Source organism: Elgaria multicarinata, chromosome 3 (assembly GCF_023053635.1).
Source record: "Elgaria multicarinata webbii isolate HBS135686 ecotype San Diego chromosome 3, rElgMul1.1.pri, whole genome shotgun sequence".
NCBI classification, from domain to species: domain Eukaryota; kingdom Metazoa; phylum Chordata; class Lepidosauria; order Squamata; family Anguidae; genus Elgaria; species Elgaria multicarinata.
Genome location: NC_086173.1, coordinates 87,709,549 through 87,767,999, shown reverse-complemented (window position 1 = coordinate 87,767,999; position 58,451 = coordinate 87,709,549). Strand labels below are relative to the sequence as shown.

At 41.7% G+C, this 58,451-nt stretch overlaps 4 protein-coding genes across 8 annotated transcripts; 2 read left to right on the top strand and 2 right to left on the bottom strand.

Moving 5' to 3' along the window:
- The first annotated feature begins 934 nt into the window (after positions 1-934).
- On the top strand, positions 935-1,417 carry CBY3 (chibby family member 3). Its single transcript, XM_063121555.1, has one exon. The coding sequence runs from the start codon at positions 935-937 to the stop codon at positions 1,415-1,417; it is 483 nt and encodes a 160-aa protein (XP_062977625.1).
- Positions 1,418-9,697: 8,280 nt separating this feature from the next.
- Positions 9,698-27,135, top strand: HNRNPH1 (heterogeneous nuclear ribonucleoprotein H1). 4 transcript variants are annotated; one of them, XM_063120830.1, is made up of 14 exons: positions 9,698-9,786; positions 10,000-10,103; positions 19,214-19,342; positions 20,243-20,398; positions 20,575-20,718; positions 22,394-22,532; positions 23,426-23,604; positions 23,702-23,773; positions 23,831-23,964; positions 24,091-24,226; positions 24,476-24,559; positions 24,677-24,727; positions 25,790-25,882; positions 26,390-27,135. In XM_063120830.1, the coding sequence occupies exons 2-14, from the start codon at positions 10,055-10,057 to the stop codon at positions 26,506-26,508; spliced, it is 1,485 nt and encodes a 494-aa protein (XP_062976900.1). In that variant the 5' UTR covers positions 9,698-9,786; positions 10,000-10,054; the 3' UTR covers positions 26,509-27,135. The 4 variants fall into 4 exon arrangements, with proteins under 4 accessions (XP_062976900.1, XP_062976898.1, XP_062976901.1 ...); XM_063120828.1 differs by having other exon boundaries at positions 19,208-19,342; XM_063120831.1 differs by having other exon boundaries at positions 9,699-9,786; positions 19,208-19,342; positions 23,852-23,964.
- Positions 11,615-17,495, bottom strand: LOC134394948 (deoxycytidine kinase 2). The gene is made up of 7 exons (XM_063120833.1): positions 17,350-17,495; positions 16,414-16,529; positions 15,915-16,108; positions 15,646-15,793; positions 13,811-13,926; positions 12,878-12,977; positions 11,615-12,030 (listed from the first exon to the last, which is right to left on the bottom strand). The coding sequence occupies exons 1-7, from the start codon at positions 17,447-17,449 to the stop codon at positions 12,007-12,009; spliced, it is 798 nt and encodes a 265-aa protein (XP_062976903.1). The 5' UTR covers positions 17,450-17,495; the 3' UTR covers positions 11,615-12,006.
- Positions 27,136-28,913: 1,778 nt separating the features above from the next.
- RUFY1 (RUN and FYVE domain containing 1) lies at positions 28,914-57,833 on the bottom strand. 2 transcript variants are annotated; one of them, XM_063120826.1, is made up of 18 exons: positions 57,499-57,833; positions 49,697-49,867; positions 48,462-48,579; positions 47,342-47,443; positions 46,773-46,896; positions 45,653-45,714; positions 44,980-45,045; positions 44,239-44,308; positions 43,170-43,271; positions 41,954-42,070; positions 40,413-40,580; positions 39,575-39,672; positions 38,087-38,206; positions 36,001-36,130; positions 31,678-31,772; positions 30,938-30,986; positions 30,415-30,492; positions 28,914-29,826 (listed from the first exon to the last, which is right to left on the bottom strand). In XM_063120826.1, exons 1-18 carry the CDS (start codon positions 57,770-57,772, stop codon positions 29,683-29,685), a joined length of 2,088 nt encoding a protein of 695 aa, XP_062976896.1. In that variant the 5' UTR covers positions 57,773-57,833; the 3' UTR covers positions 28,914-29,682. The 2 variants fall into 2 exon arrangements, with proteins under 2 accessions (XP_062976896.1, XP_062976897.1); XM_063120827.1 differs by lacking the exon at positions 57,499-57,833 and adding an exon at positions 50,828-50,920.
- Between the last annotated feature and the right edge of the window lie 618 nt (positions 57,834-58,451).

Here is a 58,451-nt window from a genome sequence, read left to right as displayed (position 1 = left end):
CTGCAACCCTTTGGGGAGTGGGGAGGGACAATTATGGAGTTTTCAACTTCCGGGATCGTCCCTCAGGGGCCACACACCAGTAAGTTGTCCTGGAAGTAAAGAAAAATGTTCCAGGGTGCCATGTTTTTTTTTAAAAAAGAGGAGACGTTTGTGAAATTGTGCAATTGCGTGGGTGCAATCCTGTGCAAAGGTTAGATTTTTTAAAAACACACACAACAAATTCAGTGCTGAAAGACGCCAAGCACCATCCAAAGATGGCGAAAATACTCTTCCCCTCACCCCCAATGCCCATGGACTCCACCTGCATAGCTCTGCTCCCATTTCCTAAGCCCTGCTACTTGTGGGGAAGAGGGAGGACCCCAGGAGGGAGAGCCACACCACCTGCAGAGATCAGGATGGTCTCGAGACGGCGGAAAAAAATGGGAAAAAAGCAGTCCGAGCTATCCTGGGAGAACTGAGTGCTCATCCCTGATTCAACCTGGGATCACCCATGCATCATTTGAATGAACAGGGACGACCTCGTGACCACCCCAGGATAAATGGCAGGTGTAGATTAGGCCAAGGTAGCCAGAGGCTACAGATTAGATTAGTGTAGGTTCTCTGAATTAAACAATAGTCCTTATTAGGGTGCTTCTTAGATGGAGGGTTCTTAGGACTAGTAATTAGAAGATCAACTGTTTCATCTGTTTTTCTTTAATGGATTTTCTGTGGTCAGAAAAAAGATAGAAGTAGTCAGAAAACATGAGAGCATTATAAGTGGAAGAGACTGTCATCTGAACCCCCTGTAAATTTCCGTGAATGAGGCAGGGCAATGGTGTAAAAAAGCCTCATCTCGAAGCACCCCTAATGTAATATTGCACATGTTGGCTTTCTATTCCAGAACTTTCTTCTGTAGGTGTCTTATTTGTATCCTCCATCTCTACCTTGCATTGTCATGGAAGCCATTTCTCACGTTCTGCAGGATATGCGTGATTACTGGGCTGATCATTTCTCTCGTAGATTTTTACCCAGAAGACCAACACTTCGCCAAGCAACCTCCTTGTCCACTTTCTATCTGTTGGACTACAAAACCCGGCAAGCTGAACTTGGAATGGATTACGGTCCTCCATGTGCTCAGCTGAGCAAAGCAAAGTTTGTCTTCCAGGATGGTGAGTGGCAGAGTGACAGTGTCCCTCAACAGATGCCCTTACTGCAGTTATTCTCCTCCCCTGACAAGCAATCACCTAACAAGGCCCTGAAGAAAGCCAACAAAGCATTACTGGAAGAGAACAACTACTTGAAGCTACAACTCGAGCTGCTGATGGACATGTTGACAGAGACCACAGCAAGACTACACTCCGTAGAGAAAAGGCTGGACACCACTTCATGGCATCCAAAGATTAAAAAGACAAACAAGGTGCTGATGCTTCGGTCTTAATAAACTACATGGACATAAGACCTGAGAGAAATGTATTTCTGAAGTAGTTTGCCTTCTTGTGTCCAGACACTTAATAAAATCTCAACGAAGATTATTTGATCATGGCTTTGTTCTTATTTAATCGGTTTCCTTATTATTTCCTTTCCTTTCTTCTAGGTTTTAAAATTTGGATCTAATGATTGTAATGAATATAAGCTATTAAATACTTGATCTTTTTCTTCCACCTGCAAAATCTTGGATAGAGCCAGCTTCTCAAAACTCATTTACATCTGTAATTTTAAAGATTCTACCCTATTATATATTACCCCAAATAAAGGCTGCATTTGACAGCTATCACAGAAATAATTCTAGTCATTCATCCCGTACTTCATTTCTGTGTGCTGCAGTGTATAATCACAGATGTGTAAAACATACTAGAAATGATTGCCTTTTTTGTCTGATTGCCTATCTGGGTGGGACAGAATTGTTCTTAAATCACCTTGAGCCAGTGAAGTACAATGCTGACTAATGGGGGTGGGGATTACACCAGCAGTGAGCCCTGTGTGCTAAGATGGGGAACTCACAATGTGAGGAGATGGGGTTCTCCGCCAGCCCACTGGCATTCAGATCTGCATTTTGCTAGTACCCTTGCTGTAGAATCCCAGCAAGGTTGGGATGGGCTGATTCCACCCAACAGCACAGAGGAGCATCCTGAGGGGTGGGGTGACAGTACTCCTATTCTAAACATGGTTACTGCAGGTGAGATAAGCTCAGTAGCTGGGCTCGATGGCTGCATGAAATGGAAGATGGCCCTGGGTGGAGGATTGATCCTAAGGTCTGTTGGGAAAATAACCAGCAGACATTTGCAGTCAACAAAGAACCTGGGGAAGAAAAGCATGGCTGAGTGGCATGAAGGGGAGGCATCCTGGGATATAGCTGCCATAGCTGAGTCAGGCAAATTCCTTGAATGGGGCTATTGGCACACCTCACAGTCACTCTGCTTGGCTATAGCACCATTTCTCTGTCCAGGAAGCTCATAGCAGAGACTGAACCTGGTCACTTTTGTATGCTAATCTGTGGTTTTCCATAGAGCTATGGCTCTACATAGGCCCCCTTTACTCCTGGATTACATAGATGGGATCATCCCATGCATAGCACCCATAGAGAGGGAAGGAAAGTCTCATTGGGCTGTGAAACCACAAGGACCTCTGCTGCTTTTCTCTTTCTCATCTTAAATCGTTGTTGACAGCAAGATATCCATAGGACAAATATTGCCTTGTGGAGGTCAGATTAACATCTTCCAAACGGGAATGGGAACCAAACCCATGTCTCCTATTTCATTGCTCTTTTCCACTGACCTACTGGCTAGTTCACAAGTATCCTGTTGTTATATTGTGCATTTCCCCTCTTCCATATGGCCTCGTTCCCTCTCCCTCACAAAATACTTGTCCCTCTCTCACACACAGGCTGTGTGTAGTGCACCCAGCGCTTGTGTGTGTGTGTGTGGAGTGCTTGATCTTTTTCTGTGGCCTGAGTCCTACATGCAACCTGCCTCCCAAACACTGGACTGTGTTGCTGACTGACTGCTTTAACTGGAATGGCAGTCCTTCCTTCCCTGCGAGGCCCCCGTCTTTTCCCTGTCAAAGGGGCAGTTGTTTGCAGCCTGCTACTGACAGGATTTGGGCTGTCATGTTATTCCAACTTAATGTCTGAGGGTAGCCCTGGAGCATGTGCCTGAAACCATATGTGGCCTCTCAGACAGGGGTGATGCTGCAATTTGTTTGTAGCACCAAACTGATGCATTGTACTATATGAAAAGGTGTCAACAAGGTAGGCTAGTGATGTCATTATGGCCATTGCTGTGTGTTATTTGGTGCCTTCACTGCATGGCTAATGCAGGAGTGTCACAGTCATGATTTGGTGAGGGACTCTGTCATACTTTTGACAAAGTTCCTCATGAAAATCTCCTCAGTAAACTTGTCAGGGGATAAGAAGATGGGCCCTTTAATGGATCAGTTACTGGTTATTTTATTTATTTATTTATTTATTACATTTATATACTGCCCCACAGCCGAAGCTCTCTGGGCGGTTTACAACAGTTAAAAATGGTAAACATTAAAAAGTATACAAAATTTAAAAACCATCAAAAACATAAAAACAACAGTATAAAAACAACAATTAAAGAACATAAAGCAGAAAGTAGGTATAAATGGACAATTCTCACAATGTAGGAAAGTAAGAATTGAGGTCCCCCAAAGATCTGTGCTAGGACTGGTGCTTTTAAACATATTAAGAAATGATATGGAGCAGTGAGCAACCATGTTTGCTGATGGCATTAAATGATTTAGAATGGTGAAGAAAACCAAAGCAGACAGACCACGAAGAGCTCCCAAATGTTACCTATTCACTCCAAACTGGGTAAATGGGCAACAAAATGGCAAATGTAGTTCAATATAGATCAATGTAAACTGTAAACTGATGCATATTGGAGCAAAAAATCCTAACCTTACATATGTACATGATGTCTGAACTAGCAGGGACTAACTAGGAAAGAGATCTTGGAACTGGAGTGAATGACTTAATAAAAATTCTGACACAGTGATGACAGCTGTGAAAAAGGCAAATTCTATATTACGGATTATGAGAAATGGGATTGAAAATAAAACTGCCAGTATCCTAATGCCCATATAGAATTGTATAGTGTGGCACACTTGGAGTACAGTGCACAGTTCTGGTCACCCCATGTCAAAAAGGGTATTGTAGAGCTGGAAAGGGTGCAGATTTTTTTTTATGTGGCGTGACTTATAAATCAATATCATCATCAATCAAAAGGGGGTGAAGCACCTTCCCATAAGGAAAGGCGACAATGTTTTTTAAGTTTAGAAAGAAGGCAACTAGGCAGTTTTATAAAATCATGTATACTGTGGAGAAAATAGAAAGTAGAACTCAGGACCATCCAATGAAGTTGTTTTTCAGATCCAAGACAAACATTTTATTTCTATCTCACCCTTTCTTCAAGGAGCTTAGAGGGATCTGGTAGCAATTGATAGGAATACTGTACAATACTGGACTAGATGGACAAATAGTCTGGTATGAGGCAGCTTCCAATTCATTTACTTATTACATTTATATCCTACCTTTTTTTCCCCTCCAAGGAACCCTAGACAGTGTACATAATCCTCCTCGTCTCCATTTTATCCTCACAACAATGACCCTGTGAGGTAGGTTGGGCTGAGAACCTGTGACTGGCTCAAAGTCACCCAGTGAGTTCCCATGGCAGAGTAGGGACTAGAACCCAGATCTCCTGTCTTCCCATTCAACACTCTAACCACTACACCACACTGACTCTCCAATGATTAAGATGCCACCAGAAAGGTGTCTTGCCTTCAAAAGTGAGAAATGTGTGTATGATGCACGCAGATGATTTAAATACATTTTTCAGTGTTATTTTGTATATTTGCTATTATAGTAGTATAAGTGGAACTTGCCACAAAACATTGCAGTGTTGGTGGGTGGGGACTGTTTTGTTCAGGTTTCCATTTACTCCATTACACTCACCCCACAGTCATCCTTCCATATCCATTGAGCATGCTCATTCCTCACTGGATTGTTTCCCCCCTCCCCACTAAGGTTTATTTCCCAAGCGTTTTTTGGTACTTCTGCAAACCCCCCCCCCCGGTATGCTAATATCTCCCTCTTGTGTGTGGATAGTACTATTGTAGCTATATAAGTGCTGGTACTCAAATAAATGAGATTGCCATTAGTATAGACAATGCTTATAGAATCAAATAGTAAACACAGATTAATATTGGCAAAATTCTAGTCGAAGCTCTGAATCAATGCCTGAGCAGGGTTAAGAACTGGATAAGGCCAATAAACTAGATTTCAACCCAAGGTGGAGGTACTATTAGTGGGGTGGTTTGTCTGGACAGCCCCACCCCTTTCAGTAAAATTTTGTGAATGAGGGAGGGCAATAGCAAGATAAAAACTTCATCTGGAAGCACTCTTAAACATGCTTAACTTGACAGGATCATGCTCATAGTAATTTGTCTCAAGCCTCCCAGCAAAATTATAGCAGATCCATCTACTGGGTCTTATTTGTTAATTTCAATTTGTAGTTTCAACCTACAATGAGCTGCAATGCCCATAGGTGCCATATTGCATATGCAACACATGTTCAGGGCTTGTTGTGTCATGTGAACCCACAAACAATGGGATATGTGAGGGTTAAACAACAGGTCAGGCAGGCTTATGATTGGTCTGGGCCAAGTAGTTAGGATTACAGAGTTTGTTGTATGGAAAGAAGGGGCAGGGAAGACTTTCAGGAGGGATTCAGTGGCAAAGCAGGTGTCCTGTTCTTGTTTCAGAAAGGACTCCAGGCCTGCTGGGGAAAGAGTTCAAGAAGCAAACGCCACCTAAGATTTCCAGGCAAAGTGACACTGGAGAGTAATTTTCTGCGGCAGTTACCCAGGGAAAGGCGTAGGAGTGGTATAAGACCAGGCTTTAAGGGAGAAATCCTTTCTGAGTGAATAGTGAAGGCCAGCAGCAGGCCACAACCAGAAAACCTCTGTGACTGAGCCCCAAGCAGAAAGAAGCTCTGCCAGGAAGGGTTTGTAATTTGGAGGAGGTCCTCAGGAGAAGCACCACCCAATCCCTGTTCCCTTATCCCCATGTAAAAAAAAAACACTTTAAGTACATCTATCATTTTGTAGGTCGCAAGGCAAGGAGGAGCTGCAGATGAGAATTCTCACTTTGCTTTTGCCAGTTCTTTCCCATAGATTTCAATTCTACTACCAGCAGACGGCTCTGTTTTAGAGTGCATTTTTCATTTATTGCAGCATTTTCAGTGTTTTATAAGACAGATTCCCGCTTGTAAGCAGCGTGAGAGGCCTCAGATGTTGACAACATCATAAAAAGGACCCACAAACTTTTGTGACTGACCAATCATGAGCATGCAATAAATTGTGTGGAGAAGCTCATAGTCCGTTCATGCACCAATCTCGCATGTGGGCCCAGCTTTGCATCGGTCCTTGAAGAGGGCAGCAGCAGGGCCTCCAACATCACACCAAGATATGGCCTGACATACGCTCTGGGTGGCCCTGCAAAGCTGACCACAGCGGGATGGGAGGGCACCAAAGGCACTCCTCGCCCAGGGCACTATTTATCCTAGGGCTGGCCCTGCATGGGATTTTGGAAGGAGAGGACTGCCCACTGTGGAAGAGGCAGCCACTGAAAGATACAAACTTGATGGTAGGTAATTTTGAGGGGAGACATGGTTAATGGGATCTTGCATGATTGTAAACTGAGTGAATCTCATGGCTGCTCAGTTTCTGAACCCAGTAGGCAATTAATGCAAAGGCTGATGAGTTGGTTCAGGAAGAAAAGGAGAAAAGGGGGTGCTAACAACCCATGTTCTTCTCTGTAGAGGATAAGGCACAACTGCTGTAGGAGCTTTCACAAATAAATGAAACAAAATGCATTCCTATCGGAAACAGTAAGCTACACATTAACTTTTTACTAAAGTGTACACAAACCCCTTTTCTCCCACTTACCTCTTTGTGACTGTTGTTCCTATTCGTCCTAGTTTTTTTCCTTCATCTTGGGGGTTATGCAACATTTTGTTGGAACTGTTCTTAGTTGGAAAAATATGTTTAAACTTTAAACTTATCTTTGCTGACTCTGCTCTAAGCAGTGGCTTCTGTTTCTTCCCCATTTTAGATAAGTAGCAGGTCTTATCAACCCATCTGCAGCTGTTTCCAGAAGCATTCCGTTTCCTCTGCAATGAGCGGAATGGCCATATGGCATAGTTGCTGAAAACCAGGAGAAGCTCGAAGGATAGCACCAGATCTCTCTACAGCCCAGGCTATAGTTTGAGAAGCACCTTCACAGAGACATTGGCCTCAGCTAGATGAGGGGGGTCAGAGGGAGGCGATCTCGCAATTTTATGATCATGAGATCGTTGCTCTCATCTACACGTGGTGTGCAACATCGTGGCTGCCATCCTGTTTGTTTTTTTGTTAAAGGGGACGGAGCACACGAGTGCTTGTGCGCAAATAGTATTTTTTTAAAAATAACTAAACTTCCCCGCTCCCCCCATCCCAGGGCTCGGTTTCTCGTGAGGAGCCGGGACAAACCGCGACGCCAGGCCACACGTTCTGTGGTCTCGGGATCATCCCAAGACCGGCTAGAACTGTAGGGTGATATCCCAGGACAAGGGAGGGATCATCCCTCCCTGCTCCCAGGATGCCCTGTGCGTCATGTGGACACACAGGAACAATCTGGGGATATCGCCCTGTCTAGCTATGGCCATTGTTTAATCTGTTGTTCTGCTGTTGAAACATTTTTGTGTGTGAACTAGTATACAATATACAGTAGAATGTCTCATTTTATGTTTTCTTCAACATTTAGCTTGTTGCCTGCCTTGTTGACCCAAGTGGATAAGGGTATTATTGCAATTCACTTAGGCAGAAAAATGGGCAAAGATATCTTGCTGGCTTAACCGCTGGAATGTTTAGCCCCTAAACAACCTAGTGGTCTGGGTCTGTACATCATGCTGGGTCTGTACATCAACCTTCTGAAGAGCTAATTGTAGATTGTGGAGTAAAAGTGGAAGAGGAGAGTGTGTTCTGTCTTGTTTGTCTCCGACAAACCCATGGGCTATTGTTACATGCGACCAGACCTAATTATATTGCTATTACTTCTCTCTTATTTTTACCCGAGCTCTTAACCAATGTTCTATGCTCAGATTAATGGATTTTCTTATGTGTATACATCCTTTACAAATAATGCTAATCCTCCTCTCTTCCTATTTGGCATATTCCTTTTGAATAAATTATACCCTTAAACCCCACCATTCCAATCATGAGTCTTACCCCACCAGGTTTCAGTAATATCTATTATGTCATATTCAATTATTTTTTAAAACCTGCCAGTTTAAGACCAGAGTTGAGGCTTTCTCATATTGGCTCAAGTTCCACAAAGCCAGAAAAATATTAATTCACTAACACATCGAGGTTTCTACCAGAAAGATTCCCATCTTGCTTTGGAATATAAAATATTTGGAAGGGTTAAAATGGATTGGCTGGTATGGTGTTGCAGTTAAAAAGGGATAAGAATTCAGCACACTCTTCCAACACACCACTTCTGTGCTTCAAATAGCATATTCCCAACACCACTTAAAACAAAAAAGATGTGTGAGCTAAGATTTATGAGCTCATTTGTTTATAAAAGTCATTGTGAACATTGAGAGTTCTTACCTACAAATTCACTGAAATATAAATAATTAAGCTATCCAATTGTGCTCAAAATCAGTACATTTTCCAATCCCACAATGCCAAGATGCTCCACTTCTTGGTTCCTCCTAAAAATCTATGAGATTGTATTCAACACTTTGTTTGACCTGTACGCACATAGAGTTATTTATATGTAACATCCAATAAGTGTATAATCTATGTACAATAGTTACAGATTGCACATCTATATGCATGCATTTTATTCACATGTAATGGAGCATACAAGTGCATACAGGGGTATGCTTTTGCTCATTGAAGTTAATTCTTTCATCTGAAAGAACTTGTGACATACTATATCCCTTGTGTTGCTGCTGTATTCAAGCTTCTTGATTAAAAAACAGTAGATATAAGCAATCTAGATCTTGAGTAAATAGATTTCCTTTTTTAATTCAAGCAAGTACTGCTGCTAATCTACAGAGAAATAGTTCCTAGTGTGTCTGTGAGCCAGTTCGGATATCACTGTGGCAATTAGGGTGTGTGTTTATCCCAGGAATTGCCATAGATAAGCACTGTGTGTGAGCCACTTCTAGTTTCAATTAACCCAGGTACACTCCATTCCTGGGTTGTTTCGTAATGTCTGAACCCAATCAAAAGAAAGGGTAAAACTCAAGGGAAAACAGCTGGATCCATGGAGAGAATATGTACTGACTGCACATATTTTGATCTTTAAACTCTAGGAGCATATCCACCAGTAGAGATGAAGGTTCACAGACCTTTGACAAAGACAACTTGTTCTAGCTTCTGCAAGGAGGCAAGCCTCGCAGCTCCATCCTAACCTGTTTACTCCCTCTGTAGTCACTCCTACTGAACTCAGTGGAATTTCCTTCCTCCTCATAAGTAGGGGCCGAGAGTAGAGAGGCTCCTTCTCCACCTCTTGTTTCCAGCAATCTGTGTTGAAAACACAAAGATCCTGGGACTTTAAAGGAAAGAAAGGGGGGGGGGGGCTGAACAGGCCGCCTCTTCAGTTCCTTTGTAACCAAGCGATTGGTTGGTCGCTCTAGACGGGAATGGGGAGGGGTTACTTAATCTGATGTCATAAGCCTACAAGTGGGGGAAGGAGTTATTTATAGAGACGAAGAGCAGCCGCGAAGAAGCCTGGTGAGTGGAGGGGAGAAAGCGAGAGGTGCGCGGTGGCGCATTTTCTTTTCGTTCGCGCGGGCGGCCTGGGTCTTGAGCATCGGGGTGGAGGGAAAGAGAGGGGGAGGAGGGGGGGAATCGCACGTGCGAGCTCCGGCAAGGGAAAGCGAGCGTTTCCTCGCAAACCGGAGCGAAGCTGATTTAACCACCTCGCCTCCTCTGCTTATTGTTTAGCGCACCGCTTGATTGCTTATTCGCCGCCCTCCATATCCTCCTCGAGCGAGACGTGATGGATCCGTGTCACACCGAAGAGACCGGCCCAGAGATCCCCGGCCTTGGTGAGTGGGCTCCGTCGATTGGCAGGGCGGCGGAAAGAGCCAGGGAAGGGAGGGAGGGATCTGCGGCCTAGCGACCGTTAAGGCCGTTGCTGCGGGGTTTTTTGAGCGCTGGCGCAGATCGGGGGGAGGGGCCTTGATTCCGACGCCGCCATCCGCCGCTGTCTGCCCATGTAAGTCCCCCTCTTCCTCCCCCCCTTTGCCAGGGGCGGCGAGGGGGGAGCCTTGACTGTCTCCCCCCGCGCCCCTTTCCATTCTCCTGCCCCCTCCTAGTGGGAAAAGCGACTGCAGCGCCCCCTCCCTTTCGTTCCCCTGTTTATTGGGAGCTTTCACTCCTTCCCCCCTTTCCTTCTCCGCCCCCCCTTTCTTTTGACCACGTCCTGCCTCCGCCATTGTTGTGGGTGTTGCCTAGACTGCGCGCTGCGCTCTCGGCGGCCATTCCGAGGCCTAGGCGGCAGCGAGCCTCGCTTGTAGGCCGCAGCGGAAGGGAACGGTTGAAATTAACTTGGCCTTGGCTCTCTTCCCTCTCATCTCTCCCCCCCCCAGTCGTGGGAGGGAGTAAAGGACAGCGATAAAGGATCGAGTTGTGGAGGGGCAGGAAGAGTTCTCTCTATTTGCATAGTGGAAATCCCCGAAATGGAGGGGAGCATAACACGTGACCGAAGGCAGTACTGAGACGATGCGAGCGGGTGGCGCAAGAGTGGGTTGAAGTTCCCTCCCCCCGCCCCGCACAACGCAGTGACCTATGCTCGATGGGTTTTTTTTAAAGACGGCGTTGTCAGAACGTTCGAAGGGAAGGAAATCTTGCCACCATTTTAATCTGGCTTTAGAAGAGCTGATTGCAAATGTGATCTGTGCTAATGGTGGCTGCGAAGGCACCATGGCACGTGGCTTTCTCGGAAAGTCTGGTGTTTTTGAAAACTTCCTGATTGCTTTTGTCTGGGAATGGCTATAAATCAAAATTGTCAGGGATCCCTTATTTTATGGTGTTTTTCAAGTGGCTCAGGGTTACAAAGGTGGGGAAAGCAGACCTGAGACCTCACTTTGGAGTCATGTTTCTACTGAAAAGGCTTAAAAGTGAAAATTGCTTCTCATAAATTAGCCATTGAATTGACTAGTTTGCTACTTAATAGGATAATAGTTTATAAAAGTTGCTGTAGCAAGCACAGGATCACAATAAATATCTAAGCAAGTTGCTTCTGAATAATGGACAGGATTAGGCAGTAAGTGCCATACTTATAATACCATGAACTTCATTTTTTTTCATAGTTCAAAGAACCAGAAACAATTCTGCTACAGTGGCTTAAGAAAATCTTAAATGCATATAAGCTGCCAGTACAATATACTTTTAATCCACCTTTCATTAACTTTGTGGGCTGGGTTCATGCTGTTTCCCCATCCCATGAGAGATACTGATCTTCAACTTTGTCCTTGCATGCACATGGCCAACATGGTGGACATCATTAATATGTGGTGCTGCTGCTGCTCTCTTGCAGGAAATACTTGTATGAATTGACTCTAGATGAAAACAGTATAGACATCTGACTTTACAAAGTATTTATTGTAGTAAAAGCATCATTAAAGCACCAAAGCAAGTTATCCAGCTGAACAAAAGCATTTTAACAACCTGTTCAGACATTCCTAATAGCAAGACTACACCAAGTTTTTATCGTTGAACAGGATGATGTGGGTCATCATTCCCTTAAGAGAAATTCAAACCACAAGATGAGTTGGCTCTTGAGACAATCCCAGTGTCTTGAGTTTTAAGCTTCTTAATTCTGTTATGTAGTAACCTCTCCCTTTTACATGTCCAAATAGACAAACAGCAAGAGATTGTTTACTGTGTAAGTGGTTTGTAGATAGTGGCAGTTTTCCAAGTGTCCTCCTTGAGTAGTATCTTAAGTTGCTACGTAGTCAAAAAAGCCTTGACCTGTGAAAACAAGATTTGTGAGCAGGTATTGGAAGGCAAGTCTGATCAGAATCCTAGGGCAAACAAGATGTGCACATTCATTAAACAGTTGCGTGCTGGTTTGCCTATAAAACAAGAGGTGAGGGAGCATGTCAAAGGTGAATTTGAGTACAGGGGTGGGAACACAAACCATCCTCTCCCCTGTTCTCTCTGTGCACTCCAAGCAGGCTTCTCCTAGCTCAGATCTAGTAACGAACTGATCTGATCCAAGCTGAGGGGAATAGTTTCAACACCAGGGCATGCAGATTTGGTCTTGCTCCTGTCTTCTTGTGCCCTGATTTTATTTAAAGTGATCCCCTTACTTTTACTTGATAAGCAAACCAACAGACACATGTTTAATAAACATATCTATCTAGTTTGGCTTCTAGTAGCTTTATATAGGCCCCACTAATGTTCAACATTCTGAATGAGCTCGAGTTACACAACCTAACCTGCAATGGACAATTTTCATGGCACTATTTTTGATACACTGATTCCCATGTAAATTTTGGAGTACAAGTTTTAATTTAATGGCTTTCTGTGTATGATGTAAAACACTAGCCAAATATCAAGGGTGTCTAGACAGGCAGCCCTCGTAAAATGCACTGTTTAATTGGAACTCACATTCAAGTACTAGAACTTAACTGGATTGTGGAACAGAGTAGTCGTTTAAGGACAGCATCATGAGAAAACGCTACTCGAAGAAAGGACACTCAGCTACAGGACATTTAAGAAGTGTGTCTTAACTACAAAATGCAGGTAGAACTAAACCCGGTAGTATATAGCTTTAAAACCCATGTGGGGTGAAACAAGGGTAGAGGATACTTACTTTTTCCAATAAATAGTTTTGTTTTATTTCATCGTTTTTGAAATCTTCATTAACATCTAAAACCAAAATGGGTATGTCTCTCAGATTGTCAAAATCAACTCTACAAAACAAAATTAGTTTGTACTGTAAGTATACTTTAGTCTAGCCCTCTAGTAGGAAAGTCACCTTGCCTCATTTTTCCAGTAGTAATTAAGCATCTCACTGCCTGATGAGCAGTTATTTCTGGAACACATTTGACCTAGGCAGAGATGAATTCACTGTGGCTTAAGTGCAATGGCACATAGTAAAGTTTCCTAAAATTGGGTGTTTACTTGGATGTAATCTGCAGTGACTAGAATGGAACATCTTCTGTTAATCCCTTATTAGTTTATCAATTGCAATGTTTGTGGGAAATTATGGCTTATAGAAGCTTCTAGTCAAAGTATGACTTTAAAGACTTATGGCTCCTATCAAACTTCTGTGCTAATAGGAAGCTTGTTTTGCTTCTATCTACACTTCACTTATAGCTATCACATGTCCCAGAGTTTTGCAGCATAGACTTAAACAATACATGATAGAATAATTGAATACTAGGTTGAATTATAATCCTTGATTAAAGCTGAACTTTTAAATTGAAGAGCTATATATATAATGTATTGGTTATAAATAACAACAGAACTCCTGGATGCATCTTGTGTCTCCTAAAGACAAACACTTAGCAAAGCCTAAACACTTATATGTAGTAGGCAGCTTTCACTGTGCTACAAATTAACACTTTCACCATTCTGGGGTGGCGTTCTGTAAGAAGTTACTTTAGGGGAAAAATGACAGCAGTGTAATCTGGGTTAAACACATTCTAGTGTATCAAGTGAATTGTAATAAGAGCCTTTTATGCAGTGATATTCCCCCCCCCCACCCTAGCATAACAGTTCCAAAGGTGTAAACGTTGCTTACTTCATTGTCCTCTCATGAAGCCAAGTTTCATGTTTATAGTGAAGGTTTTCTAGATACTCCAGTTGAATTCCTTGTTCTTCTTCTCTTCCTCTACACTGCAACCTCTCCATGCACTTCTGTTTAAACAGAAGAACATTAAGCATGCTGAATGGTTATTATCAAAAGAGTTCTTAACTGCATCTTTCTAGACTTTTATACTAACATGGAATTGTATACTTTATGTAGAAATTGTGCTACCTGTTGATGAACATTTTGAGCCTGGAATGGGGGTGGGCAGACAGGGGAACAATGCGGTACAGAGCAGGATGGCACCCACTACACAGCCAGAAACCAAAAGATACTGTGTGTGTCCCCGTCCCCCCACTCTGCATGTTTAACTCTTGCATCCTGGCAGCCTCCAACAGGGAAAATGAAAATATATAAAGAAATGGTGGTGACCATAAAGAAACTCTGTGGCAGCAAGAGTGTCACCACCATTATTATTTTGCTGTTTCAAGCCCCCAAACCCATGGAGTTCTGTCAGATGACACAGGAACCACTGTGGATGCCTGCTAATCATCTTGCAGAAGACAGTTAGTGGGCATGGGTCATCTGCCCACTGTGGGAAGGGAATTCTCTTCCCTCATGAAATGCTAAGCCACCATGGATCGCGTTTTTGAACAACCTACAGTAGCTTAGCGTATTGTCTGAAAAGGCTGTTTCACTTTAAAATTCGTAAAACCAGAACTACATAAGTGCACCTGATTCCTTAATTTTGGATGCAGGAGTCCCACTAATGTCAGAACTTCTTTTTGATTGGTTTAAACATGGCCTAACACCTTGAGTCAAACATGTCCTATTGAAATGAGTTGAATTTACTTCCAGGTAAATAGGTTTGCAGCCTTAATAAATAGTAAATGTATTTGATAGGTAAATAGATTGCAGACTCTTGATACTCCATGCATCTAAAACCTTGTAAGTTATAATAGGTTACTGAATTTATAGCATGATCACCAAATAAGATGGAGCATTGAAATGCTTCTGCTTAATAGTAATATCGTATTTTAACAAGTTTGGGATTTTTAGCTAACATTCTGCACTTAAATAGATATCCTACTAATATAAGAATGTTTAAAACTAACAGTTGAGTCCTCATTGTTGTCTCTTAGCAACAGTAAATATCAATATGGAATCTCTTGACATCGGAATGACAGTCAAAAGGTTTGAGCTCTAGTTTAGACTTGTTTCAGGACTACAGTTCTCTAAGTAAGTAGCATATCATTCAGTTGTGAATATATAAGTTAAAATTAAGTATCAGTTTATTTGTGACGTTTTTATTCTGCCCATCAACCAAGTGCTCTAGGCAGTTAACAAAGAGGAAAGTTGCTGTTTCATGTGTGTGAATCTACAAGATTTCCCATTTTACCCTTGAGGACAAAAGTTGCTGCCATTTTATGTGTATTGATCTAAAATGGTAAGATTGTGACTTGGCCTTGTTTAATCACAACCTTTGCATAACCTCAGTAACTGTATTGTGGCTAATCCAACTCAGCAAATAGCTACAACCTAGATATAGCACCATGTGTGCACCTAATTGTGTTCATACATGGAAATTCTTCCAAAGTTTTCAGCCAGCACTAGAAAGTCCCCTGAACTTTGAAAGCATCATTTTGGGACACAAGTATGTCAGTTTGTCATGATACAACCTTTAGATGAAATCAAAACATGTCAGACCTTTAAAGCTTAACTGAAAAGTGGATATCAGATCTCTACATGAATTTCTTCACTCCTAATTTGGTATCAGTATTGTATCTAAAACTGTAGCTAGCTTTGTGGGAAGGGGAAACAAAGCATACCTCAGGAGTTGTCCGGAGGTAGATAATACCATCTAACTCCAAGCTGGACTCAAATTGGTTGAGAAGCCATGCATGCCAGTCTTGATAAATTGCCCACTCTGTTTCATTGATGTCTCCTGACTCAAATGAGTTGGAAGCAAATACATACCTATAATAAAAAGGTTGACACTATATATGGCTGAATGGAGTTGCAATTCACTGTACTACTTACATCTCAAATTACTATTTTTGATACAGCTTGGTACTTCACAAGGTACGCATGCTCTTACCTATCACTGTAGATTGATCTCTCAAAAAATTGCACAGGATGTTCTGCTTCATGAAGTTTAGCAGAAAGTGGTTTTAATTGTGCTTTAACTCTACTTAAACAGGCATAAGTCTGGAAAGTATAGGCCCATCTTGTAGGCTTGCCGTATAACATTTGAAGCAGGTTTCCTCCGCTCTTTTGAGATGTTGAAAGCTCCTGATGATGATAAAAGTAGAAGTCTGTCAAACATTACTCAGTCACTTGATTTTCAATGTGTCAAATCTTTTCCCTATCTCTGCGTAGGAAAAACCGATACTCAGGATGGCTGAGAAGCATAAAGCACTCTTAACTACACTGAGTACTTCAGCACTTTAATAATCTTTAGAACTGGCTGACTCTTATACCTGTCTAATCCTGAAATCATAATGCATACTGTCCTTTTTATTTGGCTGGATTCCTAGGACAAGTTAACTATTCATCTCCCCTCACCCCAACACTGTAGTACAACCATTAGCACTTACTTCATACTCATTTTCAGTAGTCTGAATGTTGCACCACTTGGCAATTGGTTCAGGAATTACTTCCCACTCATCACTGTATTTTTCTAGTAGATGGACAAATGTGGACTTTCCTGCAGCTACGAAGAAAATTAGACATTTTGGGTGCTAGACATTAGTAGCATTGCAGAGAGAAATACTATCTTCTGGTACATGGCTATCTTCCAAAAACTCAGGAGTTAAACTACTCACCCTGCTATGCTTTCTCATATGCATCCTCATTACCTCTTCCACCCCAAGCCCCTGGTTTGGAATGCCTTTATAATGTTCTGTGATTTGATTTACAATTCTGCAAAGGACCAAATAATGGCATGAATAGCATGCTATGTGAGCAGACCAATATCAAGTATGAGAAGTTTCAGTCTCTAATAGTGCCTATCTTTGCACACCTTCAATGAAGTGTGGAGCATGATTTGGGGCAGCTGTAAGAAGTATCCTTGGTAGTGAGTAACCTGTTTGAACAAAGTTCCTTTATGAGGTTTTGTTTGGGCGGACTGATTTGTTCTTTCCAAAATTACCTAAATAAGACGGTACAGTCTGATTTGTTAGCTTGTTTTTGGTGATGGCAAGGAGAGCCTGGCTGTTTATGATGTGACTTTTTAAGCAGAGGTTTGTTAGCGATAGCAGAGGCACTTGGAGAGCCCAAAGTTTTCCTCCCCCCCCCCCGTTTATGTGAAGTCCCGCCAAACCAACGCAAGAGGACACCTTCCGAAAATTTGGCTACACAAAATTTACATCGGCAGAAGCAGAGGGTTTTTTTTTGCGGGTGTGGAAGAGAGCACTGCTTTATAAGCAGCAAGCCTCCATTGGAGACGCTTCAGTTTTTTGCTCCCACTCTCTTGCGGGCGTTAACAAAAAGGAAGCAGAAGTGCGGTTTCTAAGCTAGCAAAGCTCACTTACCGATGTTCCCTTCAATCGAGACTTTCTTCAGGCGTTTCTGAAAGCTGCTGTCCAGCGAACTGGCCGGGCTGAGGCAGAGGCGCTTGGAAGGGGGATACATGGCAAACGTCTTTGTCTTCTGCGCTACTGGGAGGAAACGCGCGAGTTTCTCCCGCGCCTTCAGCTCGATTCAAGAATCCCGCCTCTGGTGGGCCAATCCACAGCCGCGGCCAGCCTCTGTCCTTGCCACTCCCCTTTTGTCTCCATTGCAAAAGTCGGCCTGTCCCCTAGTTCCCGCTTTTCGGCAACTCTAACCCACCCTTCTATAGCGGGTGGAGGTCCCGGCAGACTGTAAGCACGCCGCTCTCAGAACCAGGCACGACTTCTTTGCGTCTCTAGCCAGGTTGGGCTGTTGTGGTCTGGATTACATTGGGGATTTTGGAACAGCGGTTAATGTATAACCACCTTCATAGGGATTGAAGTCACATTTTACTACTATTTTTTACGGTGCTTATACGTTGGGAGTGAAGTATTTGTAAAACCGTTTATCCTTTTTCCTTATAGAGCTATGGCTGTAGACTATCTCTTCGTGCATTTCGTTTGGGAAAAATTTAAGCACAATTTAAATCGATAGGTTTTTTTCATTTGTCCATAGCAAGAATACTTAGGCTCGCATCCCTGATGGCAGGAAGAGCTGACTTGTGGTCTCCTGCATAAGGCACTTTTACAGTGCAATCCTATATGTATGTATGTATGTCTGCTCAGAAGTGAGACCTATTGAGTTCAATTGGGCTTATTCTTAGGTAAATGGATATAGGATTACAGCCTTAAGGTATAATGATGCACCATTTGTGTTGAAGTAGTTAAGTAGCGATATTGCATTGCCTAATTCTTTTACGCATTTTGAGAAAAGCGTAGGACTCGTTCAAAGGGATCTAAATCCAAAGGCATAACATCCGGGAATTTCCATGATATTCTGACTAGCCTGTACAGCATGGAAGACGCTGATTAGTAGTTTTTCATTTAACTGCAAATTGAAAGAGCGGACTGGTGGTGAGGGCTTTGTTCTTTGGCGCATGCGCACAACTCGGAGCCTCCCATTGAGCGGATGTGCGTTCCGGGGGCTACGTTGGTTGCGGTAGAACGTGTGTGTTGTGGGGTAGGGTAGGGTAGGATTGTAGCTCGATTCTGTGCAATTTTACTCCCAAGTAAATACCATTCGGTTCATTGGGGACTTATTCCTAAGTAAGAGGGCGTAAGATTTGCAGCCTAGTGGTGGGAAGGCTGCTGCTGCTGCTGCTAGAGGGTGTGCGTAGGTGGTGCTTAAAGGCGGCGGCGGGGGAGGGGAATCGGCAGTCTTCACGGCGCATGCGCGATGAGGGAGCTTATGTACGCGCATGCGTGCTGGCCTCCATTTTCGGCCACGCCGCGCCAGACTTTAGAAGCAGGTGAGCTCGTTTATAGTTTAGTAGCCGTTAGTTTCCGTCTCGCTGTTCTGAGGTCTTCGGCTAGACTGGCGGCCCTGCTGCGTATCTGTCTCTTTTCCGGGTTGCTGTTGGCGGTTGAGGCCTGTTCTTTTTTGAGGCAGAGTCAGCAGCAGGCCCGGCTCGAGCGGAAACGCAATACCGCTCAGCGCCATTTCCTAAGAACGTGCCGCCGCCCGGCCCGCCTGTGTTTGGAAAGGCGAAGTGACTCTTAAAACCGCCTGCGCTGCCCCGGACGAAGATTTCTGTTGCTATGTGTACGTGGGGTAGGCATTTAAACAGCGGGGGAACGGGGGAAAGGGAGGGCGAGCGTCAAATCTTCGCGGGGAGAGGGTGTGCTGGTTGTCGATCTTCTACCCCGCTTCAGTGTGGCGATGTCTTTGTCTGCCCCGTAGCAACAGAAGGCGAAACTGAGACCACACTCACTTCCAGCATGATGTTGAACACCGAAGGCGGCGAGGGTTATGTCGTTAAAGTGCGTGGGCTGCCCTGGTCCTGCTCTGCGGATGAAGTGCAGAGGTTTTTCTCTGGTAAGACGTGTGTGTGTCCCCATCCCTTGAACTCTAACTCTCCTCGTCCTAATGTGGCATGAGACTGCAGGCCTATATTCTTTTATCTCGAAATGTGGAGTTGGTGTAGAGTTATTTCTCCCCACTATCTTATTTTATGTTACATAGGGTGACCATATGAAAAGGAAGACAGGAATGGAAATTTCATTAGGTGTCGTTTGTATATATGGGGAACTTGGTGAAATTTCCTCTTCATCACAACAGTTAAAGCTGCAGGTGCCCTGCCCTCTTTTAAATCTGGTCACTCTAGTATAGCTCCTGCAGCTTTAACTGCTGTGATGAAGAGGGAATTTCACCAGGTTCTCCATATATACAAATGTCCCCTGCTGAAATTTCCTTTTCTATGCAACTGTTAAAGATACAGGAACCCCACTGTCCTCCTTTTCATATTGTCACCCTAATGTTACAGGTTGGATTAAATCTATTGCCTAGCATTGGGGAAGTAGTAAGGTGTACGTTTTAAAGTACTTCTGAGCACACTTCCCTGTGGCAAGAGGGAAAGATGCTTGTTGCAGTTTCGAATATATAGTTCCAAAATTTAGTTATATCAAGTCGGTATTTAAAATAACAAGTATGAAGGATTGCAGTGGTTAGAATTATAAGGAAATGAGAATTACAACTGATGGTAATGAACCTATGTAGAAACAATGGATCCAAAACTCACATCTATTCCTTGTTGTCTCCTAGTTCATCCCCATGCCCAGTTTAGATTGTTAATCGATGGCAAGTCCTGTGAAGCGCCAGGATAAAGATAGTTTCAGTGATTTCTACTGGAACTAAAGTAGATGCTTCGTGATTGAACTCACTGGTGCTTATGACTTGGTCTGTCGGCGTGTGTTAACTTGTTCTACTTTTTCTTAGAATGCAAAATACTAAATGGATCTTCAGGGGTCCGTTTTATCTACACAAGGGAAGGACGACCAAGTGGAGAAGCATTTGTTGAATTGGAAACTGAGGAAGATGTGAAGTTGGCATTGAAAAAAGACAGAGAAACAATGGGACACAGATATGTTGAAGGTTTGGATTGAATTGCCATAGTAACTGACTTAATAGCTTTTGATTTGGGTGGAGTTTAGATGCATGATCGTTTTTCTGTGTATGTGTTACCGTGAAACTGTTATCCAAATGATTGTCGTGCATTAACCTTTTTGTGTCAAATTCCAAAATTCATTAATTCTAAGTGCCTCTTGCAGTCTTCAAGTCAAACAACGTTGAAATGGATTGGGTTCTGAAGCATACTGGTCCTAACAGCCCTGATACTGCTAATGATGGTTTTGTACGTCTTAGAGGACTTCCATTTGGTTGTAGCAAGGAAGAAATTGTTCAGTTTTTCTCAGGTATGTGGGGTATAAGTTCTAGCTATAGCTATGGGTAAAACTAGAATTCTAGTGGCAATGAAATAATGCCCAGCAATGCTAGTAATAAAATAAGCCATGCTTAAACTGCCAATCTTGAATGGTTTGTGCTGCAGGTATTTTTAATGATAAAATAGTAGCTTAAATTACTTTGCATTTGTTTGGGAACTGCCTCCAGAATTTCAAGTATCAACTAAAATTTAGCACCAGACTTAATCATACCACCAATCTAACCATGCAAAGATTAAGGTTTCGTTTGACACCTTAAACAACAACAGTAGATATTGATAGACTGGAGGGAAAGTTACCTTTTTAATTCTTCCACTCTATTCAGCCAAACGTTTAGATTGCTTACCTGATTTTTGATAAGTGTCTAGAACAGCTTCCTCCAACCTGGTGCCTTCCAGATGTCTTAGACTTCAACTCCCATCAGTCCCAGTTAGCAAGGTCAGGAATGCTGGGACTTGCAGTCCAGAGCATCTGGAGGGCACCGTATAGGGGAAGGCTGATAATGTTGTGACCTTAGCTTGGTTGAAAAAGTGGAATGAAACTTTGGAATAAGTCTAAAATCCACAGTTAGGCATTATAAAAAATCAGGTTGGATGTTATGCAAAGTGGTGGGGGGAAGGGGGGAAATAACAAAATACAGTTTTGATGTTGTAACCTAAAGTCTGTTGTTCTAGACTTTCCCAAGATTGGGATTGTAGATTGATTGAACTAGTCTCTGTCAGGTGCTGCAGGTATCAGATAAAATGCCCAATTGTGGATTTTGGAGTCCCTTGTTCTGGACCAACACTGGTACCTTTTTCTTTTATTAACTCTGAAATAAGTGGTAGAACCTGTTTGACATTTGTATTAAGAATACAGAAGATACATATATTTTTTATAAATATGGGGTAGCTTCAAGATTTGGCATGTTTTACAATTGTTTGCTTCATAAAAACTAATTTGGAGCTGAAATACTGCTCATGCATTTGAAAAAAAAGCAAGGATTAGATTAAAGCAAATATAGAAGTCATAAGAATGTTTGGAATGTACTGCAATAGTCCAGATAAGTTTGAATGTATTCTGATTAATTATGTTGAGATCAACTTGCATATTTTTTGATTACTTAAAGTCTATTCCTAAATTGTGTTTTTTTACCAGTCTTAAATGTGTGCATATACAGTTGTTTGAAATGAGTATTTATGACAATGCAAATTCTTGATGTTATTATTAGAGCTGTTAAATATTTTGCATGAAATCCTCTTTGAGTCTAATTAGAACTTCTTATAATCTATAGAATTGATCTTGCTGTATTTTTTATGGTGTAGAATTGATCTTGCTGTATTTTTAAACAGATAAAATATTTTATTTTCAGTAGAAATTGCTTCTTTAATGTTTTTCTTAACATATCCTGCACTTGATGGAAATAATGTTAATTAAGTGCTGCAGAAATGTCCTTTATGCAATCAGGCAGAGTTAAGAATCTGTCAGATAATATATGTGATAAGTGTTTTGTATTGACATGTTTCTGTTATAGTGTTAATAGTATGGTATGATGATTCTAAATTTAAAGTATAACTTCTGGTGTATTTTAAAGCTATAAGAAAATCATGATTGGGCTTGTGATGTTAATATTACCCCCCTACTGGGGTTATTTGTCCTTGGGTTGAAGGGTTGGAAATCGTGCCAAATGGGATAACATTGCCGGTGGACTTCCAGGGGAGGAGTACGGGGGAGGCCTTCGTGCAGTTTGCTTCACAGGAAATAGCTGAAAAGGCTCTAAAGAAACACAAGGAAAGAATAGGGCACAGGTGGGGATGGATGGTTGGTTGGATATGTCGCTCTTCTTATGGTAAACTGTTGTTAAATCCATATTCTCTCTTCAAGTGCTCACCTCACAACATGTAATATCATACCCTACTAACACCTCCAATTTTATCATAAAATGTTAATTTTTTCTTACATATGTGCAAGCTGGCTGAAATGCTAGTTCTGCTATTCCCTAGATCACTCAAGGCTGTTAATTTTGAACAAGTTTAAAGATATTTAAAGAAGTTGAGAGACTATGGCTTTACATTTCTCTAATAGCACCAATTATGCCTCTAGTTCTAAAGACACTTAGTATCCTATTATCATAAGAAAATGTAATTATTAAACTTGTTCTATACATTGATGTTACATTTTCTTGTGTAATTTTTCACATAAAAACTTTTAACTTCCAAAAATGTCACAAAGGGTATTCTATGATTTGTGACTTATTATTGAAGCATGCATCTTTGCCTATGCTAATTTGCAATGCAAATATATAGGGTGGGCTCATAAGCTCACAAAGCTTTTTGGAGTGTATTGATGGGTTAAAATTCTGGCGGAGGCTGGCTTTTTAACCCTCTTGTGTATTGCCGTATGAGCAAAATATGGGTGCTGTTGAGTGGACCTGTGTCCCTCCAGAACATGTTCTGATTATTCAAAAGCTAAATTAGTTTGCTCTCCCTAACCCTTAAGGTTGGGATACCTTAATGAGCACACAGAATCTCAATAAATTTATTTGTTGAATTAGCCTTGGATGATAATTTATTACTGTATAAAAAAATTCTGGCTTAAAATTGCCAGTTCCAAGGCTATGGTTTTAAAATGTATTCTGTTTAATTCAGTGTGCAAGTTTTTATAAAAAACTCAACTAGCTCTATGTGTATAAACCTTTTAGGTACATTGAAATCTTCAAGAGCAGCAGAGCAGAAGTGCGCACTCATTATGATCCTCCTCGCAAACTAATGGCCATGCAAAGGCCAGGTCCTTATGACCGGCCAGGTGTGGGACGAGGCTATAACAGCCTTGGTAGAGGAAGTGGTTTTGAACGAATGAGACGTGGTGCTTATGGTGGAGGTAAATATGCAAAACTTTTTTATGCCTCATAAATTGGCTGCAAATAAATGTACTGTTAAAAGATTCATTTCAACATATTCTAAATCTTTGTTTGCAGGCTATGGTGGTTATGATGACTACAATGGATATAATGATGGCTATGGCTTTGGATCTGACAGATTTGGAAGAGGTAAGTATTCTTGATTAGGACGAATGAAGCAACTAATTCTACATACAAAAGATTTAGAATGGACTCTTCTTTCAACAGGAATGTCAGATCATAGATATGGTGATGGATCCTCTACTTTCCAAAGCACGACTGGTCATTGTGTACATATGAGAGGATTACCGTACAGAGCTACGGAGAACGACATCTACAATGTAAGTTGCTGTCTTGGCTGTCTTGTATTTGGTTGGCGTTTGTCCTTCTGATTGCTTGTTTTTAAAGAACATTGTTTGAATTTTTTTCATGAGTTAATGATGGTCTCTCTCATATTCTCTACCTAGTTCTTCTCTCCTCTTAATCCTGTAAGAGTACATATTGAAATTGGACCTGATGGCCGAGTAACAGGGGAGGCAGATGTTGAGTTTGCTACTCACGAGGATGCTGTTGCGGCAATGTCCAAAGACAAAGCAAATATGCGTAAGTTAAGCACTCACTAAACAGACATTTGTATTCTTTATTCTCTATAGAGTAGAACAAATTTGTTGCTATTGGTTTTGCCTCTAACATTCTGGAAATTTGTGGTAGTGGGAATGGTATAAGTTAAGTTTCAGTATTGAACAAGACTTGATTTTTGTATCAAGATAACAAAGTTCTTGTATGGTATGTGAGGTAATTGGACCTGTGTTTCTCTGTGTTCAGAGTATTATTACCTTTTTGTTTCCTTAGAACACCGATATGTAGAACTCTTCTTGAATTCTACAGCTGGAGGAAGTGGTGGTGCATATGGTAGTCAGATGATGGGAGCAATGGGTATGTGTAAGCAATTCCGTTTCATGCTGCTACTTAACCAAGTTGGCTAATTTCATACAGTTCCTGCTTATATTAAGTGGCCTAAAACTGAAATTCAATGTTTTGTCTTAATCACAGTCAAGGAAACGGAAGGGGTAGTTCAAGATTGGAACACTAACACATTGGCAGGTATATAAACCTTTTAGTTATACATTAAAACAATTAGCCTGTTAAATAAATAAATAAATGTGTGTGTTGTATGATTGGTGACATGAATGGCAGGGAATGATAATATATTGGGTGTGGTGAATAGATGCTTTTCCTTAATGTTACAACAGCTCCTTTCTGGGAAGGTGTTGCAGATATGGAATAAGGGGTGAAATTATGCTAGCAACAATTATTGGTAACTTGTTAAACAACTGGCCCCAAATTTGGGTGTTCTATCTGTGGATTTCAGTATTGTACAGAAGTAGTACTTTGAGCAGCTGGATTTGCTTATGTTGAGTTTGATTCTCAAAGCGATATGGTTGCTTTCATCTGTTTGGGGTGTGTGTGATGCTTTTATAGCACTTTGCAGAATGGCTTAGATTTTGTGCTTTACAATATAAGATTAAGTTAAAAAAGCAAACTTCGTATTCTCAACTGCAAAAAAGTTTTGCAGAGATGTGAAATAAGTGAGCTAACCAAGTAGGGTTATAATCAGTTGTATTCTGCATAATTTTCTTTTTATAAATGTAGAAAGCTGTTCTATAGAATTACTAGTCACTTGATATGGAAGGCTGACATTCTGTTGAAAATTGGCATCTCTCGTGTTTTAAGCAACACACATGAAATGACTTGTTTTGTGCGTTAGTGTACAAAGGCTGTGCAGGCAGCAAAATATCTAGCTCCATATTTCCAAATACCATTCCAGGATTGGTCAATACACTTGAGATTTAATGTACAGTAACATGACTGAGGAATAAACATACTACATCAGACAAATGCAACATGTCTCTTCCCTGCTTCTAACTGAATGGTTAATATAACTGAATGGAGATGCTACAACAGTGAATAAATTTGTTATTAGGACAGTCTGCAAATCCTTTCCCTAACATAGGAAAAGCTCACAGTAATCTTTTCAAATTAGAGATCTAGTGACACAATAAAATAGGAGCAGATTTGCCCGTTTTAGATGGCATGTAGTGCATAGACTCTTTATAAAAGATGGTGGTAGTCAAGGTCTTAACATGCATATCCTTAACTTGAAAGGAAGCCAATCCAGTTATGGTGGTCCAGCTAACCAACAGTTGAGTGGGGGTTATGGAGGAGGCTATGGTGGTCAAAGCAGCATGAGCGGATATGGTAAGATGTTTTTATTAGTCTTAGATGGGTGTGTATTAGAGTAAGGTAACCATCGTATGCAAGGATCAACTTGCTTTGGCAGATAATTAACTTGAGATATTTTGAGATTGTTCAGGCATTTGGTTTCAGCTACGTTTTAGTAGGAAAATTAAAAAATGAGTCTAGAGCAGCAAAAAAATAAATAAAAGTTTCCTGATAGCCACTGATCAATTATAGATTTTTTAAAAATCTCATGATATGAAAAGTGATATGCTTTAGAGGGAGGGCATGAAGATATTCTAGGACTTCCTTTGTACATGCTTTACAATAATCTGGGAAACTGGTTTGCAGTTGGCTTTATAGAATTTTTAATGTGTGATTACATAGAAGGAAGTTTGTCTTTTTAATAGTACAGGATTATGCAAGGTGGTATAAGAGGGATAACTTTAGGGGTGGGGAATGTGTTGCCATGTCTGTGAAGCGTGCTACACTTTTTCACTAAATTGTCTAACTTGTTATCTACCTTAGGTAACCAGAGTGCAATGAACAGCAGCTACTACAGTAGTGGCAATCGTGCATCCATGGGAGTGAATGGCATGGCTGGAATGTCTAACATGTCCAACATGAGTGGTGGCTGGGGAATGTAACTGGTCTCCTAATTTTGGGTCAATTTTTTTAAGAAAACAAAACAAAAAACTAAGTTTAACAGTTTTGCAATACAAGCTTGTGATTTATGCTTTACTTGTAAGTGAAATCAGGATCATTTTAAAACATTCAGGTTCAGTATTTTTGAATATGCTGAAACATTCATCTAGGGTGTAAGTCAAGTAAAGAAGTTCCTGTTAAACAATTTTCAGCTTTTTTCCAGTTTTTGTTGTAGGAGTGTATTTGAGCAGTAAGCGTATTTAGGTTAAAGCTGTTTCAATTATGTTTAATGTTGCTCTTATACCATATAACACCAAACACTGTTCTCAGTGCATGTTCAGGAACATGCTTTTTTGTACAAACAAGATAATAGGAGCTGTGTTGGAAACTCAAGTGAACATTTGGCATGTTAGTTCTAGTTTTTTTTTCTTTTTAATATCTTGTAAGGCACATTTATGCTTTTTAAGTTAAAGGGGAAATGTGAGATGCAATACAGCTACCTTTAGGATTTTGGTCTTGGTGTTCGTATGAAATCTGAGGCCTTGATTTAATCTTTCATTGTATTGTGATTTACTTTTAGGTATATTGCGCTAAGTGAAACTTGTTAAAATAAAACTTCCTTTTAAAAACTGGAATTTCTCTTGATTTAAGTGAGCACTACATTGCCAGAAACTGCTTTGAAACATTATTTGCCTCGACCAGTTTAGTTAACAAATATTAGAGTGTAATAGCTTCATATTGAGGAAGAATTGTGTTTTGGCAGAGCTTGGTGGTAAACTTGTGAAATGGAATTTGATCAAGAACAGAAATTAGGATATTAGCATCCTTCCTTCTTTTTCTAACTTAGTCCTCTCCTCCTATTGCACTGGATGAGATGATCGCACTAGTCCTTGTCTAACTTCTTTCATGCCCCAATGTCTGCACTACAACATGCAATTTTTTTCCAACCATCAAAACATCCCTCCCCTTTGGCTCCTTCACTACTACATTCATACATGCCAATATTACTCCCCATTTTCAAATGTGACATGCGCTTTCCTGCTCCTACTGGCACCAGATTTTAGGAACACACTTATTCCAAATACCAGTTCTTCCCAACTCCTCCCTTGACCCATTATAATCTGGTTTCTGCACCTATGCTTGGAATTGTCTTCCTTGAAGTTGCTGATCTCATAATTGCCAAATGTAGGGCCGTTAGTCTGTATTTTTCCGTTGTTGAGCTGCCTGCTGTCTTCAGTATAATTGAATATGGTCTTATTCCATGAATCCTTCATGAGTGCACAACTTCTTTGGCCCCAAAGACCATACACATATTCTAGAGATCTCGATACAGATAGCTTTTCCCTAACTCTGAGGAGAGTGGATTGTAGTGTGTTGTTTTTCACCTTTGGCAGTGTGAGGGTCCACCAATGGAGTAATTCCCTTCTCCTCCCAGCAAGGGACTAGGGAAGTGAGTCATTTGTGCAGCTCCCCCAAACTTGCTCTTAATTGGATCTTGAGGCGCCCAAAGCATCAATGGCAGAATGGGAGCAGGTGGTGCTATTTGCAGGGGAATGACTTTCCTGTGTTCTCAGCACCTTGTGTAGATGAAATGGCAGGCCTGAGTCATTCTGTGAATCCAAGAAGCACCTGACCCTAGTGGGGATCTAGCCTATGCCACTTTCTTGGCACAGTTTAGGCAGCTGGTTTTAAAAGTATTTAGATCCACCATCCTCAAGCTATCAGGAGAGAACCTGTTGCTCTTACTCCTCTTCAGGAGCCCATAAATCCCAAAAGGGAAAAGCAGCAATACTCTTCAAGGAGCAGATCTATGCATAGGAAAGAAGGGCATAGCTCTTCATCCTCATAATGCAGTTCCCCCACATGGTCTGTCTCAGACACACCCAGGAAAGGCCAATGAAAAGGATGTAAACATTCCTCATCACCTTGTGTTTGAGAGCATGAGCAGGTTTTTTTCAGAGACAACAGCCCTTCCCCTCCCTCACAGGAATGCTCAGGTTTTTAGTTAATTCGGAAAGGGAGGGGAAACTGAACAGGATTTAGAGATGGATGCATAAGCATGTGAATCATCACTGCCTGCTCACAGCTTCAGTTGTCTGAACCCAGGTAACATGGCAACTGTCCAATAAGCCTACAATACACCCTGCTGTTGCTATGATTTACAGTATGTAAGCCACCATGGCTTAAATAAATAGGCAATGATAGCTTATTTTGATAGCCATGTTATTGGTCCAGTTCACAGTATCACACTTGACAACCAAGTATAAAGCCATGACTACATCTTATTTTCTAATGTTCATGTTATATTTTGCTTATGTTACTGCAAAGCACCCATACACTGAAGGCATATTCACACACAACTAGCAATAGCTCCACAACTGTATTGTCTCAAGGTTTCACAACTGCATAATATTGTAGAATTTTATTTTTAAGCTGTTGCCTTCCACAGCAGATCACCTGCAGTTCACTTAGCATACTTTAAGCAAGTGCTAACCTTGCTTTGGTATTCCCTTGTAGCAATCAAAACTTTTGTCATGTGAAATACTTGCTTAGGGATAATCATCCCACCCCCAAGGAATATTTATTGCAAAGGTACAGATAAACTTGTTTAATTCCATTTAAGTCTTTATTGCGTAACCACTATTTAGGTGCTTTAGAAACATACTCTATTTACTTTCGAAGTATATTAAAGGCACATTCATTTATATGTTGCTTTAAAAAATTCTTGGGGACAACTTAAATGCTAACATTTTCATCTTTAACTACATACAAATCTAGAAGAATATTGAAGTGGAACTGTCACAGGTAGGCCTATGAAATTAAAGGGTTCAGAAAGTAATTTGTCAGATCAAATGTACAAATGTCTGGTACAAAGCTAATTATAAACAGTAGATTTTTGTAATTTAAACCAAAAATATGGCTGCATTAAAGTTGCAGCACATTGAGCACATTTTAAGATAGGACATTTTTCTGGCACTTAATATATGCAAAATATTTGACTTCCTTAATTTCTGTAAACCCCATTTTTATAAATTAAACCTTTTTCCACATGGCAAACAGTACCACAAGTAAATTGTGTGATAGGTAAAGAATGGTGGAATTTACATCTGCCTAAAAGCCTAATCATTTGGTTAATTCTCTGGTCTTCTATGGTTCTCCTGAAACAAGTTGATGTCTTAGGAAGAATTTGATGAACATCTTTGAAGCAGTAAAGTGTGGCAAGTATCACAAACTCGTACAGGCTTTGGATAGGATGGGAGTGCAAGTTCATTGCTGGAACAAGTGTTGCAAAAGATGTGACCGCAATTTCGACAGTGGTGCTGCAAAGACAGTTATGAACATCTCTAAATCATATGGTTCAAAGCCATGCTGTTTACATATTGTGTCCAAGTCAAAGAAAGCTATGCATAAGTTAATGGGACAACTTAGTCATAGCTATCTCCCCATAAACTACTAATTTCTCTGGATTGTAAGGACCAAAGAAGCAGAAGGGGCTTAGATTGGGTTGAAATCAAATTCTGAACAAGAAAGCCTAAGGCCTTTATCCATAGCCCATGAACTCCATATAATTTCTTTCTATTTATAAGATTGGTCTTGAACAACTACATTATGGATTTCACATAATATACTGTGGTGGTTTCCTGACTTAAAAAGACACAGAATCACTGAACTAACTCAACTTTGAGGTGCATGCCCAAAAGACCACCTCCCCCACAAAATGCCAGGTGACATTGTGCCAAATGCATACTTGCTGATGCAGCAATCCTAAATTCCATGGAAAATCAACCATTGGTATATGGGCTTGGAGGTCCAAATTTACTTTAATGAACTTTCATCCCTAGTACTCCTTGCTGCAGTTAAAGGAAATGCTGGCTTTACAGATTGTCCTACCACGTTGGTTTCATTACCTTTCTTCTTGAAATGGAGAATTCTTTCTCACATTGCTTACAGTGTGTTGCTTCATCATCTTTTAGCCAGGTGTGGCCCTAATATTCAAACAAAACCAACATTATTATTTTAGTATTCAGCTTCTAACATCACAAAAATGTAGGTTTAGAAGGGGCTAAAAGATTACTAGCAACTGACTTGATCCATTATATTTAGCTCCTCCAACATATCTGGACTTTGTTCTATCCACACTTACTTGGACCCCATTGAAATTAGTGGGTTTTGCTTCTGAGTAAATATGGACATAATCGTGCTGTTAGAACATATAATTGACAATAATTACTCGGATTAGAGTATGCTATGTTTAAGACAAGAAAGTGCAAAGTGTTCCCAGGTGTTTGTAGGACAGGTTTGATAATGCCCCACCCAATCCCAGGTAGCTCAAGCACACACTGCCACATAATACTATGGGAGAAGATGCAAATACAATTTCAGCAGCCAGATTCTTAAATAAATCTTAGTATATTGTTACAGCTGCAATACCTTTAATGCTTTATTTACTTCTTTAATATCTTCCATCTTAAGCTTGGATCTGGAAAAAAACACATTTAAATAGTTATCTGAACATTTTTAAAGCAAACCATATTTTTTGTGAATCTTACAGGGTTAATGTCATACCCACACTGCAGATGGAAAGGAGGCTGAAAGAATGGTGTGTCTAAAGTCATCAAGTGAGTTCGTAACATAAGCAAGATGCCAGGGAGTTCCTGATTCATGAGTCCTTGTTTTACTATGCTATATACTAGCTCTCAATTTGCTCAGATGTTTTTAGAAGGAACACATTCCAAATTTAAGAGACAAAAAGGGCCCTTGCCAGCCAGCCATACTTCCATTCCAATAGCATTTCTCTAAACGATTTGTTCACTTTGCAGCAGTTATGCTGACTTTAAAAGAAAATATTTTCTGCAATTCTTGCTTTATGTGAAAACCAGAGCTCCATGGTATGCATCTACTGCATGTTTTACGGCTGGACTTGACATTTTTACCAGTTTACATCATGAAATACTGTGACAAACACAATTGCCATTTCAAGTGAGAAGTAGCTTTCTAGTAGAAATAGACCAAGAACCCCATGTTAAAAGGTTTTCCAAAATGTACAGATCAATGTCGTAGTAACTAACTACATCCCATTACTTTTATGACAGTTCAACAATGCAACTTCTAGAAATGCAAGATGAACAAAATGGGACTTAGATAAACGGGAATTATTAGAATATGCTTACTGGCTAAGGTGAAGCCCCATTTCTTGAAGAGCCTGTTCCTGTTCTTCACAGATCTTTTCTAACTGCTGCTTCTCTTCTTGCAGTTTTCGCAACTCCTATAAAACACACGCAAATATGAAATGCCATGTATTTTTTTTATTAGGGATAACCTGAGCTGACTTAATAAAATTTGAACTGGGCAGGGAGGGAATAAATTACCTGCACTTGCAGCGGCGCTCTGCTTTATTGTACAGTCAATAAATGCTGGGAAGCTTGAAAAGCTCTTGCAGCATTAGTCAAAGGCAGTGCTCATTGTCTCTGGCTCTCAGGAAAGAGATCTTCCTCAGTCCTATCTGGATATGCCAGGAACGTTCCACATGCTAAGCATGGGCTCTGCTACAGCTACAGCCCTTTTCCCAAATGTGGACTGTTACTACTATTGCATAGTAGTGAAGTTCCACAGGTAAGGGCTGTGATGAAGGGAAAAGTCTATTTCAGCTATTCACTTACTAGAAGAAAGCAAACACTGGGCTATAACTGGTGCGAGCTAACCCTGTTTTCTGCCTTGGATGACCCCAGCTATTAAGGATCATGCATGTTCCTTACCTGTATAGCCCCGTCTGTTTCAGTCCTCTATTCAGTCACTAATAGGTTTTTTTTTAAATTAAAACAAAACGCATCTAGGAATGTTCAAAGTAAGTGCACTAATGTGATTCGTTGTTTCAAAGGGTGAATTAATTTGTCCTTTCATTAGAAGGCTTCCATGAGTGGAATTTGGGGGAGGGGGAAAATATCCCCTCTCCCCTGTAGTGTGCCCTGTTCCATCCGCTGTGGCACCCCGGTTGTGGAATGAGCTCCCCAGAGAGGTCCGCCTGGCGCCTACACTGTACTCCTTTCGTCGCCAGCTGAAGACCTTTTTATTCACTCAGTATTTTAACACTTAATTTTAACTTAAATTTAAATTATACTGTTTTAACTCTGTATTTTAACCTTATATCAATTTTGCTGCGTGGTTTTATCCTGGTTGTGCTTTTTATATTGTATTTTGTATTTGTATTTTTAACTTGTTGGTTGTTTTATGATGATTTTAATTTTTGTGAACCGCCCAGAGAGCTTCGGCTATTGGGCGGTATAAAAATGTAATAAATAAATAAATAAATAAAATAAATAAATCCAAAATCTGCTGCAGAAGGTTCATCACTTTCTGGAGCAGATTCGGGGGTACACAGTGGTAGAGGGAATCATCTCTTCCTCATTCTGATAACAGAAGCCTTCCACAAGTTGGATTCTACGGTATTGTTTAGTACTGTTATTAAGAGAACTTTGTTTATTTATTTATTTATTACATTTTTATACCGCCCAATAGCCGAAGCTCTCTGGGCGGTTCACAAAAATTAAAATCATCATAAAACAACCAACAAGTTAAAAATACAAATACAAAATACAATATAAAAAGCACAACCAGGATAAAACCACGCAGCAAAATTGATATAAGGTTAAAATACAGAGTTAAAACAGTATAATTTAAATTTAAGTTAAAATTAAGTGTTAAAATACTGAGTGAATAAAAAGGTCTTCAGCTGGCGACGGAAGGAGTACAGTGTAGGTGCCAGGCGGACCTCTCTGGGGAGCTCATTCCACAACCGGGGTGCCACAGCGGAGAAAGCCCTCCTCCTAGTAGCCACCTGCCTCACTTCCTTTGGCAGGGGCTCACGGAGAAGGGCCCCTGTAGATGATCTTAAGGTCCGGGTAGGTACATATGGGAGGAGGCGTTCCTTCAAATAACCTGGCCCCAAACCGTTTAGGGCTTTAAATGTCAATACCAGCACTTTGAATCGGGCCCGGACCTGGACTGGCAGCCAATGAAGTTGTAAAAGGACTGGCGTAATGTGATCTCGCCAGCCAGTCCCTGTTAGTAAACGGGCTGCCCTGTTTTGTACCAGCTGAAGCTTCCGGACCGTTTTCAAAGGCAGCCCCACGTATAACGCATTGCAGTAATCCAAACGAGAGGTTATCAGAGCATGGATAACTGTAGCTAGGCTATCACTGTCCAGATAAGGGCGCAGTTGGTATATCAGCCTAAGCTGATAAAAGGTGCTCTTTGCCACTGAGTTCACCTGTGCCTCAAGTGACAGTTCTGGATCGAAGAGCACCCCCAAACTACGGACCCGATCCTTTAGGGAGAGTGCAACCCCGTCCAGGACAGGGCAAACATCACCTCGCCGGACAAATGAACCACCCGCTAACAGTACCTCCGTCTTGTCTGGATTGAGTCTCAGTTTGTTAGCCCTCATCCAGTCCATTACCGTGCCCAGGCACTGGTTCAGAACAGTCACTGCCTCACCTGGGTTTGATGAAAAGGAAAGGTAGAGCTGGGTGTCATCCGCATATTGATGACACCTCAGTCCACATCTCCGGATAACCTCCCCCAGCGGCTTCATGTATATGTTAAACAGCATAGGGGATAAAATAGAGCCCTGCGGAACCCCATGGCTTAGGAGCCACGGCACAGAGCAATAATCCCCCAGCACCACCTTCTGGAATCGGCCATCCAAGTAGGAGCGGAACCACTGCAACGCAGTACCTCCAACTCCCAGTTCAGACAACCTATCCAGAAGGATACCATGGTCGATGGTATCGAAGGCCGCTGAGAGGTCCAGGAGAACCAACAGGGTCGCACTCCCCCTGTCTCTCTCCCGACAGAGGTCATCCCACAGGGCGACCAAGGCAGTTTCCGTTCCAAAACCAGGCCTGAAACCCGATTGAAATGGATCTAGATAATCCGTTTCATTCAAGAGTGCCTGGAGTTGTCCTGCAACCACCCGCTCAAGCACCTTGCCCAGGAAAGGGATATTAGCCACCGGCCTGTAGTTGTTAACATCTTCCGGGTCCAGATTAGGCTTCTTCAGGAGTGGTCTAATTACCGCCTCTTTTAAAGAGGCCGGCACCACTCCCTCTCTCAAGGAGGCATTTACAACCTCCTGGACCCAGCCGGCGATCCCCTCCTTATTTGATGTAATGAGCCACGAGGGGCAAGGGTCAAGCACACAGGTGGTCGACCGGACTTGGCCAAGCACCTTGTCCACATCCTCGGGCCTCAATAACTGAAACTCATCCAATAAAACTGAGCAGGACGGCGCTCTGAACGCCTCTACTAGTGGTGCTGCATTAAGTGTGGTGTCCAATTCATGACGAATCTGAGCGACTTTATCTTCAAAGTGCCGTGCAAACTCGTCACAGCGTGCTACCGAGGGTTCAACTATCTCACGCCCTGGCCCAGAGTGTAACAGGCCACGAACCACTCGGAAAAGCTCCGCCGGACGACACCGAGAAGACGCAATGCTGGTGGAAAAGAACTGCCTCTTTGCCACCCTCACCGCCACAGAGTAGGCTCGATAGTGAGCTCTAGCCCGTGTTCGATCAGGCCCAGCACGAGTTTTCCTCCACCTGCGTTCTAGCCGTCTCCCCTCTTGCTTCATCGCCCTCAGCTCAGATGTATACCAAGGAGCTGACCGGGCTCTGCTCAGAGGGAGAGGACGCTTGGGCGCGATCGTGTCAACCGCCCGAGTCATCTCTGCATTCCACAGAGCGACCTGGGCTTCGACAGGAGCACCGGCCATATCAGCAGGAAAATCCCCCAGAGCCCTCTGGAATCCATCGGAGTCCATTAGCCTCCGGGGGCGGACCATTTTAATAGGCCCCCCACCCTTGCAGAGGGGAAAGGCCGCCGAGAGTCTAAACCTCAGTAGGAAGTGATCCGACCATGACAAGGGGGTAGATGTTAGTTCCCCCACTTCCAGATCACCATCCTCCTGTCCAGTCGAGAAAACCAGATCAAGTGTGTGTCCCTTCGCATGTGTTGGGCCGATGACATGTTGAGACAGCCCCATGGTTGTCATGGCAGCCATGAAGTCCTGAGCCGCTCCGGATACAGCAGCCTCGGCATGGAAGTTGAGATCCCCCAGAACCACCATCCTGGGGGTCCTCAACACCAGGTCCGAGACAACCTCCGTCAGCTCAGGCAGGGAGACTGTTGGGCAGCGGGGTGGACGGTACACCAGCAGAATCCCTAATCTGTCTCGAGTACCCAACACACAGTACAAACACTCCAGACCAGCACTCGACTGAACAGGAAGCCTAGAGAGGGAGATTGTATTCCTATAGACCACGGCAACCCCCCCTTAATTGTTGGTAATTAAGTTTTCCCTAATCAGTAGCTTATTAATATAAGGTGTTTGCTTTTATTAAGAGAATTCTCTGAAAGTTATCTACTAGCGGAAAGGCACCCGCTTAATTCCCCTGCTTTTGCTCTCTAGAAGGAAATTAGATTTCCAGCTCACTTACTTTTTTCAACCCTTCTACTTGCTGCAGTTCTGTTTTCAGCAAAGTCGTAGTGTCCTTCTCTTGATGCAGCTCTTGTTGCAGAGTCTGTCTCTGTTCTTTCTCAGATTTTAGATCTCTCTCAAAAGTTGAACTGTTTAAATTTCAAACAAACAAAGAAACCTTGTTAGAAACAAAGTTTGTTTTCCAGCTGCATTTAACTAGTTGGAAATTCTGAAATAGGTATTGAAGGGTATGAGTAATATACTCTTTGCGTGAGTTCACCAAAGGAGGCTTTATATTTTTGTGTAGACAGTGGCTGGCATCTAGAGAGCTATTTTAGGGATGTTCAAGAGCTTGCAAGTGAGATTTTGGGTTACATTTTCATTGAACAGTAGACTCTCATGCACTACTGCAAACGACTTTGGAACTTCAGTTTCAAGAGTAACTTGCCAAGTGGCTGGCGGAGAGGGAGGCTGCTGTTCAAAAGAACCACAGATGTAAAGGGCCTACTTGTGTGTGCACAGAACCATCTGTGCTGAATGTAGAGTAGAACGCCAGCAGCTTAAGTTCTGGGTGTTTCCAGACAAGGCTTTTCCAATGCCATCAGCCTGCCTCATTCACGGAATTTTACTTGTGGGTGGGGGTGGGGGGAAGAGTTCAGACTACGAAGTCGGTCACTCATAACAGTCCTGTGTTTTCCCACTGCTGCTTCCATCTTCTTTTCTTACCACAGAAAACCCATTGAGGAGAAAGAAACAGAAGAGCTGCCCAATGTCTTCTAATTAGCAAGGAGTCCTCTTTCTGGAAGCAGCCCCAGTCTTTTAAACTATAGTCCCAATCCACCTGGGACTTTTGGCTCTGTTGTACTTTTAACTGTGTTTTAGGGTGCAATCCCTCCGCAGTCCCCAAACTTAGACACTTTGCCGTTTCCTAGGCCCTGCTGGGCTGAAGCTGGCAGGGCGGAAGCAGCGGTGGAGGCGATGATGTTCACCTACCTGTCCTCCATTCTGGCTGGTTTTTAGCAGATGGGCTGTTCAGCCTGCCTGGTGAGGGCATTTTGGAGGGGGAGGGAAGGAGGCTCAGGATAACTTTGTTACAAGGTAGCTTCTGTGAGCAGTACTGACTCCATTTTGAAGCAACCCAAAACCCCACCTACAGACTGAGAGCATTCACAAAAGGCCTAGGTCAAGTAACCATTTCCTGATAAGACATTCCCCAGAGACAAAGGTAGGGGTAAAACTAAGCAGAATATGAATGCTGGATGGCAGGAGTCATACCTGGTCATACACATGCTAATGCAGCCCTGTTGCTGAACTCCAGGCTGCATCAAGTACAGCCATCATCCCAAATCACCCTCTTTTGTTCCCATAGCAAGTAGCTCTTTAGATAAGATCATACAAAAACCCTCAAGTTTAAGGGAAGAAGGGGGCTAGCTCTCTCTCTCTCTCTCTTGAACCATTTTCTGGCCCTCCAGATGTTTTGGCCCGAGAGTTCCCATCATCCTTCACCATATTGGCTAGGGTTGATGGGAGTTGTAGGCCAAAATATCTGGAAGGTCGCAAATTGCCAACTCCTGAGCAGTGAGTGTCTCTCTCTGTCTATGCATGTATGTGTTTTTATATACGCTCACCCACCGAGGCAATGACACACCATGTTCAAAGCCCTGACACCTCTGAACAGTTAGAGCAGGTGGTGGTGGTGCTGGTGATAGGTTTTTCCCAGAGGGTTTTCCCCTTCTCTCCCACCACTAGTTTCAATGGAGATGAAATTATCTATGCCAGCTTAAGATCCAGCCTCGGAACGCCTGATTCCAGGCCCTGCTGCCAGTGGTAGATCTATACCAGTGGAGCTTCCTGTGATCATACCACGGGCCACTAGGGCCCATCGCCTGCTCCCCGGAAGAGCTCCTCTTTGCCAACAGAAGGGCACTTCCATCTCCTCCTAACCCCCTTCAACCAACATAGGTGTTAGGATTGCTCTTCGAAAGGCTTAACAATTTAGTGAGGTATATGTTTAACTTGTAACATAGTCTATTAAAACAAGTAAAAGCACAAGAAAAGACAGGGACAGACAACAGTGCTTCAAATAACATATAATGCAAGACTACCACTTGTTATCCAGTTGCATCAGCTGTTGCTTCAGGATCTCAATTTTGCCACCTAGTTCTCGTTTCAGTTTGACATTTTTCTCTTCGGCAACCTGCCTGGCCTTTTCTGCATGTTGGAGTCTTTGGAGGAAAAAAGACACATAGGCCTGTTCAGAAGACACCTTAAACTACAGCTTTAACCATGGTGGTTAAGCCAGAAAGCAGGGCCCTGTTCAGAAGATGCTTTAACCATGGTGAATAAGGCCTTTTGCCTTTTTCATCATGGTTAAAACTGTGGTTTAAGGTGTCTTCTGAACACTGCCCGGCTTTCTGGCTTAACCACCATGGTTTAAGGTGTCTTCTGAATGGGTCCATACACAAAACATATACCTACACAGACGCTGTGATCACTATATTGGTTATATTGAATGATATCAAGTTTTGTCCTTCGCCAAACCTACTGCCTCTGAATGCTCCCTTGTTATAGATTAACATGTTATATATATCATGCCGTAAATTAGTGCAGGGCAAGCAACATTCGCAACACTCTGGTCCATAGTTGTAAATGTTACCCAATCTAGTGCGGCACTTTGTTCATTAATCCTGGCCCAAGGAGCTTGTGCCATCAGCTCCTAAAGAGACCAGCAACAGCTTGAGAGGAACTGTTGGGCAACTCTTCCCAGGGTTCCCAGCTATTTAAGACTTGTTTGTCCAGCGGGAAGGCAGAAGAGAAGAAACCCAGGCTGAGAATTCAGGTCATTAGGTCTTGCTGGGACTATTAATGGCCTCAGAGAACCCTCTGCTGCTCTATATTCTATACATAACTTTAAAAAATATTTTAACATTTTAAACCACCTTTGGTGCTTTGGCAAATGGAATAAAAACAAATCCTTAACTTACACATACAATCCGCTCCCTCCTCCTTCCAAATTTAGAGTTTCTTGTTCTAGCTCAACACATCCCAAGCCCTCCATGATTCTTTTTCCATCACTTGATTTTCTGCTTTCTCTTGCCCATGCCTGCCTTCCCCATCCCTCAAACACAAGGCTACCCCTCTCTAGCATGTGGCTCATTGCAAGTCATGTTGAGACTAGCAAATATGCCAGGCAGTGCCTCGGCGTGCGGGCTACAATCTCCCTAGAAGACTTTTCCATCGGGCCAATTTCAACTGGGAAGAAGCCAGGTGAAATGAACCTGATGGAACCATCTCACTGACAGCTTGCAACCCACCAGAAACACTGCCTGGAATTTCTCTAGTCTGAACATGCCTTACAGTGTTTTAGATCCTGGAGAAGAAGGTTACATTTGGGGAAGGCAGATATGTGTAAAATGATGGAAGAGTATGTAAACAGGGATCATAGATGGGTAAAACAGATTAGGGGGTGCATCAGGGAGGCATTCATGCCTTCACTAGAAATAGCTTGTAGAAAACTGGTCTGGATTTTTGAAAGGTGGAACATTGGGGAATTAGGAAGGTCATGGGCTGCTCAGGCCTGTGGAAAGAAATACCTGTCTTCCATTTGCTTCACTGAAGCCATCATTTGATCTGTTTTGCCTTCAAAGGATGATATTGTTTCTTTTTTCTGCTGCAATGAGCTGTCTGCGATCTGGAGCGAAAGAACTTAAGCAGTTGACATCAAAGTAATCATTCCTTAAGACTTCAAAAACCAAAGCCAACAGGCATTGCAATCTCCACTTCCTTGCCCTATCAAGAGAGAGACACCAACACTTCTCCTATAAAATCACTTTTGATCCTGGGGGAAGGCCGTTGCATCTATAGAATTTTTACCTGAGTAGTCACCTGCCTTTCAAACATATCAGGTAATGAGGCCCTTTTACTCTTGCCAGTAGTCAGGAACTTCACCCTCCTTCTAGTCACTAAGAGTGTGCATGAACATGGCCCACACTGACCATGCATTGCTGAGTACAGAAGTGGGCATGAGAAGCACATAAAAGCATATCATGCCTAGGTTCATACATAGAGTGGTGACATCTGGTCAGAATTCTGATATTGCACCTAACAAGACGATAAATCCCCAGAGAATTAAAAATAAGGATAGAAAACCATTGCATTATTGAACCAGAAGTTATGCAGTAGAGGCAGTGAGGTGATTTAGACACAATGTTCCTGGCTTCATAATAATGGTTTGCAAAACTGGGACCGAGTCTTGGGCCTGCCTGCCTGCCTGCCTGCCTGCCTGCTCCCCCTCCTCCACCAACTTCAGGATATCCAGATTTGTTTAAACCAGAGTTCCCCGTTATGTCCATGGACCACCAAACTAACGATGTTAAAGCCTAGTACACATTCAAGGCGCTACACAGATAACCATTTACTTCACACACATACCTGAGATTTATTAAACATCTGCAAATTGATTGCTTTAACTTCCTCCAGCTGTTGGCGAAGGGCGACCAAAGTATCTTGCTTTTCATGAGTATCTTTCTCCAGGAGTTTCATGGCAATTTCCATTTCTGTTTTCATGCCAATCTGTAGCTCCAGCTCTTTTTCCAGCTCCTTAGAAATTACAAAAAATGAAAAAAAAACTGCAGAAATAAAACATTTCTGCGGCACTGTGCAAAAACACAAGCCATATTTGGGGGGGGGGGCAAACAAGTGAAAGGAAGTTGTGTTTCTAACAGATGACAAAGTATTTCTTCAACAGAAGGACAGTGGCTCGGATCCAAGTAAGCCGGCTTTTGTACATGTGCTGGGAATTTTCAGTCTTCGCCTCTCCTGTCCATAGTCCTGTGTAAGGGCCAGGAGACCATCTGGTGTAGCATCTAAACAGAAAAAGTGGTCGCACCCTGTATGCACACCTGGAATCACTGTATACAGGTGCACAGGACTTTTGGAATCCTGGTCAGTATGTGCAAATTGGGAATATATATATTCTCCCACCAGCAGATGTAGTCCTTTATATTCCTAATAAGGAACCCCAGATTAACCTATGCAAATCAGTTTCTTGTTTCTCCAGTCTAATCAAGATTTGGAAATCCAAAAAGAATTCTGTAAAAATTAAGGGAGAAGCTTAATCATGATGCCCTGTCCTGTTATTTCCATAGCCAGCTTTTCCAGTTCTTTTGTGCTGAAGACTGATGAAGTGGAGCACGGGAAGAGCTCGTGCATCTGCAAAATGCAGCACTGTGTGTTGCCTCCCCCTCTGCCAGTGTCCCCCCACACCCACCGGAATTCCTTGTGATCACTCCTCCAAGCTGCACTGGTCTATCACCGAGCCAGGCATAATCTAAGTCACTTTCTGGGTGGCTTCTCCCCGAGGCTGTGCTGTGCTCAGAGTACCCTTTCCAGAGCCTGGTGTGCTTGAAGAGGGAGGGGAGGAGAGACAGGCGACTCTGATTCTCTCAGAAGTTCTTGCTTGTGCTGATAGTACATGTTGGAAGTTTCTTACCACTTGTGCAGCTGCCAGTGTTTGGGTGACATCTGCCTGCCAGTATTACATGCTCCTAGCAGGAATGCTATCCAAACGCTGGGGGTGGGATGGGTATGAATGGGGGAGCTATACATGTGGTCAGGAGGTTGTGTTGTATTTTAAATGCTATGCTCCTCAGGTGGGGTACTCCACGCGTTGTTTAAATGCTGAAAAACGGTGACTGGTCCAAGGTCACCTAGTGAGATGAATGGCCAAGAAAGGATTTGAACAAGTCTTTGCCTGTCTCTCTGTAAGCTCCATCATATTGGCTCTTGTTAATATTTAAACCAACCCTCAGATTTATACTTTTATTATGGAATATCACCATTTACCTCCTTTTCTCTCACCCGAGTTCAGCCTCTCATGGTACCTACTGCATTACAGGCTTGGAACGCTACAAGCCAAGACTGAACACATGAACAATTGTTAATTTCAAGTCAAGGAAAAAGTGGTATCTCACCATTCGGATTCTTTTCTCCTCTTTTAGTTGTTTCCAGACATCACTGTACATTTCATCCAGGCCTTGCCGTGACTGCTTATACGTTTCCAGTTCAACTTTTGTGTCTTGTTTAGTTACCTAGAATACAATGAGGTCTGAGAAATCTGCCTGCTAGTAGAAATGTTTCTTCAAGAGAAGTTATGCCTGATTACAAGTTTATTTATACCTATGACCAGTACTACCAAAAACACACTGACGTGGTTCACATGATCAAAACAGCCCACTGCGGGTTGTTTAAGTCACAGTGAGCAATAGAGCATGCATTTTGTATATTCATCCCCAAACTGGGGTTTGTTGTTGTATCAGAACAACCCTCGCATAACCGTACAACAAATTATGGGTTATCCAAGGATTCATATGGCAAAATCTCTGGTTTGGAGGTTGAATATCCAAAATGCTGGCTGGCATGCATAGCAGCTCTTTGTGGCTTAAACAGCCCACAGTGAGTTTTTTTGCTCATGCAAACTAGCCCATATCCTCAAAGGTATATATTAGGTTTTAGTTTGTGAAATGGTTGTGGTTAGCTTAATAACACCCACAACCCTAATCCATTTATTTCTCTGGAGAAAGGGCACAGAGAGTTGACTTTTCCACTGCAGTGAATGGGGAAGCCTGTCCGCCAGGAGCTCTGCATATGCATCCCAGCACATACAGAAGGGCTTTAGATGGAGGGCAATATCAGCAGTTCTCTTTCAAAAAAGAAGAAAAGACACAGACATTTTAAAGAGAAAAATAGGATTGGGTACAAGCTTGCTCCTCTCTGAACTGAAGGGCTCCTTCCATTCATACAGGGCACTGAGACCCAATGGAGGAAGAAGACAGGGTGGCAAATTCCTCGTTCCCAATCCTTCAGAAGAGCCTGGGAAGTGGTGCTGCGGGAAGGGGAAATCAGTTGCCCCACTTCTGTCCTCCAGCATCATTGGAACTCTGCTGAGCACATGTCTGAATTCAACCCACTGTCTCTTTACAATGCATCATTATCATGTTGTCTCCTACCACAGATAAAGGATTCCTTCTTTCTCCCACCTATTTAATGGATTTTATATACGGTTTGTAACTATTATGGATATTTTGTGTGCTGCTTCTCTTTTGAAAGATAAACAGTTAATGTTAAAAAAAACACCACTCTGGTCTCTTAAGTAGTCCCCAAGCATATCGTCTTTACAGTATTCCTGACCTCAACATGCTTTTCACTTCGTTCACGGATTAGTTCATTTTCCTGCTCCAGCTCCCTCTGTTCTTCCTGAAGAGCCCTTATCCGATCTGTTGCTGCTGCCAGCTGGCAAAGGGAGGGGGGGATGTGGGAAGAGAGAAGAGAAAGAAACAGGCATGTATCATCTGCATAAACCTAAAAACTTGCCACTCAACTGTGACACAAAATTAAAGATCTGGCAAGGTCATATCTCATCATTCAGCAGCTAAGACCAATGTTCATGATTTGTTCTGATAATTATTCCGATACAGAAGATACAGAAACAAGTTAACATATTACAGGTTGGATCCATCCCTGGCCATCTACCATTGGAGTGGAAACTGCTGGTGGAACATCCCCCTCCCCTCTGTGGCCCTCTGTGTGTGCGTCCCAAATCTGCTCTGGATGGATGGGGATCCTATGGGGCAGATTTGAGGCGAGAGAGGGAGCTGCAGCAGAGAAGAGAGCAAGGGGAATGTTCTGTTGCACGAGCAGAAGTCCACTCGCATGACGTTGGATCTGACCCTATGTTTTTTACATCAAAGCACTATGCCTGTCAGGAAGACAGCATGAGACAGAAGCTCTCACAGTCTCAAATTCTTCTCAGCCTAGTTACCATGGAAGGGCTATAGCTCTGCATGCAAAAATGCCTTGGGTTCAATCCATGGCATTACCAGCTATAGATGGGAAAGACTTCTGCCTGAAATCATGGATAAGTGCTGTCCATCAATGTAGACAATACTGAGATGGATGAACCAATCATGGATAGCTAGTAGCAGTCAGTCAGTGTAGACAATACTGAATTACATGGAGCAATGGCCTCAGTTGGTATAAAGGCAGCTAACTCCCACGCATCTTTAGGTTGTATTCTAATCAACAGACAGTGAACAGTATTGCTTTTCTCAACATGATCTTGCCAATTCATAAGTTTTTGCTCTACTCAATTCCCTGAGGAAACCATTTTATGAGCATCAGTTTCAACAAGGAAGTCACTGCAAATGTGTAAGAGGAGAAAGCAGCAGAAGAAATAGAAATAAACTGCATCACCACCAACCTCTTCCTGAAGCTTCGAATTGGTTTTCTCTAAGCATTCTACTTTGGTCTGAAGATCTCCAACGGTGCCGCTGTAACAAAAGACCAGCAATATCTTTTAATTAAGAACGTAAGAAGAGCCGTGCTGGATCAGACCAAGGGTCTATCTAGTCCAGCACTCTGTTCCAATCAGCTGTCAACTAGGGACCAACAAAGCAGGACATGATTTAACAGAACCCTCCCACCCATGTTCGCCAACAACTGGTACACACAGGCTTACTGCCTCGAATACTGGAGATAGCACACAACCATCAGGCTAGTAGCCATTGATAGCCTTCTCCTCCAGGAATTTATCCAACCCCCTTTTTAAAGCCATCCAAATCGGTGGCCATCACTACATCTTGTGGTAGTGAGTTCCATAATTCTAACTACTCAAATTTGTCTGTCCAAAGAGTAAGGCTACGCAACCAACATTGATTATGGTTTTTTCAAAACACTGTTTGTCAGTGTCGATAATTAAGGTAAATTTGGGGGGAAATTGGGTGAATGCAAAGCAATACTATTGGATAATAAATAGAGGGGGGAAATGGCCCAGGGGGGTGGGAAGAAGTATATGAGGCTGACAGAACCAAGCATAAGACCAGAATGGTAAGAGGAAAAATGGTAGGTCCCTCTGAAGGTATAGCATTTTCTATATTAAGATGTTGGGCTTCACACAGTAGAGGGAAAACAGAAAATAGAAGCACTGTCCAACAAAACCTACCTTAGATGGCGGTTAAGTTCTTCCACATAATGTTTCTGATCAAGCACAGCCGTAATTCCTCCATCTCTAATATTGAAATAAACTTTTTTATTTTTTCAAAATGGCCATTTTTTTCATGTGCTACGTTTATATTAGATAACTATTTTCATACAAGTAGCTACATATTTATTACAAGGCTGCAAATGCTGTTCCCCTTCTTTGAGACCAACATAGTCTCAATAAGACGGGCTCCAGATTGAAACAAGGAGGATGAATCACTCCAATGAATTAAAATCAACCTGATCCAACATTCTGGCCATCAAGGTTAAATACGACCATCGCAGCAGCAAAGGTAACTACATTCAAAAGAATAGCTATGTTATCAAAAACTACTTTCTCATATGAAAAGGCAGATGACACACCAATGTGCCCAGACATAAAGAAACTGGTGTTAGGAATCCTGAAACTAGAAGCGTATGTATGATATTCTACATACTTGTTTCATGCTTTCCTACTTATTTATCAATATCCATTATTTTCCACTATCCATCCACTTCATTCCCCTCCCTCCCTCCCTCTCACAATCTGAAGGCTCTAGAGAAGGCCCCAAGGTCAACCATGTTCGTCTCCTACATAATTTCCCATAATTTTCTATGAAAACAATAATTAAGAACAGAAGCTCAACTATACATACTCTTTGCCATTGTCACTGTTCTGAGTATCCTTAAGGTACAAGGAAAAATCGATCACTGCAACCTGAAAAGGACAAATTAGATTTGTACAATCTAATTAAGTTAACAACATTGTGGCCAGCGTCTCGATAAGATTAGCTATGCCTTGCTTGTTTTCATACCTTTTCTTCACATTAAAATAAATGAGATTTAAAGGAATAAAGAGTTGGTGTGACAACATGCTTGTCTTTCTGGATGGGTATTATTATTATTCCTCCCCTTTCGATAGGCAATTGATTTTCATGGCCTCCGGTTAAGAACAAAGCATCGGGTTCCTCGCTTTCCCTGATGCGATCTGGCACTGAATGCTTAGCAAATTTCCTCTGTCTTGTTTCTTTCTGCCCCCTCTAATGAGCTCCACAGCTATCATCAACAACAGAGGCTGCACAGATCAGTGAATGACTTTGGAGGTATGGCCAATCCGACTCAGAATAAGGGCCTAATTCACACAAAAGACACACATACAATAGCCTTTACAGCCTGCAGTTTTCTCCATGTGGCAAGTGGGCAATATCTTGCCATGCATATATGTTGGTTTTCACCATCAAATGAAAACCCTTTTCACTAATGGATACTGGGCTGGATCCAGACATGCCCTTATATTATATTACTATTATTAACGATAATGCCCTTCCACAAATAGAAGAGCTTCTGTTACTGGAAGGCACTCCGCTCTGATCCGGTGGATGCTTCCACTGGAAGAATGAGGTAGCGGGGAGACACAATTTTGCTTATCACCCCCTTCCCCTTGCAGATCCGTGTGCCACCTCCCAGACTGTTCTGCAGGATCCACCAAACCCTCCAGAGCAGCTTTTCTGGGGACATGGGAGGGGGAAATTGGTGAAAATCTCCCCACAGGGACAAGATGTCCCATGAGCAGAGCACCACTCATGATTAGTCTGGATCCAACCCACTGACCGCAGATAATGCATGGGAACACTGAGACATTATATACATGCTATCATGCATTCAAAACTGTGTAAACCTAAGGTTTTAAGACAGGTTCGGCCTAACTGACTATGATAGGCCTACAGAGTTGTGAATGAAGAACATTGCTCCTTAGTTTAAAGGGGTGGTTGTCACCTGGGTATCCAAATCTTCTCCTTTTAAACAGAGATTTGCATCAATGACATTCAGCCCCACCAGCAGACCTACGATCACAGCACCTTCCTCTTCCATCATCAAGGCATCAGGCTCATAAAATTCGCTAGGAAAGAAAAAGACATGGGATATTTTGGTGGGTGGGTGGGATTGTATAGCCCTCCAAGGCAGAAGACTTACTTATGGACAATTCTGAAAAGATTATTCTGAAGTCAGCGCCTCTTATCCACTTTACATTCCAAATACAAACAGTGGATCAGATCCAGCATACGCCTTCTGCAAATGGAAGGGCTCCTTCAGTCAGTGGGAAGCTGGGCTTTCCTGCTATCTGGAAAGGGGGAAGGTGGCAATCTTCACCAATTCCTCCTCCCTCTAGTCTTCTGTGTCCCCCAAAAATCTAATCTGGAGAGGTGGGGGAGGCAGTACTGGGAGCTGCAGAAGGCCCACTGTCTGCCAGTGGAAAAAAACTCTGGATCCAACCAATTTACTTCAAATGCTTCCCTTTTTGTGTAGCATTTTTTTAAAATTCTGGAATAAAAATAGGAAGTTACCTCAATAGATTCTTGTGGTCCAAGAGTACTTTTAGGTAGTCTGCCAGTTTCTTTTGCATCACAGCAAGATAAAGCCACGCTCTGCCCCTTCCTATTGGGGTCCTGTAATTCCAAAAGAACACCAGGCATCAAACATGTCAAATCACTTATGTAAAAGGAATCTGTTTTTTGTTTTTGACTATTTTAGCATGAACTGCACTTGCTAAAAACATAGTATCTATTTTCACCAGGAGATTATTGCTTACTGGAAAAGCTTTGCTGATCTTGTGACCATAATAAATTATTCTTACTGGAAAAGCCAGGAAACAAGCTAAATATTAGGCCTGTACATATTTTTTACTGAGTGTATTTCTTTTAATTGATCTACTATTAGTAGTATAATACTTCATTATAGAAGATTTTTAAATACTTAACAAAGGGAATATGGACTTAAAGTTTATAGCGACGAAAGCCATATATGTAAGATTGAATAGTTAATGTTCAGGGCCCTTCTAGGTTCTACTAAGTTCAGTATGACTTCCCACCCCCCTTTGCTTTGAATTAGCAAGATAATGGCCATCTTAAAATGTAAAATATTACTAGTAAATACATTAAATAACAGAGAAATGCACACAGGCTGTCACTGTATACAACCATGGCATCAACACTGAATACCCTTCAATAAAGGATAATTTCAGTGAAAAGTTCCCATCTTTATCCTGAAGGTAGCTAGATCATCTAGTTAGGTTAAAAAAAATTCAACCCATAAAATATTATTAAGTTACTGTAAAGCCTTATGATCTCGTTCCTTTCATCAAGGGAAGCCGGCCTATTCCATCACTTTTGCTGAGAGACCAGCTGCCTCTGGCCTTCCCTCAGCTCTCATCTAGCGGCAGCCATTCCAACAAGTTATCTGAACTGTTTCATTTCCAGTTGGTCATTTCCAGTTGGTCATTTCCTCTCCTCCATCCCTTAATCCTTGGATGTCATGTCTTAAATTTAGATGGTAAGTCTGAGAGAAGAGACTGTCGTGCTACTTCTTTTTGTAAGACACACTGGCTAAAGGATGAGGAATAAATGCTATAAATAAAACAAAACTTTCCCCTTTTATTAGCCCCAACCTGAATCTGTTTCAACTCACTTTAACTCTGGCAGATTTCTCACACTTGTTGCTAAATCTGATGCTTCTGGACAAAGTTTCTCCACCAGTTCTAAAGGTCCAAAGAATGATTTGTTCTGCCCAATAAAACTCTTCTTAGCTAATTAAAAAGGAGCAATAAGCAAAGAAATAATATTAGTTTAGTTTGGTTCAATGCAAATAAAGCAGACATCCACAAAAGGAGAGTTAGGTTGCAACCTTAAGCACATTTATAAGGAAGTAAGCCTCACTGAACATGGTAGGACTTACTCCTGAATGAACACAAATAGGATTGCACTGTTAAGGTATTTTTACACTCCATACTCTGGCTGCAATCCTATGTGCGCTTATTTGGGACTAAGATCCATTGAACACAGTAAAGGTTACTTCCAAATAAACATTCATGATTGTGCTGTCAAGTTCATCTTCTTCCTCTTCCTCTTCTATACTTTTGCTTTCTGCATTATTATAAAATCCTCTGTGGCTAGAATGAACATTCAGTTCAAAAAGGACTGGCTGCCCAATATTAACTACATTCACATATGTAAGATTGTAAGCCTGTGGGCAGGGACTGTCAAGAAATACTTTTGTAAGCCGCCATGAGAGCCTTTTTTGGCTGAATGGCGGCATAAAAATACTTAAATAAATAAATAAATAAATATGCACAGAAGTAACAGGAGAGAGGTTCAAGAGCATCTTTACTACTACATCTGAGTATGACTTCATGCTATTAAATTTGCTCCATTTTCAAATCTATAGCATTCAAGAATAAGGTTCAATAATAGACTCGTAGATAGACATTAATGTTATTGCCACTTCTGTTTTCTTAGTAAACAGAGGTAAGTTGACAAATGAGTCAAACTGAGGATTCCATTTCATAAACATAATCCCTCTTCTCTTTATTTATTACTGTTTCTAAACATTTTCTCATGGAGCAGTTACAAAAATAAGCTAGCACATTTGAATAAATTCTAGAAGTATCTGGTGGTTGTCCTATATTTATGTGGACAGTGCTAAGACAAAAAGTCACAGCACAATTTAAATATTAAGTGGCAATTATATCCAAGTCTTCTCAGACGTAAACTCTGTTGAGTTCAATGGGACTTACTCCCAAGTTAAGTGAGCATAGGATAGCAGCCTTAACCAATCAAAGGCACATATATAAAGTATAAAGGGATTTGAACAATTTTATATTTCAAACCACTACAAGGCAAAACAAATACTCAAAGCAAACTCACCTTTGAGTCCATGCTTGAGACAGTGTTCCATCACCACAAAGAACTGTTGCAGGGGAGGGAAGTCAGAATCAAGAGTCCGACCCAAACTCAGAGCTGACTGTATTAAGACTTTAATGCTCAGTTTCATCATATTCATGAGATTTGAACGCTCTTCCATCGTGTATTTGGCTGCTAAACATATGAAGATATATAGAAGACAAACTGATGTTCAGGTTTATTCTCAACATTTCAAAACCCACAAGCAATACATTTCTGACAAGCAAGATTATGAAAAAATGTCTTGGGGGCAGGGAAGCAGTTGCACAAAGATAAAAATGTTCCAAGATTTGTTCAATTCATATATCAATAATTACATACTCAGCTACCTTATTTACAAGCAAGTGTGTACAAAACCAATGCAGTCTCAAGAGGTATGATATATGATTACATATTCACGTCATATGTGTGTCTGTATATATGAGGTCCAGGCAGCTGTTATTGAGCTACAATGTCTAAAATTCTCCATAACTATTAAAAATGTGCAGGTAGTTCCCAATCCCATTTCTGTAAAGGGGCAGGCCAGAAACAGTTTTGATGCAAACATTTTAATCCCATTTCAAGTACCTATTCACTCGCCTGGAATATGTGAACTCTCCACAAACACACACAGAAGGATTTATGAGGATGGTGACAGAAACATCTGCCAGTAAAGATGATGATGATGATGATGAATAATAATTTTATTATTACCATCATCATTATTTCTATACCATCCAATAGCCAAAGCTTTCTGGTCAGCTCACAACAATTCACAACAATTACAAATCAAACTAAAAGGGAAACCCTTTCTGTCTTGGTATGATCTACGTTTTGCAGTGAGAAGCAAACACCAAAGATTCCTAGGGAAGAGAAGGCTCAAAGAAGCCCCACATAGGAAGGGGACGGAGTAATTGGCCTCCTTACAGCATGTTTTCCCTCCTGTCACAGCCTCGTATTCTCTGCGGTCCCGCACTCAACACACATATTTTGGCTGCTCAGCGCTGATAAGCTTCCCCAAGGAGGGCTCCCCAGGGAGGCTCTTCTTAACAACACCGCCCCACGCCAAGCACTCATGCAACCGCCCCCCACCTTTATTCCCCATTGGTTTCTCACCTTCACCTGTGTTACCAGAGCAACACTTCCCTCCCCTTCGAAATGCAAAGAGAGGCCCCTCATTGGATAAAAGCGCCCAAGTCTCTAATCCTCCCTTCCTGAAAACCAATTAAAACTCCGGGCGTACAATCCCGACGTCCCGGATTGGCCACGCTCACTGATCATGCTTTGACTGGTTAGGAAAAGCTCGACGTCGTTGCTCAACCTCGATTCTCATTGGGTATAAGGACAAATTGATTTAAGGAAAGCGACGCGACATTGTAAACAAGGGACGCGGGAGGGGCAGCGCAAGCGAGGAGCGCCATCTTAGTTGTTCGCCACTTCCCGTGGCGGCTGCTTTATCGGCCGTCTCCCTCGCGGCTAGGGGAACACCGACTCAGGGTCCATCTAGTTCAGCGTTCTGTTCACACAGTGGCCAACCAGTTGCCCATGGGAGACCCACAAGCAGGGTATAAGCACAACTCTCTCCCGCCCATGATCCCCAGCAACTGCTGTTACATGGGCATAATGCCTCTGATACTGGAGGGAGCATAGAGCCATCAGGATTAGTAGCCAAAATTTTGTCCAATCCCCTTTAAAAGCCATCCAAATTGGTGGCTGTCATGCGTTTTGTTGTAGTGAATTCCATGGTTTAATTACCAGCTGTGTGAAGAACTTTTATTTATCCTGAATCTCCCACCAAATCAGTTTGTATTACATGAGCAGGAGAAAATCGTCCCACTCTCATTCCAGTAGGGCTCGGTCTATCCCAACCTTTGAGTACGATAGTAATTTCTTCAGGGGGACAATTGATTCAAGTCCTTTTTACCCACTTCCAGCAACAGTTCCCAAAATGACCTACCTCTCGGGGTTGTTTTATATTAGAAGTATGTGAAGCACTTCGAATACACTAAAAGCACCTCACAAATGCAAAGCTCAAAGATACTTCCAATTTGCTCTGCTTCTCCAAACAAATTCACAACGACCATTTCCATTGGAGACATTCTATATATATGCTCATCTACGCCTTTCTTTGGTAAGGCTGTTGTTTCCAAAGGTTGAACTTCCCTGTCTCTTTATGTGGGGTATCTCAAGAAGTGCCTCTCCACTTGAATGTCTACCTCATGCAGCTATTAAATGCACATAAATCTGTCAGATAAAGGGGCAAACTTACAATGCGTTCCGCACAGGTTTCAAGGCCTTCCCTATCATGGCTCATTGCCTACCTGACATAATCAGAAATAAATAAAGAGCATCCCCCCTGCCCCTTGTTATTCTGAGAGGCAATTAAATGGGCATTTTTGCCACTTTCAGTACATAATGATAAACTATTATGCAAATATGACTCTTATATTCTCACCCTTGGATGTATTCCATTTGTTTTCATCTTTCTATGCCACCCTTTCTGCTACATTTTTTTTGGTAGGAAATTGTGATTTCTTTCCGCTTCCATCCACTTTCAAAGTCAAATTCTGATGTAGTCATTGTAAAATGCAAGGCTGCCATCAAGGCACTCGCCTGGCGCTGACATTGTTAACTTTTTGGTGCCAAGTCAAGACTTTTCTCTTCTCCCAGGCATTTAGCAATATGTAATTAGCCTCGGTTTATTTTTTGTATGTTTTTGTGCTTTTAAATTGTATGTTTTTGTGTTTTAAAATTTTTGTATATTGTTTTAAGTGTTTTTATCCTATGTAAACTGCCCAGAGAGCTTAAAAATAAATGAATAAATAAATAGCCTGTATTTACAAAGTGCTGCTAGATAACTCTGGATTTTTTTTAATTGCGTGGAGAAAATTGCTTAAGGGATTTTAAAAACAATTTGAAAGTTGTTAATATGTTGCCTAGCAAATAGACAATTATAGAGTTCAAATCCTCAAAGTCAAGACCTAAAAATAATTTACAGCACAATTTAAAACAGGCACATTTTTGTATTCTTTTTAGGAACCACCTTGTTTCTGTTTGGCACTTATTGGAACTACATTATTATTTAAATACCAGCAGCTGGGCTATGAGATATATGAAACTAGATCTTTCATAATTATGTTGCAGTCCTTGGCCTTATAGGGCTAAAGGTTATTCACCTACTCCCAATTGCACATTAATATATGGCCAAATTTATGATGGACAAGGTGAACAGAAGTTACTTTATGAGAGACTGAATTAATTCCCATTGAATTTGCTGCACATAGGATTATGTGTGCACCACATGAATACCAAAGTGTTTAGACACTTTGCCACTAGCGTGGATTGTACAATGAACCGGAGGAAAGCAGAATGCAGATTCTGCTTGTAAGTCTGATTATATGCTCTTAAGCAAGGCATTCTGAACTTACATGGGTTTTTGCAAGTTTAAGTTTCTTTAGCTTTAAAATTAAAATGTCTGAGGGTGCAATCCTATGCATGTTTAAATAGCTGACAGGGGAATGCTGGGAGTTGTAGGTGTTTTTTCTATCTAAACATGCATAGGATTATGCCCTAAAGTAGTATAAGGCTTGGGCTGCAGAATTGTAACAGACTAGCCAAAGGAGTGTTATGCAACAGATTGTCATTGAAATTCTATGCACATCTACTCAGAGGTAAGTCCTATGGAGGTTAATAGGCCTTAGGTAAATGCCTTTGCAATAAATTTGACTGAGAGTGGGGGTGTTAGTTATTTTGGAGAAATATTGTACCTAAACTAGCAATTCAAATGACTATTTTAGAACAGCTGAGATATTTCAGTTACATTTCATTTTAAACTGAGAGTCAGAACCAACTTTAAAGGTGAAAGCAATTTTGAGTATAATATTAGGGTGTTTAATAGTAGTAATACTTCATACTAAACTGGGTATAGAATTTGTAAATGTTTAAGACACTTCAAAATTTATAAAATGTAAGCCTACATATATTTATAGCCTGATCTTAAGTGTTTATTCAGAAGTGAATCCCTCTTGAGTTTAGAGCAGAGAATTATAGAATAATTGAGTTGGAAGGGGCCTATAAAGCCAGAGTCCAACTGTCTGCTCAATGCAGGAATCACATTAAAGCATACCCACATGCAGTTTGTTCCAAAGAAAGTATAGTTAGTATTGCAGCCTTAGTTGGAAGCAACTAGAATTAGTATAATTGGAGGTTATTTCTAAGTAAGTGTGCACAGGAGAACAGCATTAAACTCACAATACATATTTCTGCTTTCATTTACAATCCTAGTAATTCTGCAGAAGACTATCTTCAGATTATTCTGGAAACAAGGGTAGGCAACCTTTTCGGCCCCTTCCTCCCCATCAAATCTCGGCATACAGGGATGGGATAGTGGTGGTTAAACCTACCCTCCCTGCATATTGATATCAGGAGATGGAATCAGTGGGTGGCAGGGAAGGGGGATCTCCCTAGTGATCCTGATTTTGGAAATAGTAGTCTATTCTTTACTCTCCAGCTGATGGCTGATCAGTTGTATAGTAGGAAAAAGTGGGCAAGTCACCATGGGCTGCAGAGACAGGTTGCGTTCGGACGTCACAATAGCCCATGTTGACTTAAGCTACACATAGCAGCTTATTTTTTAAATAGCCATAGGATGTGAGCCACATATGCACTCTAAAATGTGGCTGAGTGTACATTCAAGAAACAGTCTCAACATAAACCACATCTTTCACATGTCCTTGTTAAAGAGAGGTTATTTCACTCTAGACATCAACAATACAAGATGGTAATGTCACAGAGGATAAATTTTTTTCTTAGACTATATTAAGAATGCGAATTCCATGTAAAAGTCTGATGGGACGAAGTGTCTCTTTTTTGGCATCTGTTGCATCTTCCCTCACTTCAGGTAAAGCTCTCTGTTCCTGACAAATTTCATGTTCTCAGATATGGTTTAGCTATTTGGTATTAAACTTTTGTATTTATGATTACTACTTTAGAGCCATTATTGTGCATTGTAGAGAACACTGAAATTACACGATCCCTGCTCATTAGGAACGAACAAGATCACTTGAAGTATTCTGAGTTGATGGAAGATCAGAAAAATGACAGATGACCAAAAATCCATAAATCAAGTAATCCAGGGTGTCCCACCATTTTGGACATTGGTACAATTGCAAGTTAAGATTGCTAGCTTTGTGGAGCGACCAACGGCTACTGAGTCACAAATCCAGTCACCTCCCAGACAATATCCTTTAATAACTGGCAAAACAGAATAATTACTATGTAAGAAGATGAGCCCAGAGAGAACAATAAACGTGTGAGTGTACAAATAACCGTTAAGTGAAGGTTATAACTTATTTTCTTGATTGTGATATTTTTTTAAAAAAATTTGGGGGGTTCTTTTTGCTTGTTTGAAAGTATGCATGTGCAGAAAAAAGTGGAGGGAGGAACATTTCGGTTACATTGTACTTTCCATCTTGGCTTTTAGGGATTCTTAAGATTCTCTGTGCAAAGTGGAATGAATTAATAAATTTGATCATATTTTAAAAAGCTTGATTAGGGCATTTTCCTTTCTTGTTACAAAGATGTACAATACTCCCCATCTGGGAGTGTGTTATATGGCTTAATGCACAAGTAATTAGGATATGCTTGTTAGCTTAGGTGGTGCACAGAAGCCTATAAAATTCTACAATATCCAAGTTAGTCTTGGTCAGTGAGATCTATCACCACTGAAATTCTAGAGTACTTTTTTTTTTGCTTTTTGATGTACCTGTCTATGTTTATATTCAATTTCATTGATTTCCCTATGTCATCCATACATTCCACTTCTGCAACGTATTTTATACCACAGATTTAATCCATATCAGTCTTGCATTCACAGTTGGAAACATTGTTTTAAGATTCCAAGGTGGCCTCATCACATGTTTTGTCACCTCACTAGATGTTTGCAGGAATGGAAGAATCTTAGAATTCTTACATTCAGGTTCCCCCCCCCCCCCAGTTTATTTCTATGAGATGTAGTTTCCCACTGAGACTAAATTTCAGTGGGATGACGTACTCTCAAGAGAAGCTGCAATTCTATGAAAACTTATTGAAAGTAAACCTCAGTGAATTTAGTGGGGCTTAACCTCATTAGTGTGTAGACTTAGTAGACTTGCAACATTATTATTATTATTATTATTATTATTATTATTATATTTATTTGTATCCCGCCTTTTGCCCAGTGCTGTGCCTAAAGGCAGCCACTTTTGTCCTTCTCTCCGTCTGCCCCCACCCCCGAATTTACTACATGGCTGGCTTGAAACTTTAGTGCTAAATCAGACACAGACAGTACCATAAGAAGTAGGGACTACCACATTGTATAGAGATTGGCACATAATTTCTGCATATGGATTATGCTCTCTACAGAATTCTCTGATCTGGTGTGCTTCTTGTAAAGACTGTATATGCTGACATTTGACAAATCCAGCCAAAAATCATGTTGACGTACCTTAAAGCAGGGGTGGATAGAAAGAAGATCTCCAGGTTTTGGACTTTGCAGCATTCTTGACCTTTGGTCATGCTGGCAGGGGCGTCCAGGAGTTGAAGTCTAAAACACCTGGACATCTACTTTATGGCCAACCACTGCTAAGAAATGCTTTTCTGCTGGTATGTGTTCCATCTCTTACTCTCAGAATTTACATTTTATTCTCTTAAAATTAATTTAAAAATTTATTTTCTAAACTAGATGATCTCCCTTTCTCTTTGCCTTTTAGAATGAATTTTCCCCAATGTGAAAATTATAATGCTCTAGTTGTTGTAATACTCTAGGCTTGTACACAACAGCAAATTATAATTGACATCCATTAGCCATATTTAGAATTCAATGGACTTCATATATATTTTCTTAAATAAGATTACAGCACAATCCTATGCATTTGGACAGATAAAAAGTCTGTCTAAATTGATTTAAAGTCTGTCTGTCCAAATGTCATGCTGACTGGGGGAATGCTGGGAGTTGAAGGAGGTTTCCACCCCCCTTTAAACATTCATAGGAATGCACCTTTAGTTGCCTAGATTTAGGAGTAACAACTTTATGCCAGATTTATTCACAATTATATATATATTTCATATATTAATCTAAGCCTTTTTCAATTTATAAACGGAAATGGTGCAGGCATATTACAACCAAACTTCATTCTCAGGAAGTTATAAGAAAAGTAAGTTCAGTTGCAAATGTCACATAATCCCGAGGGTGGGGGAGATAAAATGAGAAGATGCTAAGATCTAAACCTATAATCCCTTACATCAAGATAAAGTAGCCCTTTAAACAATGTAAGAGGAGGACCAAATACAAGTATAGGCATTTCACAATAACATTAAATACCTCTAGACTAGTCTACTACCAGGTTTAGTCTTAGTTAAGGTTTCCTATAGTTTACCCCTCTATTTTCATTCCCAAGGTTCAGCACTAGAACTTGTGGAGATCGCTTCCGAGCATGCGCAGAGAGCCTTTTCCATACCAGCGGTACCTACAAGGAAGCACTGCCGTCTGGAATTTAGGAGAAGTATCTCCACGTCAAATAAAATGTATCCTCTCCAGGAAGGCTCTTGAGTCTGGGCACGTCTTCTTCTAGAGAGTGGCATGTCACAAGATAAAATACTTGGTCGGAATTGGGTCGCACGGAAAGTTTTCCTTGCAGAAGGGCTGATCGTTAAGTGGCATGAAAACCCACTTTCCCCCACTTTTTTTTTAAAAAAAATTACACCCCAAAATCATTAGGTCATAGAACGAGCAATAAACATAGCCATACTTTGTTTCGCTGGGCTCTCATTGCTGACTGGTTTGGGAATGAGTCCTACCAAGGCTGCAGACTTCAGGGCATTCCCATAGCTCACTGCTAAGTTTTCCGATGCTTTCTTGGCCAGCGAGAAGATGGGAGCCGACCACCCCGGCTCTTGGGCCCCTCTCTCTTTGCCATCGCTTTTCAGCTCGCCCGTGCTGGGGATCTGGGTGCCATCGATGACTTCGAAGTCCTCTCGCTGTTCCGCCGCAGGTACTTTGCAACTCCCCCCTTCTTCAGCCATCTTTACTGAGTCATATGACACTAGTCATGAGCACGCTCGCCTTCGGAAGCCACTTCTTCCTGTCCCGCAAGACAACTTGTGGCTCCGGGGAGAGTTTAAAGAGAGATCAACCCACCCGGAGCTCCCTGAACTCGTACACGCTTCCCTTGCAACGGCCTGTCTCCCCTCCCCCACCCCAACCCGTTTAACAATGTTGCTCGTTTGACGCTGCAACGTCATCAGAGCAATCACTCTCCCTGTTTACTCCGAAGTCAGTCCCAATGTGCTCAATGGGGTTTAGTACCCGCTGGATCGTAGTCCCCACAATCCTGCTGACCATGGTGGGATTTACTTCTAAGTGAACGTGCTTAGCGACAGTCCTCCTCAGGGGACAGAGAGATGCTGTCAAGGTCTTAGGAGCTACCTGGAATAAGAATAAGGGAGTCACCATCTGTTAAAAGTGCCGCGTTCCAGCTTTCAAGTGGCTACTTCTATGTTGGGAGAGAGGAGCAAGTTATGTAGTAGAGAAGATCCGGTCTTTCTGTAGCGCAGTCCCAATTCAGGGGTTATATCCAATGTCAGTCTAACTTCAGTCCCATTGATTTCAATAGATCTGCTCTAAGTAGGACTGACATTTATTTATTTATTTATTTATTTACATTTTTATACCGCCCAATAGCCGAAGCTCTCTGGGCAGTTC

Excerpts from the sequence above, each read along its gene's own strand:
- CBY3 (XM_063121555.1), top strand. The coding sequence starts at position 935 with ATGGAAGCCATTTCTCACGTTCTGCAGGATATGCGTGATTACTGGGCT.
- HNRNPH1 (XM_063120828.1), top strand. The coding sequence starts at position 10,055 with ATGGATCCGTGTCACACCGAAGAGACCGGCCCAGAGATCCCCGGCCTT. Across the intron at positions 19,343-20,242 it reads AGTGCAGAGGTTTTTCTCTG|AATGCAAAATACTAAATGGA; the intron begins GTAAGACGTGTG and ends ACTTTTTCTTAG. Across the intron at positions 20,399-20,574 it reads GGGACACAGATATGTTGAAG|TCTTCAAGTCAAACAACGTT; the intron begins GTTTGGATTGAA and ends TGCCTCTTGCAG.
- LOC134394948 (XM_063120833.1), bottom strand. The coding sequence starts at position 17,449 with ATGTATCCCCCTTCCAAGCGCCTCTGCCTCAGCCCGGCCAGTTCGCTG. Across the intron at positions 16,530-17,349 it reads CTCGATTGAAGGGAACATCG|CTGCAGGAAAGTCCACATTT; the intron begins GTAAGTGAGCTT and ends TTTTCTTCGTAG. Across the intron at positions 13,927-15,645 it reads ACCTCCGGACAACTCCTGAG|AAGTGCATGGAGAGGTTGCA; the intron begins GTATGCTTTGTT and ends CTGTTTAAACAG.
- RUFY1 (XM_063120826.1), bottom strand. The coding sequence starts at position 57,772 with ATGGCTGAAGAAGGGGGGAGTTGCAAAGTACCTGCGGCGGAACAGCGA. Across the intron at positions 48,580-49,696 it reads TCTCAAGCATGGACTCAAAG|CTAAGAAGAGTTTTATTGGG; the intron begins GTGAGTTTGCTT and ends CTTTTTAATTAG. Across the intron at positions 30,493-30,937 it reads AAGTAAATAAAGCATTAAAG|GGCCACACCTGGCTAAAAGA; the intron begins GTATTGCAGCTG and ends TTTGAATATTAG.